Source organism: Pyrgilauda ruficollis, unplaced genomic scaffold, assembly GCF_017590135.1.
Source record: "Pyrgilauda ruficollis isolate IOZ18807 unplaced genomic scaffold, ASM1759013v1 scaffold298, whole genome shotgun sequence".
NCBI lineage: Eukaryota > Metazoa > Chordata > Aves > Passeriformes > Passeridae > Pyrgilauda > Pyrgilauda ruficollis.
Window position 1 is genome coordinate 83,507 of NW_024524355.1, and position 70,484 is coordinate 153,990.

General features: G+C 47.3%; 1 protein-coding gene across 5 annotated transcripts; it reads left to right on the plus strand.

Annotated features, from left to right (window-relative positions):
• Window positions 1-2,878: 2,878 nt before the first annotated feature.
• On the plus strand, window positions 2,879-22,983 carry PFKFB3 (6-phosphofructo-2-kinase/fructose-2,6-biphosphatase 3). Of its 5 annotated transcripts, none has more exons than XM_041472701.1 (17): window positions 2,879-3,323; window positions 7,355-7,480; window positions 7,776-7,872; window positions 8,135-8,201; window positions 8,336-8,410; window positions 8,729-8,785; window positions 10,478-10,602; window positions 11,343-11,550; window positions 12,289-12,435; window positions 12,576-12,680; window positions 13,674-13,803; window positions 13,977-14,039; window positions 14,198-14,262; window positions 15,734-15,904; window positions 16,948-16,970; window positions 18,794-18,844; window positions 20,101-22,983. In XM_041472701.1, exons 1-17 carry the CDS (start codon window positions 3,245-3,247, stop codon window positions 20,105-20,107), a joined length of 1,596 nt encoding a protein of 531 aa, XP_041328635.1. In that variant the 5' UTR covers window positions 2,879-3,244; the 3' UTR covers window positions 20,108-22,983. The 5 variants fall into 5 exon arrangements, with proteins under 5 accessions (XP_041328635.1, XP_041328631.1, XP_041328633.1 ...); XM_041472697.1 differs by having other exon boundaries at window positions 3,099-3,323; window positions 18,797-18,844; XM_041472699.1 differs by lacking the exon at window positions 18,794-18,844 and having other exon boundaries at window positions 3,099-3,323.
• Window positions 22,984-70,484: the final 47,501 nt, after the last annotated feature.

Consider the following 70,484-nt stretch of genomic DNA (forward strand, 5'->3'; position numbering starts at 1 on the left):
CTTCCTGACAGCGTTCAGGCTGCATCAGTGACTTGATTTCCTGAAAAATCGCTGAGCTAAGCACGCCTTTGGGCTTCTTATCACAGCAGCTGCGAGCAATATTTTATTTACCAGTCCAGGTGCTATTTTTAGGAAGCTGGGATTTTGCATAGCACGGTTTGGGAGGGGGAAAAATAATCCTCTGAGTGCACTTAGTGCCATCCTGCTCCCTGCCCTCTCCCCGGGGTGCAAGTGCCTTAAAAATAGAAGTGCTTCTTCCAGCTGACCTCCCTCGGAGCAGCTGGGTGCTGGTGCCTTTGAAATCCAGGCCACTTATTTAGGAGTTGAAGCTTTCCGCTCCAGTTATTTAGGAGTTTCTAAGCCAAGAGTTACTAGGTGGATCTAATTTGAAGCGACTGTGATTTTAATTCAGTCAGGGTTTCGCTTTCGGGCTCCTTTTCATGTCGTGGGGGTGGTGATTTGTGAGGTGGGAAAGAGCCACGGAGAGGGGAGAGAGCTGCTGGGGGAAGGGGGATGATGCCCGAATTCCTTGTCCTGTGAAATCATGTGAATTTTTGTCCTCCTTCTGACTCATGCTCTAGCTGGGAACCGACTTTCTGTTGCCCTACATGTGAAAAGGATTTGGGGATTTTGTGCAGAGTGGTCCAGGGAGGGCTGTTGTGCCTGACTCCCATCCCATCCTTGCCAAGTGGAGCACTCACAGCTCTCTCCCATCCTCCTTCCCACATCCCAAATCTTTGGTTCTTTTCCAGCTCCCTCATAGTAGCTTTTCTTAAAATTTCTTTTTAATTTCTTTTTTTTTTTTTTTCTTTTTGCCTGTGAATATTTTTTTCCCTGTGTAGGAGAGGGAAAGATTGTGCACTTTTTACTTCATCTTGGCTCCATGTAAGGAATTAGCCAGAAATATCTTCCTTCTAAATGCGTTATAAAAATACAAGCCTTTGCTTCCAGAGGAGGAAAATGCCCTAAGTAAAAAAAGATTATTGAACATTTTAGGTATCCAAGATGCTCCTTATCAGGTTTTAAATTTTGAAGCGAAATTTGCTGTATAAAACACCATCAAAGCAGATGCTCCCACCTCTACAGCTCTTCCCACCCGTGACATATTCCTACATTTCCCTGCTGTAGCAAATTCCCAGAATCATTCCAAAGAAACCCCTCCATGCGAGGCGGGATCATCCCCATCAGTGCAGGGGGACAAGGGGGTTTGAGCACCTGCGTGTTTGGGATTTGGGCGTCGTCAGAGGAATTTTCAGGGTGGTCCCAACCCCTCCGTGCTGCAAACAGAAGCTGTGTGGGGGTGTCAGCATTGCTGGGGTGCAGTTTGCAGCCTAATTTAGAGTGGAAACATAACTTGCAGGAACCTGGTGAGTGGATTAAGACGTTTAATAAAGTAATAAAAGAATGCAAATAAAATAATAATAATTATGGTGATGATTATGATGATGATGATATTTATTGTATATGAACATGAAAATTAAGAACAAATAAATTATCAGTAAAATGAAAAAAAATTAATGAAAATAACAAAATAATTTAATGAAAACATTAAATAATAAATAGCGAAACGAGATAATTACATTAAAATAATGTTAAATTTTTAAAATATTGATTAAAAACCAGCATTATGCGCCCGTTTGAGAGCAGGGGCTCCCCGCGGAGCATCCCCGGCACCGCGGCCGCTCCAGCCGCCCCCGAGCCGCTGCCGGCGGAGGGACGCGGGGAGGCTCCGCCGCCTCCCGGCCCCGCCCGGGCGCGGAGCGGGGCGGAGCAGCCGCGGTGGCCGCGGGCGGAGGCGGAGCCGCCGCATCCCGGGCATCCCCTCCGGGGGAGGCGGCTCGGCACCGCATGTGCGACGTGAGCGACGTGCAGGAGCGCAGCGCCGGCATCCCCCGGGCCCCCGGGACCCCCCGGCCCGAGCCCGCTGACGCGGAGTGAGGGGCGCAAGGGGCGCGCCGGCGGAGCACCCCCATCCCACCGCTGTTCTACTTAGGGTTCCTTTCTCTTTTTTTTTTTTTCTTTTTTTTTATTTTTTAAAATTGTTTTTATTTTATTTGTCTCGAGTTAATTTTTAATTTTTTTTTTCAACTTTATTCCAAATATTTTTTTTAGTTTATTTCCTTTCCCCCCTCTTATTTTCGCCTCTATTCCCTATTTTATTTTCTTAATTAATTTTTAATATTAGTATTTTCTTAATTTTTAAAATATTTTTTCTCTGTACATCTTTTACTCCTTTTTTATTTTTTAAAGTATTTTTTAAAAAGCCATTTATTGTCGAGTTCTCATTTTCCTTTTTTAAAAAAAAATAAAAATATGAATTCAATTTACATCATTTTACATCATTTTACATCATTTCCCCCCGTTGACTGAAAAGACGCGAGGAGTGAAATAGAGCATTTATTTAACCACACATATTTCAGTCCGGGGTCCCCTGCGCACCCCAAACTCCCGCTGTGGGGGAGGGGTCGGTGTCGCCTTCCCCCCGCGGAACAAAGCGCGTCCTTTGTCCGCGCTGCAGTGCGGGGGGCGGCCGGCAGGGGGCAGCAGGGGCCGCGCCGGCATCCCCGCCTTCATCATCCTCCTCATCACCCTCCTCCTTCCCATCCTCCTCCTTCTCCTCCTCCTCCGCGGCTCCGGAGCCCCGGCCCGGCCCGCCCCGCCCCGGAGGCGGTCCCGGCCTGTGCGGATAGAAATAGGCGGCCCGGCAGCTGCCGGCACATCGTGAGCGGAGCCGGCCAGAGCAGCAGCCCGGACTGTAGCACCACTCCTTCCCCGGCTGCCTCGCGTGGAGATTCTCCTGCCTTTCTTCTCTTGTTATATTTTTTTTTCTTACAATTTAAAACGGAAGATAGTTTTAAATTTTTTTTTTTTTTAAATATCTGGGTTTTTTTTTTCACCCCGCTTTCCATCGCGGTTCGCAGCGGGGCTCGCCCTCGCTCCCTCTCAGCGCGCAGCGGCTGCGCTGGGGCCATTCCTGCCCGGCTTTGTGCCCTGCAGACCCGGCCCTCCTCTTCCTCCTCCTCCTCCCCCTCCTGCCGTAAAACCTTCACGAGGCTCGCAGCAGCATCCGAAAGCGCCGCAGCCGCTCGCCCAAACCACCGACTGCAACAAAACCCCTTTTTATTTTATCTTTTTATCATATATTTCCCCCACCTCCTTCCCCCTCCCCTTTTTTATTTCTCCTCCTCCCTCCCTCAAACGCATCAAGGTGGACGCGGAGCGCAAAAAGACCTTTGTTTTAAAAATGCCCATGGAGCTGACGCAAAGCCGCATCCAGAAGATTTGGCTTCCCAATGACAACCGCCCGGCGCTGCCTCGCCGCTGTGAGTACGGGCACGGCAGCATCCCGGAGGGATGGGGATCGGCATGGAGGGATGGGATGGGATGGATGGGGAGCTCTCTTTCTCTACGCCCCGCGGCGGGGCTCTTTGCAGCATCCCCGCAGCATCCCTTGTCCCCGGCGTGCCACTGCATCCCGGCGGTGCCCGCATCCCGGCGCTGCCATCCCGTGACTCAGTCCCGGCAGGGCAGGAAGGTGCAGCCGGCTGTCACATGGCCCCGCAGGATGCGGGGAGGTGCCGGCACACGCGTGGCCCCATTTCCACTCTCCGCTGCCAGCCCTGGGATTAAAAAGGAAGGGAGCGGGTTGTTCACCTCGCAGCCGGGGTGCCAGCTCAGCTGGGATTTTCACGGTGTCAGGCGGCTGGCCCCGGGATTTATTAATGGCACAAGCATGAATGGTTTGGGTTGGAAGGGACCGTAAAGATAATCTCGTTCCACAACCCTCCTGCCATGTGGCAGGACACCTTCCACTAGACCAGGTTGCTCCAAATTCTGTTCAATTAGTGCGTTAAAAATAATTTTTTTTTTTTTTTTTTTTTTTTGGGCGGAGGGGGGAGGATTAGGGCGATGTATTTAGGGGGGAAAAAAAAAACCACCCAACCAGACACCAGCCGTTTGCAGTTTACTGTTTAACCCTGAGGGGATGAGGAGGCAGGTGGAGGGGAAGGCAGAAATTAGTGCTGGAACTTCTGCAGTGTTTTCCCCTTGCCTCTGAAGCTCGGAATAGAAAAATATTTGGGTCGTCCCGGTGTTACTATAAACCAAATCTTGAATCGTGATCCAATCCGAAAGCTCAGGAAGCAGCACCTTTAAGTCACCCACCAGCTACACTGACAGCCTGGCCGTTGTGCGACTCCCAACTCTAAATGAGCCTCGCAGGAATTGTGCGGAGCCGGGATGGAGGGGGTGGCACTCGCAGCCTGGCGAGGGATGGAAGTGGCTTGGGTGAATCAGTCTTTCCGATGCTTGCCTTCATCGGGCGTTTAAAGTCGCTTCCGATGTTTATTTACCTTGGCTGGAAAGTTTCCCCTGGTAGATAATAATAATATTTAAAAAAAAAAATAGGTATTCTATGAACTTGCCAGATGCTGTTGCCCGTGGCTGTGGGTCAGGCACCCTGGAGCAGATGTTGGGATGCGCAGCCTGTGCCTGGCAAGGGCAGCCCTGCAGCGGGAGCTGCCGAGGAAATGGATTTCAGCAACAGGCTGCACATCTGGGTAGCCAAGGGGCTTTGCTTACAGTGGTGTAAAACGTCTCCCGGCTTAATGCTTTGCACGTGTGTCTCTGTGGCTGGGTTTTTCTCAAGGACTGGCTCCTCTGAAAGAAATCCCTTGTGCATGCAGTGGTTTTTTGCCACTTCGTTCGCCTGGCTTCTCAGAGAGAGCTCCCTTTTGGTAGAGGAAAACACAAACTTATTTGATATATTAAGGCACCGAGGGGCTTATTAATAACATAACGTGGCTTGTAATTACATTTTCTTGGGGTGGGAGCAAGCCACGCTGTGCAATGTGAGAAGGGGGTTTTTAGGCTTTTTTTAGCTAACTCTTTTTTAACTCGAGGTATTTTAAACACGAGGCGCTATTAATTCCTCAGCGGCAACAAAAGGCGAGGGCAGCAAAGCTGGGTGGGAAGGGAGGGAGGGATAACGGGGGCCACTTCCAGCGTGATGCCTGGAGGGAGCGGGAGCATCCCTGCGAGCATCCTCTGCAAGGACGCTGCCCGGGTGCGAAATAACCAGTCCGATTGTGTGACCGCTGGTCCAGGCGAGGCTGCAGGGATCCCTTCAGCTGCCCTTTTGACGGCGATCCATTAAATTGCTGTCACGCCGCACGTCTCTCACGTAGGGGCTGGGAAAGTCGAGCCGTCGAAGGCGCTGGCTGGGCAGAGCCGGGCGAGGGGAGGGGGATGCTCGGGCAGGGAAGGGGCTGTCGTTGCCTCTCTCCGGCCTGTCGCTGCTTTTTCCCGTCCCTCCGGCTCGGTGGGTGCGGAGCACGGGCCGGGGATGTGCGCGTTCCGCCGCGGCTCGCAGCGCTGGCGGTCACAGCGTCAGTGGAGGTGCTGGAATTGCAGCGGGAAGGAGCTGGGAAAAGGGGAATAGGACTAACAGAACGTGCTGTCTGGGCTCGTGGGAGGGTTTGGGGAATACTTAGGAGGAGACAGTGAAAATGCTTGAAGTGGGGAGGTGGCTGTTTTATCCGACTTTTTGTAGAAGCAAATTTCCTTCCCTTTTGGGCTGGGTGTTTTTTTGGTCGTTCTTTCTTTTTTCTTCTTCTCTTTCTTTTACCCACTGGTGAAACTGACTTTCTGGCAAATAGCAAAAGTGATAAGCTCCTCTTAAATACCCTCTGACTGAGCCTGAAAGTCATCCCTGCCCTTGACTTACCTGGCTAGATGTCGATAAGGAGTAATGAATATGTATTGAAATCCCTGATAGCTTCCCAGCAGTGGTGAAAAGAAAGGATGAATGAGGGCTTTGTGGAAGACTGGGAGCAAAACACTGGGTTCTGTTTCATCCCTGATGCAAAGTTTCCCGGAGACTTTTGGTCTGGGCTCAGATTCCTGATGAAAAGTTGCTCACTGATGCCATGGGTGTTTTGGGAGGTGCTTCTCGGGTGCTGTTCCATTGTGCAAGGGCAGCAAAAATCCTGAATTAGGGGTGTTTAACTCTTGCAGCAGCCTTTGGAGGTGACACGTGTGTGCCCACACAGTGCCAGCCATGGAGCTGTCACAGCTGTCTGGAGCCACAGGGACATGAACAGTACCCAGCATTGTCCCTTCACTCTTGGAGTGCTATTTAATGGCCCCAAATCCCCTTGGCTCTGCTCTTTGAGATCCTTTGTCCACTGGCAGGTAGGGAAAGGAAGAGTTTCCTTATTCAGGTGTTATTCCTTCCTCTTCCCTTTATCTAGTAAGTGTGTGGGTTTTGTGTGAAACAAACTTGCACCCATAGCTTGGATAAGGATGTGAGATTGTTGGGCAGGGGGAAACATTTTTCTTGGTATGTTGCACAGCTCCCTTGTGCCCCAGCACAGAAAATTGGCACTTGCTGCCAAAATCTTTGGGAGCTGCCCCGGGGTTTTGAAATTCAGCACTGGGCAGGGGGCAGGTGGCAAAAAGGGAGTGAGTGAGGGCAGCTCCAACCTCGGGAATGAAACAAAAAAAAAGAAAAGCTGCTACATTTTAGGTAGTTTTTAATCTCTTGCCTGCTGAGTTTGCTTTGGTGAGAAACTTAGGAAGACGATGGGTGGCTCTTCTCTGCCATCTGAGTACCAGTGCCATAAATCTTCATTGTGGCCTTAATTTGGTTTCTTCAGCTGCTGGATTTATTTGTTTTCTCAGAGGGGAAAGGTGCTTTACATGTTCTGTGGGTACCTCTCAGTTTGTGCTTTCCAGATCCAGGCTGACAAAAACCTACCCGGTACCAGTGCCATAAATCTTCCTTGTGGCCTTAATTTGGTTTCTCCAGCTGCTGGATTTGTTTTCTCAGAGGGGAAAGGTGCTTTACATGTTCTCCTGCTTTTAAATGCTTCTAGTTCTGTGGTTCTCTTGCCTTGTTTGTCTTCAGAAAATCCGGTTAGCTGGTTGTGTGGCAGCTAGAAATTTAGTCAAAGATTTTGGGAGATGCTTTATGTGAGTGAAAATCTGGATCAGACCTGGTATTTCAACACAGACACTGCTGCAGGGATGGGTCCAAAGTTTTTGGCTATCATTGAGCTTTTCATGGAATTGCCAAGCCATTGGAATGTGAAGTTGTGCTTGCCTTGATGTTAATTTTTTTTTTTTAATTATTTTTTATTTTGGTTGCAAATGAGGAAACTGAGGCACAGAGAGAGCCTGGGCCAGCTGCTGGCTCCTTGCCTACTTTGCACCCATCAGGATGTTCGTGCTGTGGCTTTCATGTTTCCTCCAGCTGCTGAAGGACTTGGAAGGAGTCCAGATAAAAACAAGTGCCTTGTTGGGTCAATGCAGGACGAGCTGGAGAATTAACAGCTCCTGTTCTTTTTCCTTGCAGCCTGTGGGCCTCAGCTTGCCAATTCCCCCACTGTGATAGTCATGGTTGGCCTCCCAGCCCGTGGCAAGACCTACATCTCCAAGAAGCTGACTCGCTACCTCAACTGGATCGGTGTCCCCACAAAAGGTAAGGCTTGCACTGGCTGCCAGGGGAAAGCAGGAGGTCTGATCCTCAGGAATTCCTCTAGATCAGTGCTTTGGGAGATGGGGAGGTAGTGGGGAATGTTTCCAAGATACTACAGGCCAAATATAAATGTCTGTGTTTTCACATCCTGCTGCAGCCCAGGTTCTCCTTCACTTTGAAGACCAAGGGATGCCATGAGGTTGTAATTGTGTGGCCCCAGCTTGCTTTAACTGCAGAAGGTACATAACTGAGTCATGTACCTCATTTTGATGGCTTGTTTTTCCCTTTTCCCCCCTAGTTTTCAATGTTGGGGAGTATCGCCGTGAGGCCGTGAAGCATTACAGCTCCTACGACTTCTTCCGTCCTGACAACGAGGAAGCCATGAAAGTCAGGAGGTGAGTGTGGGCACCCTGACCCCACGTGGTGGTGAAGCCTTTGGCTGGGAGCAGAGTTACCCATTTTGGGGGTGATGAACAGAGAAGTTGGGCTCTGAATTTCCCCCGGACTTGAAATTCAGAGTTGGGCTCTGAATTTCCCCTGCCTGCTCAAGGAGGATTCTGAGAGCTCAAAACTGAATCTGTACAGGATTGGTGACTTCAGGGTGACCCCTACACCCAGAGGACACCAGGGCCACATGTCTGTCCCCTCCTTTTGCAGGCAATGTGCCATGGCTGCCCTGAGGGATGTGAAGCTGTACCTGACGGAGGAGGCCGGGCAGATTGCGGTGAGCTCCCAGATGTGCTCTGGGGTTTGGCAGCTGTGCTGATCCCAGAGGTCCTCTGCAGCCCCTTCTCTGAGGAGGGGCTCTCTGGGAAACCAGGCCCTTGTGGTGCTAATTGAGATCTTTTGCTTTTAAAGGTTTTTGATGCCACCAATACCACGCGGGAGAGGAGAGGGATGATCCTAAACTTTGCCAAAGAGAACGGGTTCAAGGTTAGTGCCATGAGGCTGATGCCTTTATTGTGAAGCCCACTGTAGTGTAGAGTTGGTGTATCTTCTTTCATTCATGTGTTATCCTCATGATATGTTATCCTCCCTCCTGTGTGAGAGAGATTTCACCGCTGGCTTTGATTAAAAACATGAAACTCTTCCTTCATTCCCTGTACCGAGCCATGGGGAAGGAAAGGATGGGAGTGGGGCAGAGGGAGAGCTCTCTGGTCAAGCAGGGAGGAGGCTGGGTTGGGCAAGGAGCTGGCTGAATGTTACAAACCTCGTTGGTGGCTTTCAGCTGAGCTTTGCTTTGCTTCACAGGTGTTCTTCATTGAATCTGTCTGCAATGATCCCAACGTAGTTGCCACCAACGTTATGGTAAGTGTGGAACTGGTGGAAGTGTCTTGCTTTTGCTTTCCCTCCATTGAGAGGTAGGAATGGCATCACCTTCACAAGCCCTGGTCTTCAAGATGGGCTTCAACCACCCTGATATCTGCTGGAGGGACAGCACAGCCAGTCTAGGAGGTTCCTGGAATGTGTTGACTTCCTTCTCCAAGTGACAGCACATCTCCTTGTTTGCTCTGTGTTGCACCTTCTTGTCACCAACAAGGAGAGGGTGGTGAGGAATGTGAAGCTCCAGGGCAGCCTGTGCTGCAGTAGCTGTGAAGTGAGATGTCAGGAGAGCAGATTTTGGCCTGGAGCACTGTGGGATAAAAAACCCAGGAGAGAAGAGGGGCCCAAGAAAACTGGTTCGTGTTCAAGGATCGTCTTCTCCAAGTTCAGCTGTGATGCATTCCCAGCAAAGGAGCAGCCATCAGAAATGCCAGGATGAACAAGGAGCTCCTGGACAAACTCAAAGCACTGCAAGGAAGCCTACAGAGAGAGGATGGAGGCAAGGACAGGCAGCCTGGGAGGAACACAGAGATTGTATGAGCAGCCAGGAATTGGGTTGGGAAAAACAAAACCCTGACAGAACTGGGGGACTACAGGTGCAGTCTCACATCAGTGTTTGGGAAGATAATGGAGCAGATCATCCTGGAAACTCTGCTGAGGCACATGGAAGATAAAAAGGTGGTTGGTGACAGCCAACAGGGCTTCACTGGAGGCAAATTGTGCTGCCAGCCAGGGGCTGAAGAGTGTCTTTTGCTCCTGCTGGGAGCTGTTATTCCAGTGACCAACTTTTTGGGAGGTTGCATACAGCCTTTTCTACAACAAAAATGCTCAGCTTGCTACTTTTTTTTTTCCCCTCAAGCTGGATTTTTTTTTTTTTTTTGAGGATTTTAATCCCTTTATTTGGAAACTAATGCTTGAAGAGTGAGAAAATCAGCTCCTAGCTGAGCATGGGATTTTGCTTCTCAGGGACCTACACATGAATGATGCTCTTAGTGCTGGGATCAGTGTGGAAAATGCACCCCAGGCCTGGGATGCTGCCACATGTATTGATCCACTGTGTTATCCTGTTGGTTTCAGGAGTGCTTGTGAAGTTACCAATGTGTAATGCTGCTGTTCAAACCCAAATCTTTAGGAAGAACAGCCTGTTAGATTAGTTCAGGCAGGACTTAGTCTGTGAGGGTTGTGGATATTCACACTGCCTGTTTCTGGCGTCTTTCAGTCCAACAGCTTGCAGCAAATAATGCACAGAAAGGGGGTGAACGTTGCCATCCTACTGTCCTGCTGCTGAGCTGGGATAAGCATCTTGTCTAAGTTCATGCACTTCCCTCTCTCAGCTTGAATTTGAACCTGATGGGGTTTTTTTAGCCATTAGGAAGCTCAGTTTTCCTGCTGTTGGGTGGTGAAGTGCTAGCCCAGCTTCTGGGAGAATGGGAGTGGACTGTCTGTACTAATCAGGCAATGGTTGATACCAAATTCTCCCAACCTGATGCTTGGTTTTGGGTCTAATTGGCTTCTTTTTTGCCCTGTGCTGAGTGATGACAATAAAGTACTCATCACTTCCTTTCAGCTAATCACTGGATCTTGGCAGGACTTTGAAATTCCAGATTAGCATTGTCTGGCTTGGAAAGCTTCCTAACCTCTCCTTGTGGCATGTTTTTTTTTTTTTCTCTCTTGCAGGAAGTCAAATTGTCTAGCCCAGATTACCGGGACTGTAATTCCACCGATGCCATGGAGGATTTCATGAAGAGGATCAATTGTTACCAGGCCAGCTACCAGCCCCTCGACCCTGATGACTATGACAGGTAAAAGACCTTGACTTCTGAGCTGCCTTGAGCACCTGCCCTCTCCCCAGAGAAGAGCAGTGAAGGGTGGAGCTGTATTTCACTTTGTCTTCAAATGCCTGACTGTGCTGGAATGATTTATGGCCAGGCCTCACCTTGAATTTAGGCCTTTCATAGGAAAAGCTGGTTTCCCCAGGCCCTATGCCAGGGAAATGGGCACTGATGCCTTACCAGGCTCTTCTGGGCTCAGATGAGCTGTTTTCAATCTTGTTCTGCAGGTCTAAATACAAAGGCTCTGGGAAAGCACTTGAGTTGGAGTGGTTGATGTGCTTTTTTTCATTGTCCCAGTTAAAGGAAGGGACTGCTTGGCTCGAACAACAGGATTGAGCAAGCCCTGTGGCTTCTGCCTTGGTGGCTGTGTGCCTTGGAAGAGCTTTGCTGTCCTGCCTGACTCTGCAGGCACCTCCCAGCCTCTCCACTGCTCACAAACACTTGTGTGTGCCCTGTGTGGATTGTCCCAGTCCTGCTGATCCCCATCCTGGGGAGGAGCATGTTCCCTGCTAGTCCTGTTTAATCCTCTTTACTGCTGCAAGGGGAGGGGTGGCGACCACACCGCTGCTATTCATCTCTCCATGAATCCCCAGTACCTGTTGGCTCCCCGCTGAAAATAGCCTGCAGGAAATCCTTTGAGCTGGGTGATTACTTGGACAGGGATAACTCACAGGGCTGCTTTGGAGAATGATGTCTCTCTCTGTCCCCAGGGAACTTTCTCTCATCAAAGTCATTGATGTCGGCCGGCGGTTCCTGGTCAACAGGGTTCAGGACCACATCCAGAGCAGGATTGTTTATTACCTGATGAACATCCACGTCCAGCCCCGCACCATTTACCTCTGCCGGCACGGGGAGAGCGAGTTCAACCTCAAGGGGAGGATTGGAGGCGACTCTGGCCTCTCCAACAGGGGCAAGAAGGTGAGGGAGAAGCAAAATGTCCCCCTGTGGCTGTAGTAGATGCTGTGCCTTGGGCTAAATGTGTGAGGAATGGTTACTCACTTTTCACAGTTTAGAAAGGTTAATAAACCTTATCAAAAATACAACAGAAGACTGAATAGAGGTTCTGGTGCCAGGAGCAAAGGATTTTCCCTGCCATCTGCTCTCTCCCCCACACAATAGAGATTTTCCCTTTTTAACACTTTAACCCCTCCCAAAGTTCTGTCCATCAACCCCTTCTTTGCTTCACAATGGAGATTTTCCCTTTTTAACCCTTTAACCCCTCCCAAAGTTCTGTCCATCAACCCCTTCTTTGCTGTCCAGTGGTGGAGATCTCTTCCTCAAATCCTGACTGGAGGTCAGATGTCACCATAGTGACAAGCCAGCCCTCCTAGATGTCCTTTGATAACCACGTAAGGGGGTAAAACAACTATAAATCTATAAAACTTTTCTTAACCTCTATACACGATATTTGTCTGTTAATTGTGAGAGTCAATCATTGCATTACTCATCTATCACAAATGCATGTTTGATGACAGCTGGGCTGCTAAGGGTCCATCTGTAGCTTCTGGGGATCAGTGAATGTGTGGCTGCCCTTCCCATCAGGACAGGAGGCTGATCTTTCTGCCTATGGAAGGTGACACTTACTGGGAAGTAGGGAAGAAGGCCAACTGGGAAGCTGTGGACCAGGAATCAACTTCTTTTTTCTATGTCCCACAGTTTGCAGTGGCACTGAACAAATTTGTGGAAGAGCAGAACCTGAAGGACCTCAAAATTTGGACCAGCCAGCTAAAGAGGACAATCCAAACAGCAGAAGCTCTCCAGCTGCCCTATGAGCAGTGGAAGGCACTCAATGAAATCGATGCTGTGAGTATCTGTGCAGCCACAACTGCTGGATGGGCCTGGGTCTTACTTGACAAGAGAAAGTGAGGTTTTGTCTGGTGGCTGTGCTGATGCTGTTTGACTTGAACATGTCCAGTAACCTCGTGCTTGTCCTGCCCTGGCAGGGTGTGTGTGAAGAAATGACCTATGAAGAAATCAGGGAGCAACATCCAGAGGAATTTGCTCTGCGTGACCAGGATAAATATTACTACCGTTATCCTTCTGGGGAGGTAGGTCTGCAGAGACACCCCCTGCAAAGTCTGCAGGACTTTTACTTTAAATGTGGTGTTTTTTCCCTCATTCTGTCCTCTACTCTTGAGCAGAGGAGCAGTGGGAGCTCCAAGAAACCAGAATTAAGAGAGAGCAGGGCTTGTGTTTACCTCTACCTTGAGCTCTTGTGAAATCTTGGCATATGAAGATCTCACTAAGAAATATGTCATTTAACAAACAGTCCCACTGACTTTATAGCAAATTAGCATGGGAAGGTCTCTGGAGGTTTCTAGTCCAACCTCCATCTTAATATCTGCTCACAGTTTTGTGCTGCCCTAATTTTCTTTCATTTCCAAAAAAAGCAAATTTCACCTTGTTCTCAGTATCATTCCCAAAGGGTTGATGGTAATATCTCTGTTCCTGGCAGTCTGCTTTCAGGGTGTGACACAATGAGGTGGGAATTGACATCAGTTCTGGATGATACTTTAGGCTGTGAATTGAGCTAATTATCCCCAAATTGAAAGTCATGCCCATAGACATTTCAGGAAAATCTTTGGAGACATCCTCATGACCCTGTATCTAATAGAAGAATATGTGGGGGTATCAGACCCAAACTCTGAGTGTCTGGGGCTCCTTCTGACTGCCTGTCATGGTTTTTATGAGGCCTTTCAAAACCCTGGGGTTTCTCAGTTTGCTCCAGACTTCTCAGAACTTTGAAATCCTGTACCAAATCAAATATCAATGTGATGGAGAGGCTCTGTCTTCAAAGCCCTTGTTGCTTACCTTAATTAATTCTCCAGGTCTGAGCTGTGATTCACTGAGATGTGAATGGCTCCTTCTCTGACAGAAGAATTAGGAGTTCCAGAGTAGCCTGGGGATGAGGATTTATTTATTAGCAGTTCGTTGGTTTACTGAGAGGCATGAAATCAGGAGGTGTACCAAGACAAGGACTGTTTTTTCGGGCAGCTCATTGCACTGATTCCATGCTTCATCTCCCTTCCCTTCTCTCCCAGTCCTACCAAGACCTGGTGCAGCGCCTGGAGCCAGTCATCATGGAGCTGGAGAGGCAAGAGAACGTCCTTGTCATCTGCCACCAGGCTGTCATGCGCTGTCTCCTGGCCTACTTCCTGGACAAGAGTGCAGGTGAGCTCCCTGGCTCTGGGAAGAGGATTGGCCCTGCTGGAGGAGGGATGATGGGTACAGCTCTGGGGTGTTCCCACCCTGGAGTGTGCACCTCTTTGGTGTGGGATGAAGGTGTCTGAGCCTGCCTGTGGAGAAGGAGGTGGGATAACCCTCCTGCTTTGCTGTCTCTGCAGATGAAATGCCCTACCTGAAATGTCCCCTGCACACAGTGTTGAAGCTGACCCCAGTAGCCTATGGTGAGTGAGACCTTCCTGAATATGCCAGGGGGGTTGACTTGTACCTCCTCCTGAATCCAGGCTGTCTGGGAGAAAAGCAGGGATCTGTGGTGGGACACTTGGGAACATCCTGTTCCTGCTGGGCTTGCTGATCTGTCTCTTTGTGCTCCTTTCTGCAGGCTGCCGCGTGGAATCCATCTCACTGAACATTGAAGCAGTCAACACCCACAGAGACCGGCCAGAGGTGAGTGTTGCTTTTCCTGGAGCTGTCCTTTGGTGTCCCCCTCCTGTCCCCTGTGGTCACCTGGCAGTGGGAACTGCCAAATCATGCCTGGGGTGGGCATGGGGAAATGGCACAGCTGGGTGCTTGAAAGTGCTGCTGGAAGACTGGGAGCATCAGATGTGTTCTTGCTCTGCAAAGTCATGGCCAGTTGAGGGTTTTCCAAGGGAAAAGGACTGTTGCATGTTCCTGCTTCCCAGTGTGTTTGCCCAGGGAAAACTCCTCCCTGGTCTCTGACTTTCACCTGCACGGTCATGTGCTCACCTGAGCAGGGAGTGGAGCTGTGGATGGAGAAGGTGACTTCTCCCAGGTCTCCCAGTTGGCTGGCAGAGCCTGGGCTCCATGCTTGCCCTCCATCTGCCTCTGAGGATCTTTTTCCTGGGATGCCTGTGGCTGTCTGTCATTCTGGAGGGTGGGAGGCAGCAGTGCTAGGCTGGGGATGCTCTGTCGAGGAGACCCAACCCTACAGGAACCTGTCTGCCAAGAGCTCCACTGGAGCTCAGAGGCCAGAACAGGAGGATGCCAACTCGGTGTCAGGACTGGGCAGCCACCCAGAGTGAGCCACAGGGACCCATGTCCCAGGGTGCTGGGACATTTCCAACTTGTGCTTAGTGGTGGTGGAGCCCAAAGTGATGCTGAACAGTTGGGGCTGTCCCATTTTGGCCCACATCTCCTTTCCTTTGCTTCCCCTGTCAGGTGGCAGCAGCTGAGCTGCCTGTCCCTCCCTGCAGCTGTGGGGGGAAGCCAGTCCTTCCCCTGCACGGGGTCACTGATGCCCTGCTCTGCCACCCTGTCTGGGGATGGCAGCAAGGCCTTGGCTAGGACAGGGTGAGACTTGGGTGCCCCTGCTCAGCTTTGCCTCCATCCCTCCTCGCTTCAGTTGGAGCTTGGCGTGGTGCTGACCCTCGCTGGCTGCTCTGCTCCCATGTCCCAAATCTTCCTGATCAGCCTGGGCTGGCTCATCTTCCCTCTTCTTGCTCCTCTCTCTGGGTGGAGGGACCAGCTTCGAGGAGGAGACTGATGGGCACTTCTGTCCTGCAGAGCCATGGCTTCATTGCTGTTGGGTGTGTTCAGCTACCTGCATTTACTTTTTTTTTTTTTGTCAGCTGAGACTCGGATGAGGAGAAAATCTGTCTCATGTCTGAGGGCAGAGCCATTTTTTTTTCCTCCCCTCCCCTTCTGTGCTCTTAAGCATTTTGCATCAGGGTTTTTTGGTGTTTTTTTTTTTGTGCCCAGAGACATTCAATGCATCCTTTGCTCATGGACAGTGACTGTGGGGAAAAGCAGAGGCCACTTTAAGACAAAAAAAGAAAACCAAAGCAACTTGCTTCTTTTTTTTTTTTTCCCTTTATAACTGTCGCCTTCTTCCTTTTTCTTTATTTGGCTTTATTTTTTTTATATTTACTTTTATTTTCTTTGTCTCACTTTAATTTAGGAAGCAAAGAAGGGACCTAACCCGCTCATGAGACGTAATAGCGTTACCCCTCTAGCAAGCCCAGAGCCCACCAAAAAACCTCGCATCAACAGCTTTGAGGAGCATGTGGCTGTTTCTTCTGCCCTGCCAGGCTGTGTTCCTCAGGAAGTGCCCACGCAGATGCCGGGACAAGTTAGTTGAACTCTTCTTTTTTTTTTTTTTTTTTTCTTTCCTTTTTTTTTTTCTTTTTTTTTGTCGTTGTTCTTGTTGTTTTATTGTTTGTTGTCCTCCTGTCACTCCTGAAGCTGAGGAGCTGCTTGCACTTGTCGTAACCTGTGCTGCTGTCTGAGATGCATCTTCCTCCCACGGCTGCTGTCCCTCCCTGCCTTGGGTCACTGTTGATCCTCTCTTGGGTTTTGAGAGCTTCATCAACTTCCACCAAGCTCTAGGCTGCATTAATTTAGTGCCTTCACCATCCAGCATCAACCTCCTGAGGGGGTCTCCTCCCTGGAGTGAGCAGGAACAAAGGGCTCATGCCTTCCCTCTGGGTGCTCTTGGCTCTGTTGTAGACCTGGGCATGGCAGTAAATCAAATGCTCTTGTGCTTCTCTGGAGGAGGAGCTGCTGCCAAGACTCCTCTTTGGCTGGAAGGGTCTCCTTCGTCCTGGAGCTGTAGGCAAAATGGACCAAAATTGAGCAGAAGGCTCTTGGTGTGGTGAACCTGGGTGAAACCCTATGGTAGCTGCCATGGTGCTCATGTGCCCTCTCCTCTGTCACCCACCCATGAAGGGATGTAGGAAGAGAGGCCTTGCTTGCTGCTCACTTTCCCAGGCACAAACCCCTCTCCTAAGCTCACTAAGGAGTCCTATATTAATCCATAGGAGCCTTTGCCATGCTGCCCTTCCCACCAGCTGCCTGTTGGATCTCACTGTCTTGCCCAGCCCCACTCCCTGTTGTCTGTGTTGGTGTGATGTCCCCCTCCTTGCCCAGATCCCAGGCAGATTAGGAATGGCTCCATGCTCCACCACTGCTCAGCTTGGTTGCTGCTTTGCATGAGCCTCGCAGGACAGCTGGATCTGTGTCAGCTCCCAGGGCTCTGCTTGGGCTGGCTGAGCCTCACACGAAACCTTTTGCCAGCTCTGGCTGCCCAGTGCCCCTTGCTGCTGTCCACTGTCCTCTGCCCGGTGGGGCACGGAGTTACTGACACCTCTCTCTGTTCTCTCTGTCTCTCTGCAGCCTTTACTAGGGAAGGCATGCCTGTAAGTACCTTCTTGCCTCTTATTCCCCCTTCCAATCCTTTTTTCCATGTCTCTTGCCATCCCGCTGGGTTGTTCTGTTGTTGCAAAATCCGGACGGGATGTGGATTTCTTTGAGTGAATATTTTGCTGGTTTGGGGGGCATTTGTTTTAGGAAAGGTAAAGGAGAGACTGTGGGTGCTGGTTTGTATCCTAGCTGGATGGAATGTCCCAATTTTGTTGTGACATTAAGCAAATTATGACTTTCACTCTGGTGATGATGCCTATGGGCAATGCCTTTGGGGTTTCCTGGAGTTGTCCCCTCTGTGATAGCATGTTGTGCTGTAGGTGAGAGACCTGGGTGCTCTGTCCTTCCTGAGGGCTCCGAGTTGTGTCTGTGAGTGATGGCACCAGAGAGGTACCTGAGAAGTTTCTGACCTTCTCAGGAATGTGTTTTCTGGAGCTGGATGATCCTGGGGCCAGCCATCTGCAGTTCTGCAAACTTGGATTTTGGGAACAGTCAGCCTAGGTGTTGTGGGCAGAGTGAATGGAAATTGTCCTTCTCTAGCTTTCTAAGAAAGCAAAGCATCTTGAGCATTTGATGCACTAATTATGAAGAATCAAGGCTCTGGCAGTTTTGGCTTAGGGCTGTTATATCCCCAGGTAACAGGAACAGGATAGCTCCTGGATAAATTTGAAGCCTTTGTACTTAATTAATACTACGTAGAGTTGAGAACAGCCATTATGTGCTCAGAGGCCTTCTCAAAGACTGGGAAGACTTTGGGGCAGAGCTGATACTGGGTAGTGCCCAGGGAGTGTTTTGCTCCCTGAGGGTCAATTGAAATCAACCTGTGAGCATCCCTGGCTTGGGTTGTTTTGTGGGCTGAGGATGGAGGGATCTGCTCTACCATGGCCAGGCCAGAGCTCAGCCCTGCTTGCCTGTAGCAGCTGTTGAATCTCATATTTCTTCCCCATTTAGAGTAAATGTTTTTGAGAAAAGGGAAGTTAGGACTGTTGCACTTGGCTTTGCTGGTGGATGGGTTAGGTGAGATTGCTGAGTGTAGAGGCTGAGTTGCTCAGCATGGCCTGCATGCCTGTGATCCTCCCCCTGCTGCTCACGGCCAGGAAAGCCCCTGATGAAACCTGATCCTCTTGGGCTGCTCTGAAAGCATTTTAGTTTTTGTCCATCCTTCCCTCCACCCTTTTCACACCTGTATTGGTACAAAAGGCACTGCATGCCTTGTTGCTGGCTGGGACACTGGAAACACACTCAGTGTTGAGTTTGGGAGATGGACATGTCAGATTTTGCTGGAACAGGCAGTGGTGGTTACCCATGCCAGGAGCAGGCTGGCAGCAGCAAGATTAAAATCTCCAGCTGCTGGGAGCCTGTCTCCTCCTCCTAAAGTGGGACTTAAAGGCTGCCTTTGTGGGACCCATGAGGACATGCCAAACCCAAGGCTTGGTGGCATTCACCCTGCTGTTAGCTCTGGGAGGCTGCTGTCTTGCACACTGGTTTGCTCCTTCACTGTCACCACCTGTAAGGGGCTGGGGAGGTGGAAGGTGCCTCTGTCACAACTGGCATCATGGACCAGGGTTGGTAGTGGAAGCTTCTCTCTCACTGTTGGGGTCTTGACCCCCATCCAGGGGACAGCTGGGTGGGCTGGGGACGTGGCTGAGTACCTCAGAGTCCTGCTGGCTGTGGGATGGAGCTGACTGGGGGTTGTGGGACTCCCTGGTGTGGTGATTTCTTTTCCTTTTGCTTGCTTTGTGATATACAGTGCACTTTTGAACAGTCACCTGATTTCCCCCCTCCCTTCTTCTTCCCTTCACTTTTCATGCTTAAAAAGAAGACCCGTTTGTCACTTTCTCAAAGTTTTCTCTTTGCTAATATTTCCAAGGTAAATGGCTGTGATGCATGTGGCTTTTCCTGACCCTCCTCCTGTCTCCTTAGACAACAGAGAGAACAGCTCAGCCTGCTCTGCCTTGTAGCCTGGCTGGGATTCCTGGTGCTTGTAAGAGGCAGCTTAGGTAGTAAAAGCATTAAAAAACCCAAAAAAACCAACCAACAAGCAAAAAAAAAAAATACTGCCAAAAACCAAACAAACAAAAAAATCCTTCCTAGCTGTTTCCTAGTCCTTTTTTCCCCTCCCTTGTTTCATGTAGTTCTGTGAGTTGGGCAATGTCCTTGTGGTCCCCTGGGCTTTTCCTGGAGCAGAACTCTCCTGGGGGCTGGTGCTGCTTGTGTGTAGCTGGTTGTCTCTGGTTTTGTGGTCCTCACCACGTGCTGGTGGGTACCTGTTGTCATCATTCTGTACCAGGGCTGTGTCTGGAGCATCTCTTGGGCCCATGAGACCTCATGGGGTGTCACCAGGGGAGTTGTGCTGCTGCTCTAGCACTGGTGGTGGGTGGTCCTTGGCATGGCCAGCAGGAGCTGCCTGTTCTTGACATTGCCAAGGGTGGGCAAACAATGACCTCGTCCTTGGCAGGCAGGGGGGACACTGCCCACCCTCAAGGGGAGCAAGAGAGGTATTTAATTGGGGCTGCTTGAATGTGGTCCCCTGTCACCTTGTCTTGACCAAAGAGCAGCTTCAGAAGTGCAGACAGGGTTGGGTGGGAGGGTGTGGAGATTCTCAGTTCAGTCCAAGAAAGAACAGAGATAATTTCTGCCAGGCTGAGCCTGGGAAACTTAGAAAAAATAATTAAAACAGTTATTATCTCTCCTTCTGTAACCGTTGTTTATGGATATCCTTCTCCAGAGTGTGTTATTCATAGCTCACCAATAGTGTGAGAGGTTTTTACTTTGAGACTGATCAAGTCTCACCTTAGCAAGTCACACTATAAAAGATCCTCTATCTTCATTAAATTGCCTTCTGAAGAATGGAGTCTTTCATTCTGTCCCTGACTCAACAGCACCAGGAGGGGTTCAGCTCAGTTTTTAGGGATATCTAAATTCTAACCCTGTAACTAAAGCCAGGCAATGCTTGAGGAGTGAGTCAGTCACTGCCTCTCCCCTCGGGTGAGCAGTGTCCTCTCCTCTCTGGTGGGTGCTTTGTGGTGACCCGTGCGTGGCTTTGTCCCCTTGTTCACGTGCTCCTAGAAGGTGCTGCTGGGCCGGAACCTGACCCCAACACCTCTCCTTCCCCTCTCCTTCCAGAACATGAACAACTCCCAGAAGCCGTCGTGACTCCGTGGGCACCGTTGTGAGGCCGCCGGCGCCGCCAGCTTCTCATCCCATCGCCATTCCCGAAGCTTGCTGCCAACCCGGGCGGGGCTGGCTCCGCTCCCGCTGCCCGCTCACCCGCCAAACCCCGTGCTGCTGAGCGGGGAGGGATGCAGGAGAGCCGAGGAGGAGCCCAGCTCCCTCCCGGGGTCACCACCAGCGCTCCAGGCTGCAGCGTTTGCTCTCCTCTCCAGCATCCTGTTAGGCCGTAGCGAGCTGTAAAGTGCTTCTGTAGTGCACAGGAGTTTAATTTTCTTCTCTTTCAGTGGTTTTTGATCTTCTGTATAGATGATTGGTACCCACCCGTGCCTGGGTGGGGTGTGTATATATGTGGATGGTGCGGGGTTAGTAGAGAAATAGGGGGAAGGGGGTGGGTAAAGGGGTTTTGCATTATTTTTTTAATTATTATTAATGTTGTTGATTACTTTTGAACAAGCCCCTAACATGCTGTGCTGCAGTCCCTCACCCACACTACAGCTGGTCGCACACGCCAGCCTGGCTCATGCAGATCTGTGAGCACCAGGAAAGCAGCTGTGTGAACTCCTTCACTGCAAGAACTGCTGGGTTTAATAAAAAAAAAACAACCCATTCTTTCACTTTTTTTTTTTTTTAATCAACATACCTTAAAGGGGTTTGCAGAGAATGTAGATCTGCTGCTGAAACTGGTTGAAAGATTCCTTCAGTGCATGAGGAACCATGCCAGCAGGGGCTTGGGTGATGCTTTCATCTTGGGGAGCACCCAGGGATGGTCTGAGTTCAGGCATGGGTTGAATTTTGCGAAGGCTGGGCACTGTTTGAGGTGCTGTGCTGGTACTTCATCTCCCCTTTCTTCTTTTTTAGATGGAAGTGGAGGTATTGGGAAGAGTTTGAATCCCCAGGCTTAGATGCATTTTGTAGACACACAGGTCTCATGGTGGTGGCCAGAGGTCTGGCTGGGTTGCAGGAGTCCCTGTCTGACTGCAAAGAGCCACAAGAAGGGACAGTTTTGTCTGTGTTTTTTTTTTTTAATTTTATATATACATGCACACACTTGTGTGTGTATATGTGTATACTTAGAAACTGCTTGGTTTTTGCACTTTATTTGTGGCAGAAGCATAACTACTTTATTCTTTTCCTAGTTGTGCCCCTTAACAGGGGAAGCCTGCATACAGGCAACTTTTTCTGTTTGTTTTTAATTGTATTTTGCATGCTGGAAAGCTGGAACTACAAAATAATAGTAGTTACAGTGTTTGAGGTGGTAGGGGGAATGGGGTGAGGACCTGACTGACTCCATCAGCCAACTCCTAGTGCTTTGATCCATAAGATCCCTTGTTGGCAGCCTGTCCTGGGCTGGGAGACAGCAGTTAAAAATGGCAATTAACCACTATTGCTTTGTGCAAAAGTCTGTGGATTTTGGAATTTTTTTCTTTTTTTTAGGGTTTTGGGTTGGGGTTTTTTTTTCCCCATCTATGTGTAGCATCTTCTCCATGCCCATCTCATGGTTTTTTTTGCTGGAGGCAGGAGGTGAAGGCAGCCACCCCTCCTGCAGCACTAGGCTGGGGAACTAGGGGCGGGCAACCCTTTGGATTCATCCTTCCCACGGCTTTCCCCAGTGCCCTGCGTAGGGAACACCATCCCCAGAGACGGAATCAGAGAGCTTTGGTGGAGAAATGATCTTTCTGTGAGCGTGGGCACGTTTTGGGGGTGGGTTTGGTCTGTTTTTTTTTCCCTTTGGGAAAAGGTGAACCACAGTGCCTCGCGCTCCGGCCTCGCGCTCGGAGCGGCACCGACGGCGGGAGGGCTCCGGGGCCACGCTCAGCCCGTGTGCCACGGGGGTGACAGTCCTGGCAGTGCCCTGCCGGGTGAGCTTGTGCATATGTGTATCATATTCCTGTACAGATAAAACAAAGAGCACTCCCCCCCCTGCCCTCTGCTTGATTTCTGTTTTAATACCCTCATTAAAAGCCGACTTCTCCCTTTGCGCCCTGGGCGGCAGCTGCGCTTTCGGTTTCTCTGCCTTTCAGATAAATGAATGTTTTGGGGAGGCAGCTCACTTGGCTCTTTTTGACTTCCTCCTTCGCGGGGAGTTTTTATCTCTCTCCTGCTGCTGCTGCTGCAAAAAGATAAGCCAGCGAATACAAACGTGACGTCTGGCTGCCCCCGAGATCAATCCTGTACACGTGTAATTGCGTGGATGTTTTGGTGTGTATTTGTGTGTGTAAATATATAAATATATATATAAAAAAAAAACAGAAAAAAAAACCCCACCAAAATGGCCCTAAACTTTCGTCCTTTAGTAATAATAGATGTCTCAGTAGGTCTATGTAAACCTGAAATTTGAAGGTGGTGTTTTTTTCCAGCACTGGGAAAACCACTCACTTGGGTTCCTCTTGTGCTGGAGGGGTTGGTGTGATGGTGTCAACCCTGTGCCATCACAACTGCCCTAAAAAACTTGCTGTCCATCATTTTGGTTAACAGAGCCAAGGCAAATTGGCAGAGAGGACATGTCAAACCAAACCAATGATTTCTTCCCCCACTTTTTTTTTTTTCTTCTCTGGTTTGTTTTCCTTTGTGATACTTGAATTTATTTTTTTTATTTTTTTATTTTTTAATAGCAAAGCGCTCTTTATTTATTTAATGTATACTGCAAAGCTTGGAGAGAAGGGTGTAGTTATTTGGGATTCCTTTTTTTTGAGTTGTGGTATGTTAACTGTTCTGTATATACGTCTGGAATAATTGCCTGATCTAAAGCTGTGCCAGCTTAAAAACAGGGTATGCCTTTCAGAAATTTGTATATTTTGCAGTTGCTGGACCAATAAAATATCTTGTTGGAATACAGATGTGATCTGGTTCTTCCTTGTGTCAGAAATCATGCTCTCAGGCCCTAAGGGTCACCATGTGCCACCCTGTGCTGCCTCACACGTATTCCTGTGCCACATAAATAAAAATTCTCATAAAAGAGAGACTGTGGATGCTTCGTGCCTGGGAGTGTTCAAAGCTAAGTTGAAGGGGACTTGGAGCACCCTGGTCTAGTGGAAGATGTTTTTCAAACCATTCTATTAATTCTACAAGTGTTAACACCTACTTAGGACAAGCAAATGCCCTCCAAGCTGCACATGCTCCATCACTCTTGGGTAGAAAAGTGATGCATTGGGACTTGTCCTATCTAAATCTAGGGTGCAGATTAGGCCGGACTAGGCATTTATTCAAACCTAGTCTAGTTCTTGAAATTAAATACCTGGGTGCTGGGTGAAGGGCTGGACAAGAGCTGTCCCCTGAGATAAGGTCTCTGTGCCCTGAAGGCAGGAAAACAGCAGCTGCCACCTGCAATTTAAGTTCCCCATAAACCTGTGTGTGGTTTTTTATTAATTAATTTAATATTAATTTATTGTTCCAGAGAAAAAGTAGGAGAAGGCAGAGCAAGGTGTAATTTGACATGGTATTTGGGAGCACACCTCGGGTGGATGCCTCTTCTGTGATTAGAGGTTCGTCCCACTATGGGAGTTGTATCTCTAAAAGCTTGTGGGGAGCTAAAGGGGCTAAAGGGTGCAGGGTGCTGTGCATCCCAGCTCAGCTCCGTGGTTTGGCTCCTGCTGGTGATGTGCAGCCCTTGCTCTGCTCTCCCCTGGGCTGGCAGAGCCTGTCGGGCCTTGCTTTGGACCAGAGCTTTTTGGGGCGCACAGGGATCATCTCCCTTCTCCCAGCTGCTCTGTGCTCCAGGCCCTCTCACCAAGGAGGGTGTTCTCTCATTTCAAATGTGATTGAGGCACCTGCAATAATATTTTCTAGGTGGACATGCTGAGGGGTGGGATTTTGGCCATGCTCATCCCTGTGCGCATCCCAAGGACAGGGAGCACCCCAGGAAATCCAGCAGCCACTAGATTTAAAATTTTTTTAGCAATTTTTTTTTTTTTTTTTTATCTCTAGCAACCTGGCTGTCTCCTTGAACCGTGCAGAGACAAAACACTTGTTTTAGGGCAATGAACGCAGCCTTGCACTGCCTCACAGGGAGCCCTGCAGGGGCTCTGATAACACCTCCAGCCGGGGTGGGCTGAGGTCACACGAAGCCACAACATCAGTGCAGCTCCCCTGTCCTCCCCAGGGGCTCTTTGGAACCCGTGATAAAACCTTGTCCTTGTGGGAAGAGCACGGGGGAAGGTTTTGCCTCCCTGAGAATGGCTTTGGGCAGCATTTCCAAGGCTGCTCTGTAAGAAAATCCTCCCCCCCCCCCCCCCCAAAACCCCCCCCCCCTCCAGAAATCTCTTTTCCATGTGCACGATGGGGCTTGTGTCACACCACCCCCAAGTCAGGGAGGGGAATCAGTGCCAATGCCATCCCAGGCAGCAGCATCCTTTCTTTTTCTTCCATGTGATGCATCCAGTAGCAGCATCCCAGAGAAGAGAAGCTCCTCGAGGCAGTGCAGCTTTAAAGGTTACACTCGACAGCAGGAACATTTCCCTGCTCCCAGTCAAGTCCCGTTTTTATTAAAAAAAAAAAAAAAAAAAAAAAAAATATTTCCCTGCTCCCAGTCAACTCCCGTTTTTATTAAAAGAAAAAAAAAAAAAAAAAAAAAAGGAATAAACCCCCAGCTCACTTCTGGCAAACAAGGCGAGAGAACTTGTGATGGCTAAAAAAAAAATAAAAAGGGCAGACCAGTCACGCTGGCTGACTCAGCTCTGATTGATGGCTCAGGAATGTGTCTGGGATTAACTAAACCACGGGCAAACCTTTGCAATGCAACACATTGGATGAAGCACAGCCAGCACCTGCCTCCGGCTGGGGAGAGGCTGCCCTCACGTCATGGGATTGCAGGGGGTTTTTCTTCTTTTTTATCCATCTGTGAGAAAAAAAGATAAAAATTAACGGCATTTTGGGGAATTGCTTTGCAAGGGGCTCTAGTAGGAATTATTTGGAATATTTCCAGGTCTAGATGCACTTGTGCAGTTTTGCTGCAACCAAGACATCCTGGGAAGGAATATATTTATGCTGAGATATGGCATAAATCATCTCCACTTTCTTCTTTTTTTGTGGAGGTATTGGGAAGGGTTTGAATCCCCAACTTAGATGCATTCTGTAGACTCACAGGTCTCATGGAGGTGGCCAGAGGTCTGGCTGGGTTCTAGCTCTGTGTAATTCAGAGTCTCGCTGCTCCATGCCTAAACTCTGCCAAATGTCAGAGTCCCTTCCCCATCCCCAGGGGAGCCCCTGTTGCATTCATAGTTAATGGAAAACTGTGTGGATGTGAATATTTTTCCCTCACATTTCCCTTGTCTGTGTGTTCAGCTGTGTCCTCTTTGAGGCTGAGTGGTGTGATGAGTAGAAAAGGTGTATCAAAATTGAATTTATTTGTCAGCAATACTGGTAGACACTACATCATGTGGATGGATGGAGGAGTAGTGGTAAGAGTCAACACCCAAAGCATTGACATAATCCCATAAACCTGATCTAGCTGAAGGTGTTCCTGCTCATTGCAGGGGGGTTGGACAAGATAACCTTTAAATGTCCCTTCCAAACCACACCATCCTATGATTCTATTCTAGGAAATTAATTTTCAGTGCCTACATCAAGGTTGGCTTCATCTCTCATGCTCCCCCTGGAAGTGCCCTGCTCTGTGGTCCACCCCCAGGAGCTGTGTCTGCTCTGGGGAGGACATGGGTGTACCCAGCAGCTCCAGCTCAGCTGATGGTGGGCTAAATGCCTTGAGAGGTCTTCTCAGGATGTTATCTCCCACAATCCTAAGGAAAATCTAATTTACACTGTGACAGCTGTTACTGAGTCTGGTGATCTTCAGGGCAAGCCAGATAAAACCCAGCTGATGCATCTCTCCACCCAGCTTCCTGCACAGGGAGAAGATATTTTTCTTGCTGATCTAAGATTCAGATCTAACATGGTCTGAAGGGACAACATTCAGGATCCCCCAGGCATTATGAATTGCTTCTCCCTCTAGTAGCAGATGCAGACTCTGATACTGCACCCACTCCTGGCCAGACACCAGCAAACATCATTTGATCTTTACTTTAAGAGGTATCTAAGTGCTCTTTGTTCTGATTTGATGTTGGTGGCTCAGAGAAGAAGTTAGAGAAGTGGGTGGCAGCAGAGGTTGTGACCAAAAAATGCAGCTGAATTAGAGCTACAAAGAGAAACAGTAATTAAGACCTAACGAATAATTACCACGGGGGAGGACAGCACAAGACTGAGCGCAGCCCCAAATCCAGACATTTCTAGCTGCAGCTCAAACCCCACAATTAAGCTGTGATTTTGGTCATTATGAGGAGGTATTTCCAGAGCTGGGTCTTGCCCTTTGCTGCCTTCATCCACCCAAATGACTGCCTGAGCATCAGCAGAAAGAAAACCCAGCATTTTGATAAATGTCATCCAAACCAGACTGGAGAGCCTGTGTTGGATGCCTCCACCAAAGCTGGGTGCCAACCTGTGGGCAGAGCTGGAGATGAGGAGAGGAGAAGGCTTTCTGGCTAGCAGGAGATGTGTTGGTTTAGAGGTTGGTGGCACCTAAAAATACCAATGTCCTCCCTTGTGAGTGTCACCATGCAAATGTCACCTTGCATTTCTCTGGTTCTTGGTCCATCTCTACCTTCTCATCACCCCAGGGCACTGATCCTTCAGTGGCAGAGGGGGACAGGAGGCTGTGGCTCTCACACAGGTACCTGGTCACCCCACACACTCTGTGCTGCAGGCACGCTGTCCTTGGGTGTCCCCTTGGGTGTCACCTGCATGTCAGGGTGATGGCACCAGTGCTCATGGCTGGTTTCCCTCCTGCCTCTCCCACTGGTGCTGCTGCAGGGACTGTGACCTACCCTGGCAGTCCAGGGCTGCTCTTCTCCCTTTCAGACAGCGTTAATGTCACCCTCTCCCCTCAGCGACACCACAGTGGTGCCCTGACTCACTCACTGCTCCTGCCAGCCTTGGCTCACCTGTGACAGCTTCAGATGTGCTCTCCTGCCACACATCCACCTCATTCTCTCTGCCTGCCTCATGCTTCAGCATTATTTTGCTATTTTGTCCCAGTCTTTCCTATCATCCATTTGGGCACTTTCTCAGTGATGTTTTCACACCATCATTGGTGTGGATGAGCCCACCTTTTTGAAGTCACTTGGCACTTGGGAGGTTATTATCTGGCTATAAATTACCCAGCAAGGACTGGCTGCTGTATAAGCAAGGCACAAGAAAATAATAAAAAATTGATATGAATCATAATTAATATGTAATAATGACGGGGATGCCTTTCCAGACTTGTTAATTGGTTTATGGTAAATATTTCTGAGCATGGCCAATGCACAAAGACTGATTTAAGCCTCTTTTTTGGCACAATTTTGCCCATGATGAGGTCTGTTGCAGAGGGGAAAGAAGTCCACCTGCATCCCTTAAATAAAATCACTTGCAGGAGTCAGCAAACCTTGGAGAGAGATGGGACTGGGAAGAAAGTGAATTAAGCCAGAAAAATTGTAATAAAGGGTTTGAAGAACTCATGGTTACAGCTGGCTGAAAACCAAGGATCTCGGTTCACCAGAGATCTTCTTTTTAACATGCAAATATAAAAATACCTTCCTGTCCAAATGGGATGGAAACTGATATTTTTCAAAATTTCTGAAGCTCTTCTTGACCTCATGAACTGGCATATCATTTTCCCTGTTTTGCTGAAGATATTTTTAAAGAAGTGTTGGCCTTTTTTGGAAAAAAAAAAAATTCCTTTGTTGGAAATCACTGCGCTGGAGAAATGCTGGGGGAAGAAGAACCATTGATGGGACAATGGGAGTGACCTTTCATCACTCATTAAAGATGAAATGAGGTTTTCACTGTCCTTGTCTTGCACAGGGCTGGACACCCACCTTGGCCACCTCCAGGCACCTCCTGGGAGACCCAGCAGAGAGGAGCAACCTCAGGAATGCAGATGTGACTCACTGCCATCCCTGGAAATGCTCTCAGCAGCCCTGTCAGCAGTGTCCCAGACAGAGAGAGAGGTTGGGAGGTCTAGGCTGGAGCACAAAGCCCACCTGTCTGCCCTTGGTGGTTTTATCATGGCTATTAATCACCTTCCTATCTGTTAAGCTGATCTGAGCCTGTCTGCACCTTCCTCCCAAAGCCTCTCCTAGCAAAGCTCTGCTGCCCTGTGCCTGCATGGCTGCTCCTGGAGGGTGATTAGGGCTGTGGAGCTGCTGTCAGCCAGCCCGGGATGGCTTTTTGTCTCGGCTGTGGAGCTGATTTTCCTGCAGAAAGGCTGACTCAGCAGAGCTGGGAGGGTTAAGCCAAACCAGGCTATCCCAGGGATGCCACAGGGTGAGCCCATGCACGTGTTGGGTTTGGCTGATGGGCTGCCATTGCCATGGTTTGGTTGTGTGTCTGAGACTGTAATTTGAGTTTTGCAGCTTCTTTAGCAGCATCTTCAATTTTTTTTTTTTCCCCCCACAAATGCAGCCTGGGATCTGCCCCTCAGGTTCTTCCCGATGGCAGTGCAATGCATTGCAAAGTATTTCTCTTTCTGGGCACCCTGGAGGGTTTTTGTGCTAGCCTGGGGGAGAGGATTTGGTTTCATGGCTTGTCTTTGGCACAGCCAGGAGTTTTGGAAAGCATGATGTTTGCCAAGAGCATGCAGGAGCCCACACAATCCCAATGTCCAGCCCATCCACTGGCTGTGGATGGAGTTCTCATATCTGTGCATCTCTTGAAGGTTTTGGATCAAAGCTGTAGAAGTGTAGAACATCTCAGGTTGGAAGGGACCCATATGGATCATTGCATCCAACTCCTTGCTCCTCACAGAATGACCTAAAACTAAACCATCAGTGCCAAAAGTGCCAAAAGAAACACATCAGTGCCAAAAGAAACACAAGCAACGACCAATAAACACCAACTGTCCAGAAAGTCAGTGTTGAAGTGCTAAATGAGCACAAGAAAACTGTCCCTGCTCCAAAAGGGGATGTGTTTGCCCCTGCGCAAAGCTAAAGGGAAATACTAAGCAGCTGCCAAATTCCTCTGTTGTTTTGCAGAGCTGATTTGAGATAAACGGCCAGGGATTCCATCTCTGGAAGAGGTCTGGGTCCAGTTTTGAAGGGTGGAGTCCAAGGCCAGGCTGTGTGGGAGATGCACTCTCACTCACAATCCCCTCATGCCTCAATAGGCAAATGCCAGAGATCAAGGTACCTCTGGATAAGGAAACATTTACTGGGAGGGCTTAGGAACAAATCCACCCAAGGAAATGGACCTAATGGCTGTATCAGAGTCAGGCCTGGTGTCCTTGGGTGACCTGGATGTGTTTCAGACAGATCCTATTAGCTGCAACCCTCTCTGGGTTATCATCCTCTCTGCTGACATGGGGTACAGCACTGAAGCCATCAAAAACTGATATATTCCAGGGTGGAAACCCAGTAGCATCCTCTTCTAGGTAATTAACCAAAGGGCCCAAGCAGCTATGTGCAAAGGGCAAATTAAATCATTGTGTATTGGTCATGCCCGCAGTAACTAAATCTGTCAGGGAGGTCATTCCTGATGCTGGCTGGGATTATTTATAGCCACTGTCTGCAGGAGCTCATCCGAGCAGGCAGGGATCACAGCAGGGCTGTGGCTGCTGGGAGAAGTCATCTGTGTTTAAGTGAGGCTGGGAATGCAGGCAGAGACATGCAGGATTCTTCTGGATGAGCTTTTTTTCTGAGATGAAAATGTTGGTTTGTCAAAAATTGAAGCTCTCTGCATCTACATGCCAGGCTGTGTTTATAGTGGCAAACCAACAGGGCCAGGGCAGGGGTCATCAGTGGGGTTTTGCTGTGTCCCTGGTGCGTGGCCTGGACTAACCAGGAGCAGAGCAGGGGATGCCAGGGCTCAGGGATGCAGCCACATTGTGCCCATCACCCAGTCTGGGTACATACATCAGCTGGGGGTGTCTGCTGTCCAAAGGTACTCTCCCAAAATAAATCAGAGGGCTCAAATCAGCTCCTTATTTGAGGCACACTGAGAAGGATCTTGACCACAGGTGCAGCCTGTGGACCACAGGGTTGTGTGGATTGTAACTGCAGGGTCTGTGAACACAGCTGAGGGCAGCATTCTGCTGTCAGAGGGACAACAACCATGATGGATGGACTGGGCAGGACTGGGAGCAGCTGTGGCCTCATGAGCATGATGCACTCCATGGCCATGCTGTGTACAGCCCCAGGAAAGTCCCAACACTCAGAGGGAAGCTCCATCCCCACCACTTGCACATGGAAGGGGACAGCTGTGGGAAATCACCTGGTTTTGCACAGTTTTTGGGCAGAGGCACAAAATATTTCCCCCTTTAGCTGCCAGCTCTGGTTGTTGAACCACTGGAAGTTGCCCCTTGTGCTGGTGTCTGTATGTGTGCAAATCACCCCCAGGCAGGTCTGGCCTTGATAGACAGAAAAGCTGTAATTTTTTTATTACTATTATCATTGTTGTCTTTGTTACTATCACTGTTGTTATGTCTAGGAGTGGCATGAGCTCCTCTGTACATCTTGGGAGCCAGGAGGTTAGAGAGGGATCCAGAGAGTGGATTCAGGCTAGATCTGTTGGAGCTCAAACCCTGTGTTTGGTTAATTTGTCCAGGAAGAGTCTGACAGGAGTGGTGAATGGCCTCATTTCTCACTCTCTGTGATCCCCAGGGGTACTTCTGTGATTCCAGGAGGGATAAATTTCTGTTGGAGCCCCTAGGAAGAGTCACACACCCACCCGGATCTCCAGCAGTTTGATTCATGAACCTGTATGGGAAGAGATCTAAACCAGGGCTCAGATGTGGAGCCCATTCTGCTTTCAAACATAGCCAGGGCATCTCCCAAAAGAGAGACAAGGTGGAAACACATCCTCCCTGCCCTCCAGAGCCAGCGTCCCCCTCCTCCCCCATGGTCCCAGTTATGGATTTTCTGCAATCCTGGGACATACTATTAGGCAATCCCAAGCAAGCAGCGCTCCCACAGGGCACATCAGCCTCGTGCTCTCACCTCACTTTGGTCACTGCCCTCTACTTCAGGACCTGCTGGGGTTGGGGGATTGCAGCAGCAGGGATATTGTCTGATGGGGCAGATGTTGGCAGAATGACAGGGTGTTTTGGGCTGGAAGGGACCTTCAAGATCATCTTGTTCCACCCCCTGTCATGGGCTGAGACACCTTCCATGCTCCAAGCCCCATCCAACCTGGCCTTGATCACTTCCAGGGATGGGGCAGTCCCACTTTCTCCAGGTAACTTATTCCAGTGCCTTTCTACTCTTTGAGTAAAGAATTTCTTCATAACATCTAATCCAAATCTCTCCCCTTTTAGTTTAAAACTCTTCCTCCTTGTCCTATCACTATCTGCTGATGGGCCAGACAAGTCATAAAACACAGGAAACCTCTAACTGATGTCCAGACGGGATATTTACTGCCTTTATCTTCGTGCCATTACATTTATTAGTGTTGATGCTTTGATTTAAAACCTGTGCCTTGCCTGGCAGGTGCTGCCACTGGCAAAATTTGCAGCTCCTTTTGCAGCTGACAGCCAGGTGTTAATTGTTGTATTCCTAACTCTCCGTCAGGTTGAAAAAGGTTAACAAAAAATAAAAATAAATTTTTTTATTAACAAAAAAAAAAAAAAAAAAAGAGATTTAAGGTTAACAGCTAAGCCATAAAATCGCTGGACTCCAGGTGCATTCTGTCCATCCATTTCCACAAAGCCTGCAGGAGGCAAGCAGGTTTGGCTCCTCCCTGGAGGCACACAGGGGCTGTGAGTGGTTCTTGCTCTGGTGGGTGCAGTCACACGTGGAGAGTGCAAGAAGTGACTGAGATTTGCATTTTTGCCTGGCGCTGGCTCAGCTGCTCCGGAGTCACGGCTGCGTTCACACAGGGGGAGAGAGGAAGCGAGGGGGAGGATGTCACCGCATGTCACAGCCAGCCTTTTCCAGTAATTGCCGTGTGCTTAGGCAAAGCTCATGTTTAATTTACCAGCAGGCAGATGGTGGAGAGCTCTCCCACTGCTTGGTCACAGGGCTTGGAGCCTCCTTTTCCTTCTCTGCTGTTGGGAGAGCAGAGACAACCAGCAGCACTGGTCTTGTGATCTGTCCCTACGTGTGGCCTCCTGGTGAGTGGGTTCCTATCGGTTTACTCACTGGAGTTGTGGCTGAAGGGCATCCTGGGCTGCATCACAAGAAGTGTGGGCAGCAGCGGAGGGAGGGCATTCTCCCTCTCTGCCCTACTCCAGTGAGACCTCACCTGCAAAGCTGCCTCCAGCTCTGGGACCCCAACAGCAGGAGGATGTGGAGCTGCTGGAGATAGTCCAGAGGAGGCCATGGAGATGTCCAAGGGCTGGAGCCCCTCTGCTCTGGAGACAGGACCCCAGGGAGAGCTGGGGAAGAGAAGGCTCCAGGAATTCCTTAAAACCTCCTGGTACTTGAAGGGAGCTTGTAAAAGGGAAGGCAATTTTTTACATAGGCAGAAGGTGATAGGACAAGGAAGAAGGGTTTTAAACTAAAAGAGGGGAGATTTAGATTAGTTAAAATGAAGAAATTTTTGGCTGAGATGGTGGTAAGGTGGCAGAGATTGCCCAAAGGAGCTGTTGCTGCCCCATCCCTGGAAGTGATGGCCCCACACTTAAATTGCACAAGATGGGGTCAGGTGCCTTGGGTTACCCGGAGTGGGGCTCCTGGCACAGCTCCTTCTGGCTTTGCTCAGCAGATGGATGTCAGAGGTCCCAAACTGACTCCCTGACTCCAAGGGCACGTGGTTTTATGCAAAGCCCAGAGGCTGCACTGGAAAGGCTGGGTGGGTGGGCAGAAGATGAGGAAGCAAACCATACCTATTGTTTAGCTGCATAAATCTAACAAATTCCTTGCCAGCTGGAGTTTTCTTTACAGAACAACATGGGAACAGAGTTCACTGGTTATGCAAAGCTTCTTGATTATGAAAATAAAGTCTCAGATAAGTCCAACTTACCTGTCATGAATCAACAACAACAAGAACAGAAAAGAAGGTTTTAGAGAGAAGCAAAACCAGCTGTCTGCTGGGACGAATGGCCTGGTTCCTAGTCCAGGACTGTGCATCAAGTCCTATCTCATCTCCCAGACAATGCACTCGGTCCTCATCTCCTCCTCCTCTTGCCCACGGGATGTTTTGATTCCAGCACTGAGCAAAGAGAAAGGCATATGTGACCTAAATCAGGTTTTACTTCTGCTCACATCCCTGCAGCTGGAGTAAACAGCAGAGTATGTGACTGAGAGCACATAGAGTGCCTTGCCAACGCCTCCTCTGCTCCAAGTCTTCTTCTCCATTTGCCAGAGGTGAGTTTGACTCACTCTGTACTTAGGGAGATGCTTCTCCTTTCCCCACACTGCTCATTAAACCTCCCTGATGAGTCGATCTCCAGCCCACCTCCGCAGCTCTTCTTGTCACACAGAGCAGCATTGTCAGACCCTGCCTGCCAAACCCCACCAGAGGGCTGGGAAAGGAGGGGAAAAGCCCCCCCGGAGACCGACAAAACAAACACAAAAGGGACTCACCTGATCAGCCTGAGTGCCAGCCCCACCCTGGGGTGTGGAATAAACACTGGCAGGTATTTATTTATTGCCAGTCAGCATCCAAATATTTGTTCCTGTGTCATGGGGGCACACACTCATTTGTGGATGATGGATTCCTTTGATCCCAGCAAACCTGGGCACACTTTCATCTGCTAAGGCAGGGGAGGAAAGGAGCTGGCAAGATTTGTTATAAATATGCTGGGATTTCTAGCAATTTGACATCTAGGTGCACAAGATTTCTTTTTGGATATCTGAACTTCTGCATCACACATTTGTCTATCCATTTCTAATCTTGCACTCAGATTAGAATACTCACATAGTCATGTGTGTATGCTAAAGCATTTAACAGACATAAATCTCTATCCACCCACGTTCACCTACGTATGAGTACACAGTGCTGGAAATGATAATCTGGGTGCCTTGGCATTAATAATGCATAAATCAGATGTTTGCAAGAGTGAATGTATGACAGATGATGCCATTCCAGTCTTGGCATACACACACATGTGCATCTTTTCTCCATCTGTCTAGTTATGAACATTTAGGTGTGCTTAACACCAGCATGGGCTTTTATGAGAATCTTTCTGGGATGAATTAAGTTAGCACACAGCACTGGTTATCCCAGCCAGCATAAACCTCAGCAGGAGCAATTAATTAAAAGTTACAGAATAGTCTGGGCTGGAAAGGAACTTAAATTCCATTTCATTCTAACCCCGTTTCCATGGGCAGGGATACCTTCCACTATCCCTGGTTGCTCCAAGCCCCATCCAACCTGGCCTTGGACACTTCCAGGGATGGGGCAGCCACAGCTTCTCTGGGCAACCTGTGACAGTGCTTCACCAACCTCACAGGGAAGAACTTTGTAATATCCAATCTAAACCTACTCTCTTTCAATTAAAGGCCATTCCCCCTTGACCTGTCACCACATGCCCTTCTTCCTGTTCTTGAAAAAAAAACCCCAAAATCATGCATCTGTTGTACTTTGCAGAATCAATATGGATCTAGCGCAGGCATCAATGTCCTGATCATCTCAAAGTCACTGCCACGAGAAGAATGAAATGACCTTATGTGACTAAATTTTAGGTAATTTCCTGTCTTGATCACATGACCACTGAAGGTCTGATTTAATGAGGGTCTGATCCATGCAAGGTCTGATTTAATGAGGCTGCAGGTAAAACGTGGAAGTGTTGCAGCTTCCCCTCACTGTGAGCACACACAACCAGGTGATAACTGTCCTGTGGTCTGTCCCAGCTTTATGGATGTCACGGGAAATGTCTTTAGTGCAAGCAAGGTGGAAATACTGACCATGGAGATTAGATAAGGGGTGTTTAGTGAGAAGCTTAATTTCCTGTCTAAAATGGTCACAATGACCTGTGATGAGTAACCATGGGCTGCTGGAGGTCAGGGAACTGGCCCCAGGGGAAGGTTTTTTCCTATGTCTAGAGGGTGTGAAAAAGAGGGAAGTTCTCATCTATCTTCAGCTGGGGTTTATTCTGATGTCATCCTCGGGGTGTTTCTCCACTGCCTTGGTGAGGCTCCTGAACTGGAATGGGTTTGAACTCGAAGAAGCATTACAGGTAATGTGGAGATTCTTGTCTGGCCCAAGTCTGGTTGCTCCTGTCCCTACAAGCAATTAAGGACATATTTTATCCTTATCTACTTTTATAGCCTTTATGGCACCAATTTGCCAGGAACACAGAGTACTTAACTGAGGTGCCCCAGCAGGGCCCATATTGCAATTTAACTCCAAGGGAAATGTGGGTGATGTCCAGCTCCCAGAGAAAGCAGCAGATGTGATGTCCAGTTTAGACTTAGGTGACAAAATGCCCATGTGCCTTTGACTCAGTTGATTGGACAGGGAGCCAGGATCGGGCAGATCTGGCCATCTCCTCTGCTCTCTCTGAAGTACAGAAACCACAACTCATTTTAGTCATGCCAGAAAGTGCTTCAATATGACACATGCTCCACCTGAAGTCATCCTTCCACTGCTCCTTGCTGTGGGTACCTGAAAATGCGCATTTCTCCCACCCACCAGTGGAATAGACACAAATTTGCATTTTTTCAGCCAAGAAACCTTTGTGATCCCAGGTCTGAGTCACCATGAGGTACAGCCTCCTCCAGCCACACCACCACATGCATATCACCCACAGAGCAGGCCAAAGGAGTACTTGCCATTGCTTTCCTTCTTTTTTTTTTTTTTTTTTTTTTTTTTTTTTTTTGAGACCTTTGGAAGAACAGGCAGGGAAGTCTGGGAGATCGCAGTAGTCTTTTTTTCAATCAGGTGTCAAGTTCCAGCTAAGATACAGCGTGTCCTATCAGATAAGAGGAAGTAGGATGGCTCCTGACCCTGGAGCTGTCCCATGGTGGCAGTGGCAGACAGTGCCTTGCAGCCACCTTGCAGCACTTCTATAATTGGAGACACACTTCTGAATCTATAAATGTAAATTGCCTCCGGAGAGATTACTGAGATCAGAGCAAGGAGCCATCAGCTGCTTTGTGGCCGTGTGGAACCCTCCAAATAGACTGGTAGTGGGAAAGGCACTACACAGGGCTGCTGTCCAAAAGCAGGGATCTTCTGTGGTCCCTGGCTTGTTGCCATTTTCATCCTCCCAGTTAGACCCTCTAACCATCATCCACAGCATGTGGCCTCGAAATGCCCTGGGTTTCAGTGGCAAGGTCTCCCTGTGTTCTGCTGTAGGAGGGGGACAGAGTGGGGGAAGGTTTTTTGGGAAGCCCTACAAGGTGGGAGTGGGTTGGTCAGGGCTCCTTGATGGGCTCCAAGACCTCCAGCGCCATCTGCTGCCATGCCACATCTTGGCTCTGTGTGATCCCTCCAGGAGTGGGTTTGGAGGATACTTCCAGGATCATCGGATTGAATAATTAGTAGCTAGATCCTATTTTTTATGGGCTGACTGCAAATTAAAAAAAGAAAAAAAAAAAAAAAAAAAAAAGGCCAGTGTCTGGAGATAAAAACCTGGTGCCATTTCCCTTCAAAATTCATAGCCAAGGAAAAAGAAAATACCTAAAGGCTGTTATCTGAGAATGAGCAAGCTCCAGGCAAAAGATAGTGACTGGGAGCTACAGTGCTGTTCTTTCTGGTCTGTGTCTGCCTAGAGGGTGTTCTCCACTGTCAGCATAAACTTGTGAAGATTGAGCAGATCCTTCAGTGAAGGTCGGAGGGAAACCAAGATAAGATTCCCAGAGCAGCTGTGGTTGCCCCCTGGATCCCTGGATCCTGAACTTGGATCAGTTTGACCAAATGGGAAGGTCTGTAGGATGACACCAAGTCAGAGTTTTGACAAAATGTACACATTCAACTTTATTTTCCTCTCCTGTGAGCCATGAACAGGGTAGGGAATCCTACAGGTGGCCTGGACATCATCTAACATCTTGGCTGAGAGATCTGGGAGCTGATCTCAGCATGCTCCCACACCAAAAACCAAAAGACTTTGCTTTCCCTAAGGTCTCATATGCTGTCAGATTCTCTGGGTCCTGGAAAAATTGAAGGAAACAGCTTTTGAGGAACCTGTAGCCCAAAAGGAGGGTAGATTTTGGAGAATGATCTGAAAATTGGAGATTATTAAAACCAGTTAGTGACACTAACAGCCATCTAGGAGTTAAATACCATGTCAGGACCTCTTGCTTGCTGTTCTGGTGAGAATCTGATCAATCAGGACATCAGTAGATACTAGAAACAGTTGGGAGGCTCCCATTAATGAAGGTTCAGAACATAGCCTGGCATAACTGCAACCTAAAAGCTTCTGCTGAGCTCCAGCTGGTGTTGATTCACCACCAGCCTTCTGCTGCAGATGGCTGGGTAAATTAGGAATGCTTTGCATAGCAACCTGTAGGCTTTTTCCAAGGAAAACAAACAAAAAAATCTCAGTGTAGTTTCTGCAGGAATGGAACTCCAGCTGAAACATTGGCTTTGTCCCTTTTCTGAAGACTGGTTCTGGGGACCAGGTCTAAAAGGACATGAGAAATGCAGACTCCTGTCAATCATACATAATTTCCTGGGGGAAAAAAACGTGTTTTTTACCAAATCCTGAGTAGCACCTCTTCTAGCTGACATGCTTGTGCTGCTCCTCCTGGCATGGTGAATGTCTGATACAGGTACACTTATGCAAACACACCCAAATTCCTCATGGGCATTGCCCAGGTCTCCAGCTGGGAAATTTGACATGCAAAAGGTGATCACATGCTGAGTGCTCCAAAGCTGAGGTGTTGCAAGCAGCCTTTCTGGGGTGGCTTGTAGGCATGTGATAAGATTAACTGGTGTTCTCACCCAGCTTTGGTGTCCCTTTGGGTGCACATCCCCCTTTGGCAGTCCAGCACCTTGGCATGAGGACAGGAGCTGGGTTTCAGGAGCTCACAGCGACCTCTCTGATCCCAGACATGCCTGTGACTGAAAAGGACAGGCCTGGGGTTGGGTGATTTGACTTTCCAGTGCTTCCATTTACGTATATGTGAATTACTGATAAGGAATTCTTGGAGATCTCTGCAGACTGCATCATGCCTTGCTTATGTAGGAGTTAATTATTCTAATTATTATATTCCTTTTGCTACCAGTGATTCAGCACAAAGGAATCTACCTGAGGTGATGGGACAAGGAGCTTTTGACAGTGCCCCATCAGCAGGATTTGGAGAGGAGACATCTGAGCTCTGTTTCTGAATCTGTGGCTGAGACTCCTCCAAGACCTTGGCCAGGATGTTCAAACACATCTGTGGCTCGTGTTACCTGCGTGTTAAACAGGAGGAACAATGAGAACTCTGCAGGAGGGATGAATTCCTCACTGTCTGCAGCTTGTCTGGAGAAGCCTTGAGTGCCAGGGAATGCAAAGGTCCTTATAATTTTCAGTTTGGGATCTCAGCCACCACTCCATGCTCTGGAGTGGCCTGTGGCAAGTTTGGGTTTGGGTTATGACAACCAACAGGAACAAAGGGATCCACACCTCTGGTAGAAAATGCTCCAAAATCAGGGGGGGAAAGTAAAAGCTTGGATTACTCTGCCCTATTCAAGACCAGGCTTGATGGGGCTTTTCACCTGGTCTAGTGGAAGGTGTCTCTGCCTGTGGCAGGGGGTTGGTCTAGGTGACCATCCTAACATCCCTTCCAACCCAAACCATTCTGTGATTCTGTTCCAAACACACAATAACAGAGATTTTTAAAGCTTTGTAGATTAATAGGCTCTAACTTGATGAAGAAGTGGCTCTTCATGAGCAGCCACAGCAATCAAATTCTGCTGATGTGGGCTCTGGTCTGAGCTAAGGCTGCCTGTCCTGTTGGCTCTACCCGTGGGTGGTGTCCACAGGGAATTTCTCCACTGAGAAGTTGCTTCTCTTTTACTCCAACACAGGTTAAATTAGGACTTCGGACCACCTTCTCAGAAATGTGGCTGTTTCCAGATTTACAGAGATAAACATTTCTATGTAAAGAATTGAAACCAGTGAAATTTTTCCCTATGGAAGAAAAGGGAGATGTTTACTCTTATCCACCACAGGATCATCTCTTATACCTGCCCTTCATCCTTTGCTGTCAGTACTGCTCTAGCATTTTTTTTTTCTTTACTTCCTTTCAATTTTATTTTTTCAGGTTCTTGTCTACGCTGAGTTGTCTGTGGAAGACATACAAAGAATATTTTGTAAGAGTGACAAAAGCTCCTGAGGGACACAGTCTGCCATGTTTTTCACCCATCCTCAAGGCTGACTTGGGGCAGAATTGCCTTTTCAGTGCCCCTTTACACATGGATTGAATGAAATTGTGGTGATTTGCAGTGCTGAGGGGAATCCCACCAAAACAGGGAATAAAGATGAAAGATAAATAGGGAATAAAGATGACTCATGCATGTGGTACAAAGTTCTCCAACACAAAGAGTTTCCTTTATTCTTACCACTGTTCTTGTTTAGAGCCTGCTAACCTGGTGATGATTGAAACAACAGTGAACAAAAACAGTTCAGGGAGATGAGGGATGTTGAACTTGGCTGGAGCCTCTCAGGAGTTCTAAAGCACCTGAACATTCTTGGAAGAAAAACAGATTATAAGGGCAACTATTATAAATTATTATCATTATTATCAGTTTAAATTCCACTTTCCAGGCATATGAAGTAGCAAGATCCCAAGGTCAGGGCAAAAGAGAGCTGCACACCACATGCAGCCGTGGAACTTGATCCTTGCTGCAGGGTGAGCTGCTATTTGGACTTTGTACCACCTCAAACAACAATTCCAGTCACAAGTGTCTTACAAGGCTTGAAAATGGAGTTTTAAAGCAAGCAGATAATTTGTCAGCCCAGTACAAAACCCCTGAGATTTAGTTCTGATATGTCCTCAAAGACACAAGGCAGAATAACACTGTTCTTAGCAAATTCATCTCTTGGTGTGGGAACTGACATGGACTTATCTCCTGGAATACTGGAAAATTTTATTCTCACCTTTCAGGCATTATAGGCAAAGTAATGTATTTTGATTCCAGTTTCCTTTGTTTGTTGCTTTTGCTTTCTTTTCCTTCCACACTGGAAATTAGAAGAAATAAAACCAGAAGTAAAACTGCTTTTCACAAATGAGGAGCTATGTGTACCCATTCCTGAGCCATGATCATGGAGCAAGGAAGGGCTCCATGTGTGCTGCATTTTGGACCTCATTGCCTGGACTTGAGGAGTGCTGGAGACCTTGGCTGAAAAGTGCTCCAATCCCACATTGCAACTGACTCTGGCTGCAAAATTAGAAAAATATTAAAAAAAAAAAAAAATGCCTTATTTTGACTCATTGACCAGAAAAGCTTTATCTTCAGTAGGAATGCTGAGGTCAAACAGAATGGCTTTTGCCACTGGCTCTTCCTTTTGAGCACTGAACAAGGCCCTACAAAAAAAAAAAAAAAAAAAACCCCAAAAAACAAACAAACAAACAAACAAACAAACAAACAAACAAACAAACAAACAAACAAACAAACAAACAAACAAACAAACAAACAAACAAACAAACAAACAAACAAACAAAAAAAAAACCACCAAAAAAAACCCCAAAAAAAAAAAAAAAACCAACAAAACAAACCAAAAAAACCCCAACCCCCCAAAAACAAACAAACAAACAAACAAACAAAACCCCCAAAAAACAACAAAGTCAGGTTATTTGGTCTCAGGCACCACGGTGCTGAGTGCACTGACAGCCTGCAGTGAGAAGAGAAAGTCTGCAAAGCCCAAAGCTTTTTTCCTCTGTGTTGTCCCCCCCCTGGAGCTCTGGAGCTGGCCCAGCTCCCCGGGCTCTATGGGATCTCCTGGGCCTAAAGTTCAGCATGGTGGGAAGAGCCAGCTCCTCCCCTGGAAATAACCAACACGTGGAAGGGTGATGCCTCTACCTGGACCTTGTGCCTGCCAAAAGAAGTCTTCCAAGAGGAATAAAACCCAGGTGTGACTGTGCTGCAACAGCAGGGTGATCTTTCCATGGGCCTACCATTCCCTTGGGCCCAGCAGAGCTCGGGATGGAGGTTTTTCCTTCCCAAAAGCTCCCATTATCTTGGTGAGAACAGCACTGGGCATAGAGCTGGTCCTTCCCTGGGGAAATCTTTCAATCCCCCTCCCTAAAACCTCCATAGGGACCCCTCCAGTTGAACATGTGGCTGGAAAAAGCCCATATCCCTTCTGAGGAGGAGCAAACCTGTCACGTAGAGAAATTCAGTGGAAGATCTCTTCAAGGATCAACTACAGTGGGGCCACTGGGATTTTCAGCCCCGCAGAACAAGGGGAAGGCTGGAGGAAGCAAGCGAGACATGGATCCAAAGTGGATCCCGCAGCCTGGTGGTCTTAAATTATTGCTACACAGCTGCTTTACTTTGTGCAGGGGCTGCAGGTTATTTTGCATAAGAAAATGAGACAACACAAATGAGAATTAGTCCCCCCAGGTTATGTTTTTGAGTTAGTGTCACCCAAAAAACAAGGCTGGATTCTGCTTGGCTGACCCTGAAGGCTGGAGAGGGACTTTTTTGCAAAGGCATGCAGTGATGGGAGAAGGAGGGATGGCTTTAAACTGATATAATAGGTTTGAATTGGGTATTAGGAATAAATTCTTCACTTTGAGGGCACAGGTTGCCCAGGGAAGCTGTGGCTGCCCTATCCCTGGAAGTGTACAAGGCCAGGTTGGACAGGGCTTGGAGCACCCTGGTTCAGTGGAAGGTGTCCCTGCCCATGCCAGGGGGTTGGAATGAGATGATCTTTAAGGTTCCTTTCCAACAAAACCATTCTGTGGTTCTATAATGACATTTCTCTCCCATAAATTCCTTTGGGACCAGGTCGCCACTAAAGCAGCTGACGAGGACAAGATGGTGCAAGACAAGTGACAAGACTCATTTTCTCATGTTCTTGCGAGCTATTTCTGCCCAAAAGGAGAGGGACACAATAACATCACCTGCTGCAGTCCCAGCCCTTGTGAGGCCCGGGAGGAGGTGTTGATAATTAGGCTCGTGACTCATGCCTTGGGTGCGAATTTCTGCTCTAACGCTCTGCTAATTAGCGCACACTTCCTGATCAGTGGCGGGGTAATTAGGAGATTAGGGTTAATGGGTCAGAGTCATTGAAGGCTCCCTCCTCTATGCCAGATTACTGCTGCTGTCATTAGCTTTGCCTTTCCAGGCTGCTGGGTACAGACAGAAGAAAGCACCCACAGGGTCAGTGATGAGGCTCCAGGGACCAAGACACTGTCAAGGGAGTTTTGCTTCCATGATTGTGCCAAAAAACAAACTTTAAACATACTGAGGTCTTCCAAGTGGTGCTTTTCATGTATCCATGGAATAACTTGCTTCTCTGCTAGAAGGCAGGCAAAAATGGTTCCTCTGGGGGATCATTCCAGTGAAGTGGTGTGAGGGGACCTATTTTGCTTCAGCAGGCTCTGTTCAAGTAGCAGCTTGTCTGAGAAACACATATTCACCACACAGGCTGGCAGTGTTCTGTTCTTGCAACCAGATCTGAACCAAACCTTGACATTAACCTGACAGCTTCAGTCTTTTAAAGTAATTTTTCCTGCAGTTTTTAAGGTTTAAAGAAGAGTTAATTGATCCTGTAATGTCATAGAATCATAGTATCATTAAGGTTGGAAAAGACCTCCAAGATCATTAAGTCCAACCTTCAACCAAATGCCACCTTGCCCACTAAGCCATATTGAGAAATGCCACATCTACAAAGTTTTTTGAACAGGGATGGTGACTCCACCACTTCCCTGGAGAGTCTGTTCCAGATTCTTTTTCACACTTCCTCAAGATTTTTTCCAACACCATTTAAATTCCAAAATTATTGAGTTGCCTAGTTTCCTTTAAAGCCTCAGATTTTTGTTGTTGTTGCTGTTGTTGATATTTCCAGGAGTCACAGCCATGTTGTAGCCTCTCTTCTGGGATGTATGCGAACACTGAAACAACCAACATACCTGGAAGCAAAATCTAAGGCCTGCCCATGAGAATGTACAACTCTGGTGTGACAGTTTTGGGGACATGAAGAGTTTCTTATCCAGCAAATCAAACATCTTGATTCACCCTTTGCTGCTCATGCAGCAGGACTATCCTTCACAGAGTTATTCCAGTAACACAGCTCAGGCAAAATCCTATTTATTTTATAGTAGACATCCCCAAATAACCCAAATCTGACTATAGAAAAGGAACAGTGTTAGCATCTGAGCCTGTTCTGGGCTGTGTGCTGCTCTCCTGTTTCTCTGGGACCTTCACCCCTCTCCTGGTGCTGCTCTTGGAGCTGCAGCACCTTCACCTCAGTCTTTTTAAAGCACAGGGGATGCAAAAGCAGAGCTCTGTGTATCCACAGATGTTCTCCACTGCCAGGGACATATTTTCCATCACCAAATATGCCACGGACAGAGTCCTGCTGCTTTCAGGGTTTTGAAAGTTATTTGCACAAATTCACTGGGACAGCGTTCAGGAAAAATGTGACCATGTGTTTATCTTGTCATATTTTCCCTTAGATCAGTGCTGTAAACCAAAATTCTGGGCTAGATGGCCCTTGACTAGTCATTTTTATGTTGTTTTCTACAAATAAGTACAGGACTTGTGTTTGCACTCTGATTCCAGCCCACAGTGCACAGGGTGAGCGCAAGAGTGGGATGAGAGAGGATCAGGCCAGTGCCATCCCTCAAATTAAAGGAAACAAACATGTAAGAGCAGGATGAGCATGAGAGCAGCTGTACAGGATCACTCTGATGGTCCACATGAAGCTCTGCCAGCAGTGACTGAGCAGAATATGGGAGCCTTCTGCTAGGACAGCCTTGCAGTGACCTGTGGCTGTGAGTCACAGAGCACTCATGGTAGAGGCTGAGCTTGGAGGGAAAGTCTTGGTCTGAGCAGCTTGGAAAGTGAGGTTCATCAGCTCTGGACATAGCTGCTGGCTGTTCTGGGTCCTGTTTCTTCCACACTGGGTCTCAGCTGTTCTGTGTGAAGGGCTGACCTTAAACATCAGCAAGGAAAATGTGCAGAAATTCATGGGGACCTGTGGGAGTGTGAGCAACAGGGGTTGAGGTAGTTGTGTCCACAAGAGACACTGCAGAGGATGAATTGGGAGAGCTGAGAGGGCTCAGGGCAGGACAGGCTCACCTCTGAAAGCACTGAAGAGGTGTTTGGTCACCTCCAAGCTCAGGCCCAGAAATGTGGGAAGCATCTGGGGGAGGTGCTTCCAACTGCATCCATACAGAGGGGCAGAGGTGATGCTGACCCATTTTTGCCATACCTGGCCAATAAACCACCAGCCCTGGAGGAAAAGCCAGCCCAAAATCCCTGTCCTGAAAGTTTGATATATGCCAAAATCTCCTCATGAAATACTATGCAAGATTTCCCTACCTGGACATGTCTGCTCTGATCCCTCAACCTCAAATTCTCCAAATAGTTTAGACATTGAAAAAGCGCCTGTTTGCATTTGCTTAGAACATTATTTCTACCTTTTATGAGCAGAGTGGCAGTTTTCACAGAGAAATAATTCCAGACAGAGTTATTAAAAGATTAAAAAACACACCCAAAAAGGAAAAAAAGGAAAAAAAAAAAAGAACAAGAAATCCAGGCTGAAAAAACAAATATCTCTACCAGTACTCTAGGGCGTTTCTCATAACATCTTGCTTATGTTATGAAGTCTGATTTTTTTTTTTTTGTTAAAGGGGGTGAGGTAGCTTCAAATACTTTGCTGAAATTCCTATGACCTGCTGATAAACCAGATTAAAAGTCACTTGTTTCAGCCTGGAAGTCCTGCAGGAACCTCCCCAGCTCTGCAATCTCCTTGGTTCCTGTGCTGACAGGAGGTGCCTGGGTCGGATTTCCAACAGGTTCACGCCTTGTGCTGGTGACAGCTCAGAGCTCACCCCGTGCATGGACACGTGTTACCTGTGGCCTGGCAGGTCCCTGGGGCTCGTGACTCCTGGCAGAGCTGAGTCACAGCCCCAGGTGTGTCACCTTGTCCTGGAAAGGAAAGGTGATGTGGTTGCAAGCGGCTCTGTTTGAACTGCGGCTGAACAATTGAGATATCAGGGAAGTGGACCTGAAAACCCTGCAAAGAAGAAAAAAAAAACAAACCCAAAAATAATATTAAAAAAAATACAGAAAAGTTGTGGTTTCAAGTAAATCTTGGTGGAAACTCAGAATCTCTAAAATGATGAAGAATTTTAGGGGACTTGTGTCCCCTAAAATTTGCTGTGCTGAAATCCACTATAAACAGCAACAACATTACAGCTTTCCACGGAATTATTCGAGGCCAGGAGGACTAGGGCCCTGAGAAAGCTGATCTAGTGGGTGGCATCCATGGCAGGGGGTTGCAACTGGGTGATTTTTAGGGTCCCTTCCAACCTAAACCTTTCTATGATTCTCTGACATTCACATGCTGCCCCAGCACTGCTTCACCTTGCCCATGTAGGATGAGATATTTGCTCCTTTTTAAAGTAAAAAATGAATGTACAGCATCAAGCAGGGAAAGCAGATGTATTTATAGAGTTAATGATGTTTGCTTGAGCCGACAGATGCTGGGCATGTCTGAAATATCTTCACTGTTTTGTTTTGTTTTGATTTTTTTTTTTTTTAAGTCACTGAGTCTCCTGGAGATGAAGTCACTCTCAGAGGTGACTTCAGGACACGGAAATCACCTCGAAGCTCTGCTGGACTTTTGCCTTATGTCTGTACCAGGTGCTCTGCAGCACAGTTTGCTTTACACATACTTCTGTCTCTTGAGACACCCGGGACCAAAACAAAGCCCTGTGATCCCCTTTCTGTCCTTTGGTCATTAAAATCACAGTGATTCCTTACAGCAGGCGTGCTGCAGCTTAGGGCTAAATATGGTTCTAGAGGAAACTCAACATCCTCCCTTGAAAAAAAAGGCCAAACAGCCTCTGCCCCTGCCTCCCCTGTAATTACAGCTTGACATAATGAGTGGTGTTTATTAACTTCAGCTCTCAGAGCTGATGTCACCACCGAGCTGGGGTCCGGGAAGTCTCTGAGTCATGAGGAAAGTGCAGAGCCAGGAAATGTCAGCAGAAGGAAAAGGAGTAAATATTAAGGTGAAAGATGTTAGAAGCTGGTGGCAGCTTCCTGTAGGAAGCTGTGGGAAGCTGGACAGTGCTCAGAACAAACTGTGGTCTTGGGTGAAACGTCAATATTCAGCTTGGTTGGCAAATTAAGGCAGAATATTTCCCTGTGATGATTCCCTAAGGATGTAAAGGAAAAGGGAGGCGACATGCTCCTATGCGACCCAAGGCCCTGTATTGTAAACTGTCTTTTTCCTTCATCACTTCAGATAATTGAGAAAGCAATCAGAGCCTCTGTGGGGGGATGGGGAACCCATTTCCCTCTCAGTTCATTTTCCTGTCAGACCCAGCCTTGCAATATGTGGGTTAGGACTGAGCTTGGGTGTCCCAGTGACTTCAAAGGCTCAGGACCTGGGCTGAGAGGGTGGTCTTGGCAAGAATCAGAGCTTCAGATGGGCAGAAGCTTGCTGTGGATTCTGCATGAGTTCAGCAAATGATCACAGGTAAAGAAGATTTTGGAAACATGATTTTTTAAAAAATCTGGGGTGCAGGCATCTTTTAATAGTCACTGCCTGCTCAAATCCATGCAGTTTGAATTTTTCTTCCTCATTTTTACCCACTGTATTGGTGTCAGATGTTTTGTCCCTAGATAAGTAGAAGAAAGGGGACAATCTTGGGGTGAGAAGAGAAACCAAGGACCCATGAGACCCTGATGGGCTGCACTGAGTATAAATTCAGACTGGGCTGCCCCTGTTCCAGGTGGCTTGGTGGAGTGTCTGAAAGGCAGACTGTGGTTTCTGAAAAAAGTTGAAGAAAACCCACATAACCAAACCACGAACAAAACCCCAGGGCTATTTTTTTTAAAACTTTTCTCTTATTTTAAATTCCAGTTTTCCCTCATGAGGTCATAGTTACAGGGGTGCAGTGCTTTGTATAGACAAGCAGAAGACAAGGGAAGAAAGCAGATTTGTCCTCTCCTGCATCAGTGAAGAGAAAATGTCTGACAACTGCAGGCAAACCTGGTGTGTTTCTGCTTGATCTGGGGAAGAAATCTGAGTTTCACTTCACTGTGGGAACTTTGCCTGTGGTCTGAGTTTGCCGTCACTTGCAGCATCATGTATTTTTTGATACAAAGCTTTTGTTCTCCCGTGCTGAAGCACGGCAGAATTTAATCTGATTTCACTTCTGCAACTGCAGCCCTGGCTGGGTAAGTGGAGTGTGAGCAGAGGGAGAGCCCAGGACTTTGGTTCCAGCACTGGATGTGCCTGGCCATGGAGCAGAAAGGCCACATTCACACTTTTCTCTCCACCCCTTGTATGTCACAGCACACTGCAGCCTGTGATGAGGAGGAAGCTGCTGGTTTAAGTTTCCTTTCAGATGCTTCCTTTCACACCGTGACTCATTTTGTGCCCATCTTTGCCATGTTTTTAACAGCTTTTTTGTCTAAAATAAAAACTCTTTAGCCAAGAAGAACATCTCTTGCCTTTGAGGGATGTGTGTGTGCAGTATGGAGGAGATGGAGTGATGTGTGAACAAATTTAAGAAGGACGTCCCAATGAGATTGGCCTGCACCAGAAATCATGAACCTTTTCTCCAGTTTCTCAAAATTACTGAGAGGAGCTTTTTTATAATAACATGTTTATAATCTCCAGCCTCTCAGAAATCCCAAAGCTGATGCTGTGTCTAGGTTACATCTCTTTTAAGCCCAACTCTCTGGATGTAAATGGGTTGAGGCAGATGGGAATCGCAGGGGCCGTTACCAGACCACGCTTCCCTCTCTCTCCTGCTGCTCCATCACATGTGGCTCCATCCCTCACTGCAGCTGCACAGTCTAGACAACCTGCCCTTCCACAAGGTTCAGAGTCAGCGGATACAGCTGCACTTCATGTGCCTTTCTGCTCAGCCTCATGCATTTGCATTTTTTTATCGTCGATGCTTCTTGCCTTTTGTCCTCGTTCTGCTCCTTTGAACTCTCTCTGACCTCCTGCGAGGCTTATCTCTGCCTCATGCCAACTTGTGATATGCTCTGGGAAGCTGGAACAGCTGACTCTGGATAAGGCAGTGAAGGCTGGCATAATCTCTTGTTAGTACGTCTGGAAATAAAAACTTTGAATAAAATCAGGAGAATTCAGGTATTTGCAATTTCCCCTTTTTTGGCTAATTCTGAAGAAATCTTTGTTCTGTTTTAAAGCACAGTGGAAATGACTGGAGGTGGTGGTTCTCTTCAATTCATCATATTTGATAGAATGAAAGTGATTTTAAAATCACTCCCAAAGGGCTTTATTCCCCGAAAAGGCTGGGATCAAACCCTTTTGCAGAGTAATTCATTCGAGACTCAGATTAATGCTATTTACAAGATGATTAATGATTAAACTAAAAGTTTAGCATTAAGCTCTCTGGTGCATTTATGACTTCACGTTGCTCCAATATTTTGGCCACCCTTCAATCTCAGTTTTGTTTCTCTTTGCTGTAGCCCAGTTGAAAAAAAAAGAGCCATGGGAGACAGCAACAGCATTTGTGGTTGTTCTCTCTCTAGTAAAGAGCCTGAAAATGTGATACACCCTGTACTGATATGTGGTGGGAAGGTGAAACCAGGACCTGACTGGTCACAACTGCTCATCTGCCCTTCTGAAAGGATCAGCCACACACAAGGGGTTCCTCAGTGCTTTTATTTAGCCTGCAGAACACTCATATTTCTTACCACATGATTTTTGAAGTAAAATCAGCACCCATAAAATTGTGCTTTCTGCAAAAACAGAGGAAAAATGAAACCCACTGAATGCTGAGCTCTCCTTCAGCCCCACCAGGTCTTCAGGTCCTTAAGTGGTGACGCAGCATGCACCAATCCAAATTTAGTTTCTGTTGAACTTTTTCCCCCTTGTTTGTTTCCATTATGGGATGTGTCATCCCAAAACTGACACGCCAGTGTCTGTTTTAAGGAGGTGTTTGAGTGAAGACCTGCTGGGCAGAGAACACAGTGTCCTGAAGGAGGAATTGGGATTTGGATGGAGGCACAGAGTTGCTTTATTCCTGCAGAAAAAGCTGTGTGGTTGGGGAAGGATAAGAAATGAGAGCAGATGTGTAACCCTGTCCTGACTGGAAGGGGTATGAGAACATTATGCAGAAGGTGAATGGAAGCTTGAAAAGTGAAAGGAAAAAATTTTCCTTTCACCTTGGAAGGTGAAAGGAAAAATGGGCACTGTCTGATGTGTTTTGGATGGAGAAATCTGGGGGAACAGGCAGGAAGAGCAATAGGGATTCACACTATTTTCATTGTGATGTCTAAGACTTATGTGTCTGCTGTAGAACTATTTGTATCTTTTAGTGTAGGATTCTGAACTTCTACAGGTATTTGCTCCAAAGTGGGACTTCCCACCTTCTTCATCTGCTCCTGACCTCCCACAGATGGTGTGTCACCTCTGCAAGTCCTTGGCAGATGTTTCTGTTACCCATGGGTGTCTCAAATGGCCCTGGGTGCCTCTGTGCTGTTGGAACAACCAACTGCATCAAGCTCCTGAATTTGGTCCCAGCCAACTCCACAAGGCAGAAGGGACCATAAGTGGGATTTTTGTGTCTGAGAGCCTCAAGGCAGCTGTGCTCTCACACAGCTATGGGTGAGAGCAGAAATAAAGGGCAGGAGGGAAGTGTTTTGGCTGTTCAAACAGTTCTCTACACTCGTTCTGTGATTCCTTCCCCATTTCACCTGTTTCCTGTTTCAAGCACTGGTGCTGATACCAACATGGACCATGCAGAACATTGTGTGTTTTGGGCCTAAAGTTTGTGTTGGAATGACAAACTTCCTTCCTGCCAGTCTGTGAAAAAGTCAGAGGAGGACAGAGTGCAGAAAGCACTATCAATGGACACCTTCCCCACTTTAAAGAGTCATCCCTGCTGTTTAGTAGTTCTGTAAAACCCTGGAGGGTGGCACTAAAGTGTAAATTATTGCTGTGGCACTTAGAGACAGATATGTTGTGCTGTGGCTGTTGTTTGAAGGCTGGGAAATGGAGCCTGCAGGGCAGAAAAGTTGAAATCTCACATTTGGAGGGCACAGGAAGGTGAAGTAAAGATGAGTCTGAGTCAGTTTGTAGCTTATTCCTGCCCTGGCTGGGAATTGGGCTTTTCCATCACTGAGATGCATGATGAAGAATTAAAATTAAATTAATACCACACCTTTTTGAGGACCTGCAGGTGAAGATGCCAGCACAGCTCGTGGGCATTGCTGCTGGCAAGCCTTTTGCCTTACTTTTACACTCACCAGCTCCAGGTGAATTGCCCAATTGTTTAGGGATGCGGTTGGCAATAATCTCACCCCACTTCAGGGCTTTGATTCATGAGCTCAAACTCACCTCAGGTATGAGACATCCACATGGAGCTGTGGATATGACCCAGGACCTGCAGGACCACAAAGCTGCCTTAGGGGTTGGCAGCTGGAAGCCAGCCAGGTCGTGTTGGTTGACACTGGGACTTCCCCACCATAAGGGTGGTAAAAGTGGAATTCTAAGGGCTGGATCCACAGAGACAGCGAGGCGTGGTGCCTCCTCTAGCACTCAGCCAGCCACAGGTCTTTATGGAGGCTTTATTTGACTCACCTGCACCCAGGGAAAGTGGCTGCTCCAGCTAAAGCTGAGAGAATCTGTCAGAAATTTCTTAGGAAGCTGCCCAGGAAGCCCCAGGGATGTCTGGCACATCAGGAACAAAGTGTAAAAAGGCAGGCTCTGCTGTGCATGGGGTTTGAACACTGGCTTTGGAGAATGAGGCTCCTGACCTTTTTCTCAACCATCCCACTATTTTTTTTTAAAGCAGGAAAGCTACAGCTGTAATTTAATAAAATAAAGCTCCTTCTTTCCCTCCTTTTCCCCCCTGCTCCTAGCTAAATTGCTTTTCTTATTCATCTCAATTTTCTCAGACTTTTCAACGCTGCAGCTGAGAGCAGTTTTCATATTGAACCATTTCCACTGACAGTACCTTTCTTCCAGTAAAATCACAGCACATTCCCTTTGTTTTCAGACTCGTAGACAATCACATTTATCTGCTCACTGCCCTTCAATAGCAAGCAGCTTCTAATGGATTTCTGCATGAGGACTGTACCCCCTACCCAACTCATTGAAATTCAGTGCACAGAGTCACATCAGTGCACTGGGTGGTGGAGAATATCAATGTATGCAGCCTGGAGGGGGAACTGACAGAGGGAATTTTCAAATTTTCCCCACCCAACAGCAAATGGGAGTGGGAATTCCGAGTGAATCGAAGCACTGGGATATAGTCACGTGCTTCAAACCTTCCTCTGAGGGTTCCAGAATGTAAATGGGAGGGACATCTGTACTCCAGTCACTTCAGGAGTGAGGCTTAGGTAGATAGATGTATGTTTAGATAAAATGAATGTTGGAAACTTCACTACTTTTCAGCCTCTGGTTATGGGAAAAAAGCAGCCTTCAGCCAGCAGCTGGAGTGCACTGACTGCTGTGCTGGATCTGAGGATCAGAGCCTGGGATGCAGAGCTACACCTTGTGGTTACAGGGCCTGGATTGATGGTCAAGAGAACTGGGCTTTGTTCCCAGCTCTGCCTTCTGGATGACTACAGGCATCTCAGCTCCCCTCTGTGTGCCACACTTCCCTCACCCATGAAACTGATCCTTTTCCTGTGGAAAGTCACTTGGAATGCTGCTGGAAAACAGTCACAAGAACAGATGAGCTCATAAGAAAGATGATGAGAGATTTTTAAGACCCAACAGGGAAGGACGCACTGGATGGAAGGGATTTCTCTCAGAGGATGTGGACAGCTTCCCAACAGAAGTGTCCTGTGCTGTATGTGAGGACCTCCCACCTTCCAGCTGCCTCTCCAAAAGGGAATAATTTTCCTGAAGGTCTTATATTTTTTGTGTTTGTGCTGCCTAGATGTTTCAGGAAAGCCAGAACACCTCACCTGGCTCCTGGCAGCCCCAAGTGCTTGGTGGAGCCCTCTCTGTTGGCTGTAGCAGGAGGTTGGGAGACTCCTTCACATAGAGAAGGATCTGCTGCTTAAACAGAGGTGTCTGTTGTCACTTGAGATGTCCCCACCTGGGGTAGGCAGATATGACAGAGGTCTGGCAGAGACCCATGCCTTGAGGAGGAGCAGCTGGAGAGCTGCTGGGAAGGTGTGGTGTGGAAAGAATGACACACAATGCTTATATTTACCCAGTTGAGCCCTGTCCCTGTGTCACCTTAGGCACTGTAGGTCTCCTGTACACCCCAATACTTTGGTGTCCTAGAAAACAGATGCCTGTTTTAAAGTAGTCCCTAAAAACACCAACTGGGCTGTGATTGGCATGGAATTAATTCCTAAGGAGAGCAGCCCAACAAGGTGCCCTTAGTGAGTCTCCTTGACTTTAAGAGGTGGGTTCTCCTGGGTCAGGTGGTCCAGGCAGTGACATCTGTAACCAAAACCACCTGTGACCAAACTCCAGTTTAGAAGAAACCAGGTTTCTGCTCCTCTGAGCTAAGAAGACCTTCTGGTAGGTTTTGGGATGAGTTGCTTCATCTCTCTGTGCCTCAGAAGGAGATGGCAGTACTTCACTCGTTCTTATCTACTAGGAGATAAAACTCCTTGATAAGAGGAGCTATCTCTCAGATAGACAATTTGGGCTGCACTTATCAGAACTTTCTTGCATGTCCTGAAGTCCTCTCTCCTTGTACACACAGGGCAACCTTGCTGTTACTGAAAAGGAATATTTTTAAACACTTTTGTTTATTTTTGCCCTGGGAGAAGGGACCATTTCTCACAATATTTGCAGACAGCCCTTGCTAATAGGAGGTCTGATCTCAAGCACGGTTTCCAACCAGAGCTATAATTTGAGTAGTGATAATAATAATAATAATAATAACAAACACAGCAATAATCATGCCCAAATATAGCACTTGGCACAGTTTTTCCTGTTCAAATCCCAGTTCCTGTGACTGTCATTCTTTGCACGCTTCCAAATGCTGGCATTTGGAAATGGCAGCCGCTTCCAACAACGCCTTTTTGTCCTGAAGAGATTATTTCCAGCCGAGTGCACTGCAAACTGCGATGCTGCACTTCATCCCTCCAAGGTAGGGACAGGGACAGCGTGTGACTCACGCCTCTCATATGATCCTGCAAAGGGAATCGTTGGTGCAGGCTTCAGCTGGGCTCTCTAATTTCAGCTTGTGCCTCCTCCCTTCAGACAAAGACAAGTCCACTCTCATGATTCCATCTTTTGGCCCTACGAGCTCTCCACAGATCCTCTTTCCCCATTTTTCTTGCAGTGCTCTCCTCAAACCTGCTCCGTCTCTTCTTGCACCCACCAGGACATGAGCCAACCTCCAAAGAGCCTGGACAAACTGTGTTTATTATGAAAGGTGTGATTGCCCAGTTGCCAGAAGGTCTGGAGATGCTGGGTGTGAGGCTGCATTACAGGCAGTCAAACCAAGAGGTGTGGGACCAGTAAAATGCCATTATTTTCTTCCCAAATTAGTCAAAACCAGCCTGAAATATTCTCATTTCCAGAACAGCTGTCCCTCTCTTTAAACATGTCTCTGTAAATACCTTATTTTGGTATTTCTAGTCCAAAGGAAATATTTTCAAATTCCTGGATTTAATAATGTTTCTGTTTGTTTGGGTTTGGTTTGTTTTTTGATTTTTTTTTAATTATTATTTTTTTGTTGAGGGTTAGACAGGAGCTCCCTGTGGAGTTGTGGCACTGGAGTGCCTTGGCCTTGCTGTGAGGCAAATGGAGTCACAGAATGGTTTGGGTTGGAAGTGATCTCAAAAATAATTTAGTTCCATCCCCCTGCTGTGAGCAGGGACTGCTTCCTTCCAGGGTTTCACTTGTGGTGAGCACTTGGCTCTCCTGCACCCCCAGGAAACCACACACACCCAGGAAATGATGTGTGAAAGTGCAGGGGGACAACATTTACTTGACTTGTTATCCCCAGACAACAGTGTTTAGTGTTAAATTGCACTTTCAGTGTCTGCTGTGCAGATGTCACCTCGAGTTAACCACTGACAGCTTCCTTCTGAACTCCTGGGAGACATCAGGCACTTGGAAGTGTGATTCATTTGCCCTACTGAGGTTCAATAACTCTCAGTCCAGTTTCTCTTTATTGACATTGGAAACAACTGGCTCAGAAGCTGATAGATCTGACTGTGTTTGAGCTGTTGAGTCCCATCCCTACACCTTAAACCAAGCAGGATCTTTTCCTACAGAGTGTCCAGCTCTATCAGGACAGCAGAGCTGAGTCACTACCAGGCTGATGAGATGGTCACAATGACCCCCTTCGGGCTCCAACCTTTGTGTCTGTGAATAATCTCTGCTGAGTAGCAAACTCGGGGTTTTAATGAGATCCAGGGTTGCTTTCTTTGACTCTCAAAGGTCAGTTGTCGTCCTGCATCTCATCCACCCTGAGTCCAAGTTACACTGAGTAATTGCAGAGCTGAGTGCTCAGACCAGCAGTGGCAAGATCCCTCCTCATTTGTCCCTGCTCTGTTAGATTTACTGTACATATTTATACAGGGAGAGGGGGAAACCTCAAATTCAAAGATTTTTACAGTTTTTTTTGTGTGTGCTTATATGTGGTTATTTTATTCTTGCTGTCTGTTAGGAAATTCCTTTTAAAAAACCTCTTTTTCTTGTCTTATCTGCACTGTGGGGTGTTTGATGGCGCTAATTGTGTCCATAACCACCATTAGTGCAGGCTCCATCAAAGGCTGCTGGATTTATCTTCCTCTTGCATCATGTCCTGGATCTGACAGTGCCTGATGTTACATATCCTAGCATCAGGTCAAACCAAAACCTGTCATCTCCTTTCCTCACTTGTCCCTCTCTTTCCCCTTTTCATGGCCACTCCAGATGGGTTTAGCTCCATGCTTTGGTACAGGTATGGCTCTGTGCAAGCAGACCTCTTGACTTGCCTTTCATTCCCCCAGTAAAACACAAAATTTTAAGTCATCCCAGCTCAAATCTTGTTTATCACCATTGCTGACAAGTTTCCAGTTGCCACAAGCTGTAATTCCCACTTATTTTTTTTGCATTTCCATTGTTTTTTCCACAACAACCCAGTCAGATGGTTATTGTTCTGCATAAGAAGGCAGTGCCAGAGTAACAGGGAAGCTCAAGGGGTACTCAGGTGAATTGTTTTCCTGGATTTAGTGAGGAAATCTGGAAGTTCTTCATGGTAGCTGGAAAAAATGCTGCATGACTTGCTTGTTGAGACTCAAAAAAAATCTTTCTTAGGGCAAGAAGGGGAGTGGTTACAATGACAGAAAACAATGATAGAGGAAATGACATTAAGAGTGGCAGAAAAGAGAAACAAGATTTTTTAATTGGTACTTTAATTTTCCAGACTGCTAAAGCTCCGCTTTAAATTAAGCTTAACCTTTACTTTCAGAGACAGATGAGGAAATATATTTTCAGCTGAAAAACAGGCGGTTGCTCTCTGAGACAGGCTTCCCCTTTGGGGCTGCCAAATCTCCATGCAGCTCTTAGCACTGTCCTCACTTAACCTCTCCCAGAGCCAAAAAATATCCAAATAACTGGCTGCCTCCTGCCCTGGCCATTAACACAGCTCACACCAATCAGACAAATTAATTCCAGTGCATTTAAACAAAACCCTCCTATGGCTGTCAAACAGACAGTGGAGTCTCCCAGTTTTACTGGAAAGAAAGTGGGAAGGGTAAATAATTTCAATCAAAAGTCCTCTCCAGCTGTGTGAGTGTGGCTGTCCTGGGAGTCCTCTGGAGGTGGAGATCCCACAAGTAGGGGGGAATTTGCTGTCCTTGAGGAACACATCCATGCTGACCTTTCCTGTGCCCAAATAACCAGGACACACCTGGATTTCTGTGATATGGCCAGGAGCTCTCTCCTGGAATCACTAAGGGTGGAAAAGACCTCCAAGAGCATTGAGTCTTCTTATCACTGCATTTATCAATGTTATACACTTGAGAACACAGTGTGAGCTTTTCAGAAAATTGCTTTTCAGCACGTGGCATCTCCTAAGTAGAGATACAAGTATTAAACCCCTTTTTTTTTTTTTTTTTCTATCTACATGTTGTGCAGCAATGGGAAGATGAATGTTGAAATCCCCTAAAGGTTTCTAGGCAAAGTGTTAGGGTTAGAACCCAGTTAGAATCTCCTTGATATAAATAAGTCAAATCTCCTGAAAAACAGTGAGTTGTCCATGGACACATACATATATGCAGATAGATATATAGATATATAAGTAGATAGACAGATATTTGCATACACACACATTCTGCATGGATGTATATATATAAATACATCTGATTGTGGTAAAATATGTGGTAATATATTTCATTTCTGATCAGTCTATAAAGTCAGAACAATATTTTAAGCCCCTGATGCAGCAGATTTATTTCAAAGCACTGGATTCCTAATAAAACTTGTGTTTTAGATAAGTGGTTCCTGCAGACTGATGTCTGGTGTGACCCAGAAAGAAGCATCCATCTCATCTCATCTCATCTCATCTCATCTCATCTCATCTCATCTCATCTCATCTCATCTCATCTCATTGTGTCTTTTTAAGGAAGAGGAAGCACTGCACTGAAACTTAAAATGAGGACCTGACCCAGAGGAATATCAGTTCTACAACTTTCAGCAGATGCTGCAATATGGACAACCTTTCCTCAGCAGAGAGTAGGCAGACAGCACAGAAGGACTTGTGTGCACTCTTAGAGGCCCTAATGGCAAGGAGCTACTACAGACATAATAAAATGGGAGAGATAAACTATAACCAACATAGATAAGGAGAACATTCCCAGGCTTTTGGCACTGGCAAAAATCCATGTACAAACTTGGGTTTGGGATCCCTCACAAGGACTGAGGGAAACAGGCACTGTTGTCCCCAAGGATAAGTTGTCCTCAGCATCTCACTGTGATTGCATTGGCCTACCCCACCACAGTTTCCCCTTGGTTTTGCTTGGTTTGCTGCCTGCTCAGAGGTCACCACCTGCCCCTGGGACAGAAACCCTGGCAGGGCTGAGCAAGCTGCTGCCCAGTCCAGCATCCCTTGGCAAAATGAAGCTGTGAAGTGGCACGGTGCCACCTGCAGCAGATGGGCACAAACATGTTGTCCCCCCTAATGCAGACCCATGTCCCTCCCAGGGGAGCTCTCTGGGAGTGTCAGGCTTTGTCTGGGATGTCACCTTCTGTCCACCCCTGTGCTGGTTCTGCACTCACTGAGTTACCCCAGCCCACGATAAACTGTGTTGTGTTTTGTCTTCCTGAGAGCCAACATTTACATCCATAGCACTGTGGAAGAAGTTAAAGGTCCAAGCAGATGGTCTCCAAGGCTGAAGGCAGCTCTTCCCTCAGCTCTGCTCTGATTTAATTTCCTACTCTCTTCTCCAATCCTTCTGACTCACTGATGTCACCTGCAGCTGGGGCCACCCTGGCTCACAGTTTCTGTAGCAATCATGGCTTGAAGAAAACAAGCAACATGGAACCTTAGTCCCAATGTCCCCAGCTGCTTTTTTATCCATAAGACCTTAGGGCCAAGGACATGTCCTATCCACCAGGACAGGGAGTTCTGTGACAGCTCCTCAGCTAGCCTGGGGAGTGGGGAAATTCATCCTGGCACACAACAGCTTTTAAATAGAGGCTGTAGAAACTTAAGGTGGGGATTGGATTATGGGATGGACCCTGGAAATGTTTTGTGGCTTCATGTTTCTGAAGACATTGAATTTAGGTGTTTAATTGAGCCAAGGCAAGAACCAAGCAGGTGCCACTCAGGAAAACCAGTTGTTTGGGAATGCCGAACGGGTTAAATTTGTCCAGCAGGAACTGGTGTTTACTGGAAGTCTTTGATTCTCTTTCCCAGCTGCTTTCATAAAGGGTTTGTTGCTGTCTGAGTCTGCCCCAGCCTGACTGTCTGCAGCAAAGTCAACAATCCCGAGAGTGCTCCGGCGGGAGCGGCTCCGCTGGCAGGGCTGGTGGCTCTGCAGTACCTGCCCTGGGCTCCACGGGATGAAATCCCCTCCTGCCTTTGCCCTGCAGTTCTGCACTCTGGCACTGACCTGGAGTGGCTGTCACGCAGCTGTGCTGGAGTTCCTTGGCCGGGTCAGGCTACAGTGATAATTTTTTTTTTAGTGAATGAGGGTGCTGTGAATGATCTCACAGTGTTTTGTTAATTTATTCCCTTTCTTGCAGGCTGATAACACACAAACACACACCAAAAAAAGGGTGAATTGTGAATTGTGTAGCCTGATTCTGAATAAAACCACTGCAAATTTCACAAGATGTATATAACATAGACTCAAGGGGTCCTTTCTAGCAGATGCCTGAAGCCAAAAGCAGATAAAAATTTTTAGCAGAGTATGATTTATGGTCTGGTTTGACAAATATTCATATGGGTGTGAAAAAGCTTCTGAAGAAGTGCCACAGAGCATTGCATCCCCTGTCATCTTCCTCGCTCCCTGCTCCCCCTCAGATTAGATTTGGTAATTCAAGTGGTTTCAGCTTCAGGCTGATTTTTCTTGCTTCAGTTAAATCTCAGGTTTCAAGCTGATGATGTTTCACACATGGCAGATTGGCACCTGTTATCTAAGGGTCCAGCAATGCTGACCATGATTGAGTTTGGCCCAGACAACACGCTGGAATAAATCAACATGATTGGTTGGAAGGGTTGTTGCTGGGCTGTTTTACACCAGGCTGGTTTCACTCTCAGCAGGATTAATAACAGGCAATTTTCTAATGAGGCCATAAAGTTCTGCCTTGGTGTCTTTGCCCTTTGCTTTCTCAAAATCCTGTGGCATGGTTCTGTGGCTCCAAATGCCACAGATGACAGAAGACAATCTCAGCTTAATTGCCCAATTGTGCAGGCAAAAGCCATGCAGAAGGGGCATGCCCAGCACAGGCAGCCCAGGACACGGCAAGAGGAGCAGGCAAAGGAAATGTGTGGTTATAAAGCAATAGAAAGTAATGCAAAGATAAACATTTCATGCACACACAAGGCACCTATGCTGCCTCGAGTGATATCCAAAAGGATGTCAGTTATTTCTGAGTATTTTCTGGAGTGTTTTCCTTTTTCCTCTTTGGCCTGAAACAATTGGAAACTCTAATTCACTATGTTTTGAAACAAAAGCAGGGCAGCTCTCAGTCTCTCACACACTCTGTAGAGTTTCTTTCCAACCTTAAGGATTCCATGATTCTCTAACAGCAGCAACAGTGGCTGACAATGTTTCCCCAAGAGAAACACCTGAAACTTGGGTAGCAGGTGGAGATAAAAAAAGCAAAACTTGCCCAACAGCTTGTTTTCCTTGTGTGACTACTTCTGTACCTGTTCACAGACTGTTTTCCTGAAGAGCTGGGGAATGACTTAAAACAAAATTATGTCTTTGCAGAGCTAAGTTCCCTTGTTTGAATAGGAAAATAATACTGTTGTCAAGGTTTTATGCAGAATTTTCAGCCCCTGCTGAAAACAAAAGCAGGGGCTTTTGTTTTACAAAAGCAGGGGGTGAAGAACCATTTTACAGAGGGTAAACCAGAAGCACAGAGAAATAAAAAGTCTTCTCAAGTTCACCCTGAGGGTTTTCTGCAGCTGATGCTTTGCCTGTGCTACTTCTAGCAAAGACCTATTTCTTCAAAACCTGAAGAGAGGAGGTTATCCAAATCCCCCTGGCCTGACTGAACTCCTTGAATGTCACTTCCAACATAAATATCTGAGTTTATTTATGTGAGAAAAGATATTTATGCCTACTTTAGGAGCAAAGACCTGATGAAAGACATAGACTCATTTGAAAGTCTCATCTTAAAGCCATTTAGTGACACACACATTTTACCAGAAATGTTTAATGAAGTCTTTCAGATGGACAATTGCCCTGAGCATGTGACAGCTCACACTGAGTTGTTTTTGGAAATGAATACAAGCAACAAGCCAAGACGGGCAGTCTGCAAGAGGCAGGGCCAGGAGTGGGTCACTGGGACACCCGGAGCTGGAGCACTAAATGGGTTTATGAAAATCAGCTCAGGACTTGCAGGAGGATGTGTGGATACAGCCTCTGTTTTTAACCACTACTGTCTGTGTCCTACCTAGGAGGATCAAGAGAAACTCACTCCCAAAGACCCTCAGAGCACAAAAACCTTCACAGAAGCTGCTGTCACCAATTTTTGTCTCTGTTTGGTTGTATTGCAACTTTGCTCAAATTTCTGAGAAATACTGGCTCTGTTTGAGTTTGACTCCAGGTACAGTTACCAACCTCCTTTGTGGTTTGGGATAAGAAGTCTTTAAAATGGACAAAGTGAAGTATCCCTGGTTTTGAAAACCTGAATTTGTCAAATGTGTCTGTTGGGTGCAGGAAACAAGGAAATCAGGCTGAAAAAAAAAAGGAGAAATAACTGGCAGAAGTGCAGCCAGGATACCCCTCGTGCATGTTCCCCTTTTGACATTTTCTCCCGTGCCTGCTGAATCAGCATTTTCCTTCTGCCAGCCTGTAAACAAGAAAATAAAGAGGCTGGTGACCTTGGCCAAACAAGCCCATTCCGCTCTCCTGGAAGTCTTGGATCAAGGAGAAAATCTTTGTCCATTTCAGGGCACAAAGCCCAGCCAGCCCTCATGCAGTGCCCAGCTATTGGTGAAGGGCTTTCCAAACATGCAGAGCTAAGACCTTTCAATCCCTCAAGGAAGGGAGTGAAGCCAAAATTTCAACAGAAGCTGCCATCCTCAGCTGCCATTGCCACAACTGAGATTTTGTCTCGATACAAAAGAGAAAAAAAGCCAAAAAAAAACCCAGGAGAAAGAGAAAAGGGTGTTTCAAGGCAAGAGAAGGTCTTGGAGGAGAAGTTGGTGCTAAGTTCACCCCGAAGTAAAATGTAACCTTGCAGAGCTGAGACTCCTTGGTGCTTTGCCACGTAGGGTTGAAACCAGCTTTCTCTTGGAATTCAGATGCTAAGTAGACCCAGAGCTGCTCAGTGCTTGCACGTGAAGACACCACAAGCATAACTGAAGTAGTCAGGGTCAGGAGCCCTACTCCAGAAAATGCTGAGATTAAAAAAACCCCCAAATCCACCCAAGAACAGCAGCAACAACAACAACAATGTCTTCCCAGCAGCTTTGGGCTGGCAGAGGGGGAATGAGGAGAACTTTGCCATGCTGACTCACAGGGTACAGCCTGCGTGTCATTGACTTTGCTCTCTGTTTCCAGGGATTTCCCTTCTACCAGCAAAGGAGCGACTGGGCCTTAGCAAAAAGGAGAAACTGATATTTTGGTCACATGTCGGTGGCAAAGACAGGCTTGACAATGAGCTATTTTCTTCTTGCATTGAACAAGGAGCCTCAGTTACAAGGACAAAACAATATCATCAGAAAAACTCTCTGTTTCCTCAGCTGGCAGAGGCTATCAAGGGTCAGGCTGGTTGGGAAGTGTCTGGGCAGAATTACTTGCAACTCCCAGATCTCAGATCAAGTGCTTCCAAACTGTGGTGGCCATGAGGTGCTGAAGGATGAAAAGGGATGTGGATTTATTGTAACCTCTGTGTGACATATGATTTTGCCATATACTACTAAATTCCCAGAGGTTTTCAAAGTGAATGGCAGGGATTCTCTGCCTCAGAGCAGAGGGAAAACCTGCTGGACCAGTGTCAGTCAGCAGGGACACAAGAAGTGATGGGGACATTTCTATTTTGGGGGTGAGAAAAGTAATTTCAGGAGACAGTCTGGCTATGCAGGCTCCCATCCAAGGGCTCCTGGAAAACTGCTATGAGCATCCTTGAGAACACAAGGACTGGAAAAGCTGCTATGAGCATCCTTGAGAACACAAGGAGGGAAGCTGCTCTCCCCTGTTTTTCCTCGTCATTGGGTCAAGAAGCCAAGTGGCTCCCAATTTCACTGGCTTGTTCATCATCTGAAGGACGGGTATGAAGTGGCGCCTGCTCAAGGAGCTTTTCCATGGATATGTCATCAGGATTGTGCATTAGCCAAATCTCCTTCCCTCATAAAACTGCTTAATTGATGACACATCATTAATAGGAACTGTTTAGGGCTCTTTATGTTTCTGCAAAGCTGGTCACACAAACAGGACTTAACATTCCCAGAAGGGTAAAAATTCCCCCTCCCTCCACTTTTGTAGGAGGGAATATATTTGTGAGTGTACAAACTGCAGTTCATTACAGATTTGCTCAGGCTCCAGGGCTGATGTGTTTGGCAGCCTCTTGAACTTGGTCCTTCACCAAGAGAGCACGTCGGATGTGTTGGGATCGGGAGGAGGTTTCACATGCTCCAATCCCTCCAGGCTCCGTGAAAGCAGCGCTGTGTTCAGTCAGAGCCAATTTGTGGGACACCCTGTCAAAAGGCAGGCAGCAGACAGCACCCACAGGCTGTTCCCAGTGATGGTCTGGAAGAGATGATGTCGCCAGAGAAGTGGGCAGGCTCCTTTGTGTGGTGTGAGGGAGAATCGGCTGGCTGGGAGTACCAAACAAAGAAATCTTTTGGAGCAGGTTCCGAGACCAGAGTTCTGTGACTCCATAGAGAACTCGAGTGGGAGCCACATGGGGTGTCCAGCTGCTGCCCATGGCCCAGCCTGAACTCCCCAAAGCCACAACACAGTCAGGTCTTATTACCCCCGTGGTGGGGCTGTGAGTGCATGGCTCACTCGAGTGAATTTGGTGGATCCAGCTCCCTGGAGAATCCTGCAGATCCACTTCCCTGGAATCCTGCGGATCCACTTCCCTGGAGAATCCTGCTCTGTGCCAAGGGGCAGGGAAGGTCGGTGGTGTGTCACCTCCTGGTGACATCCCTCTGGGGTTCAGCTGGGGCCCTATGGACCTGTGTGTTCGTGCCCCCATCTAGTGGCTGTCCCCAAGGCTGCACCGTCCTCTGCTCTTCCTCAGGTGACACGCAGCTCTGACTGTGACTCTGCTGCTGGTGTTTTTGGGGTTCTGTCTGGCTTGGGACTGTGCCCTTTCACAACCAGGCTTTATGGCACATTCCCTAGTGGTAGATTACTGGTGCAAAAAATTCCTCGGGGGGGCAAAAAATCAAATTCCGATAAGATGAAATGCCTGTAAGTGAAAGAGGATGGTGTTTCTCACTCCTGTCCATGTTCCCAGCACACTGGGATCTGCCATTGAGGAATGTGTCCTTGAATGGAGCCCATCATCTCAGACAGAGCTTCAAAGAGGGGAAGAAAATATTTTGGTGATGATAAATCAGGTTTTCCCTTGCCCTCATGCACATTGCTTTTGTGTAAGCGAAACTCACTTTGCAATGTGGTTACCTAAATGAAAAAAAGTAACAAAATCATTGAATAGTTTGGGCTGTAAGAGACCTTAAAGACCATCCAGTTCCAGCCCTCCTGCCACAGCCAGATTGCTCCAAACCACATCCAACCTGGCCTTGGACACTTCCAGGGATCCAGGGGCAGCCACAGCTTCTCTGGGCACCCTGTGCCAGGGTCTCACCACCCCCACAGGAAAGAACTTTTTTGTAATTTCTAACCTAAATCTCTTCTCTTTTAGTTTAAAATTGTCCCCCTCTATCTTATCACTGCCTGTATAAGAAGACTCTTTCCCTCTTTTCAATAAACACCCAAAAGTCCATTAAAATTACCACCAGCACCTAAACAAAGGACTGTGTGTTCAGGTGTGAGTCCCCAGGCACTGGGTGAGCTTTCAGACAGTGTCTGAAGTGAAAGTGGAAGTTGTGTGTAAACATTAGGCTGCTCTGCCAGAGGCTGGGAAACAACACAATGTGATTTTAGTGCTGAGTGTAACTGGATTCCCCCAGTGAGCCCAAGACAATCCAGCAGTCATGCACCTTTTCCACAAGCTGCATCACATATCAGCTCCAGTGGTAATATAAAGAGATCTCTATTTTCTGTAGGTATTTTTACTGCTTCTGTTACAACATTATCTCAGCTCTTTACAACCTTTATTGTGTCTCCCCCAACTCTTCAGGCAGGTAGTTAGAGTTATTTCTGGGAAAATTGAAATGAACAGAGAGATGCAATGAAGATCCCAGGGGAAATAACCACCAAAGAATGTCGGGAATTGAACTTAGATCTCTGCTTACCACTGAGCTGCTTTATCTTAAATAAACCCTAAACAAAAGCCACAGAACCTCTACAGCAAAAGCAAGTTCCTATAGATTTTAAATTTGTGAATAGATGGCCTTTAGGTGCATCCTTAGGGCTCTCTGGTTGGTTTTTCATAGCGTGCTTTGGCTGCTCTTGCAGGCATAAAATAATTTTCAACAGGAGAAAACCATTATGTTTCAGCTATGCCTGCCTGACTTAGCAAGTGCAATCGCTTGTGAAGAAAAAACACTTATCAGGACACATGGACTGGGAACTGCCAGTTCTGTCAGCCAGAGTGGCACAGCCAAGGCTCAGGAGCTGGAGGTGGGATTGGTGTTCCCTCTGAGTTTTTGTCTTTCAGGCCATTCATGATCTTCTAGGCATTTTATTCCACTCACAACATCCCATTTTCAGCTGAAACACTTTATTTCTTGAAATGCAAGATCAGATCTGTATTTCTGTCCTCCTATTGCTCCTCTCCATATCTCTTCCAGTTGTGAGAGAACAACAACTGTGCTTCATATTCCAGATCTGGATATCTGTGGTACCCTCATCTTTCCAGTTAGTTGCTGGATTTCATCCCCATTCTTCCAATGTCCTTCTTCACCACCCACCTTGAGCTGTCCCCAGACTTCTCCCCTGTCTCTCTGTGTTCTCACATGGCGAAGTGGAGAGGTGAGTAGTTTCTGATACAGAACCTTCTCAGGCCCTTTTCTGCCCAAAAGAACAGCAGCACTGAGTAAAGTCTTCCAGAATTAAGTTACTCAGTCAACACCTTCCTGGAGGCATGGAGGGGAGCAGGATGAGCTCGTGAAGGTTTTTCTGTGCCCTCAACCAAAGATCACCTACTGGGGAGCTGTCATGGTGAAAACTGTCCAATATAAGGGCTAATAAGCAAGCCGTCTTGGATGCAGTGTGATTTGCAGTTGGAAGAGAGAGGAAGAAAGTTTTCTTTTCAGGCCCTGCAGCGATCCCAGATTGCTGGTTTGATAAACCTGTTCTTTTCCTTCCCTCTTATTCCCTCACCTCCCAGGGGTACAGCTCCAGTATTTATGAATGCAAATGTTTCTTGGGTCAAAAGCAGGTCAGAAGGTGCTGTGCAAGCAGGATAGCACATTCACATTCCACAGGACACATGGCTGCAATACAGAAAGGCTGTCATACCCCCTAAGTGCTCTGTTCTCACTCCCCTGCCCTGTCCTACCCCGTGGAGTCTTTCTGAATTCACAAAGGCTGAAACAATCAATATTAGCCTGATCTGCTGAGCCCTGGGTCTACGTTTCTAAAAATGGATGGGGTTATATAATTTTTTTGGCGGGGAGGGAAGTAAAGGATGGAAAATCACCATCAAAAGCTTAGGCTGTTCTCATCAGCTGCAGGTCACTGCTATGGCAGAGAGGCTTCTCAGGAAATGCACAAACTTGAGGCCTGTGTGGCAACAAACACCAAGTGTCCATGGATTTTGGAAGAGAAGACATGATCCTTGGCTTCTCAAAGCACAGTGCCTGTGCAGACTGTGGTCTAGGCTGATCTCTTTGTCACCTTGGTCACCTGCCTAAAAGCCTCCTGAGGCCACTAGGGAGAGCTTTGACCCTTATTCCGTGCCTTTGCCAACTGAGTGTAGAGGAGCAAGGTCTGCTCCTTGGCAGGGAGCAGCCTAAGCCTCCCCTTCCATCTGTCTTGGTGTTCTCAGCTGTGTCAGTTATTCAAGCAGGTTCCTGTGCTGTGTGAATGGTGCTGTGAACTCTGGAAGACACTTTAGTTTGGCTTCCACTGAAGCATGAACCCAGAGAAAACCCTCCAGATCCATGCCAGCACTCCAGCCTCCACAGATAGCACATCCCTGCGTGGTCCATGTGTGCACATTTCTGCCTGCCTGGGGACACTGGCATCTTATTAACTAATTGGTCCTCATGACAGTGCTGTGCTGCATCTGTCCCAGGTCACGGGGAGGGGAAAGCTGATTTCCAATTCCGTCATTGCCTGGGGAGTTTATGGGGAACACAGATCCACCCTGCCAAGCTGGCAGGCACCCAGCTCTCTCCTGTCTGCCCGTGGTGCCTTCAGAGATCCCCTGATGCTCGTAACAAGGTTGTTCATGAATGCTCGTTGTGCTCAGCCCCTGCACAGGAAATACAGGCAGAATCTGAGCATGATCACAGTATATTTATACACTAGTTTTTCTTTTAACCTTGGTCACCATCTGTGAGTCCTGATCCTATTTATACACCGGCTGTCATGCTAAGCAGCGTTGCACTGACCCAGCTGGCCTCCTTCCTGCAGGTAATGATGAGATAATCTAACTTATCATCCTCCTTCCTGCTTGGAGGACTAAGAAACCTATTTAAACAGTGGCATTTGGGAGAGTAGGGTTAATTGTCACCCTCACTGATGCTCTAAGAACCAGATCATAGGTAACCCAAGAAATCTGAATCATCCCTTCCCTGTTTGCTTTCTGCTGAGCAATTGCTGACACATGCTGTTCAGTGAACAATGGAGGCCATGATAGGTGGAGAAGAGGGATGACTCCTGAGATTGTAAAGTCACCTCTGGACCAAATTCAACTCTTGATGTCAGTGGAAAAGCATTTCCAGCCTGGGCTGCGCGTGACACTGCCCTGCACGAGAGTGATCTGTGTGTGAATGAGCCTGGAGTTGTACTGGTTGTTTAGAAAAAGGTGATATGGAAATAATACATATGATTTTGTAGAACTGACAGGATCATCTTCCTCAAAGGTAAGGTTAGCAGGGGAAGACCGCCCTCCAAAGCAAGTAGTTGCTCCTATCACTTTTACTTCATCCTAGTTCTTCCATCCCCAATGGAACACTAACCCATCCTTGAAGAGCTACTCATCCTGTGCGTGGAGGAGAAAGACATTTTGGGGGAGAAGAAGCTGAAGACCTAGTCCTGGTGTGTGAGGAGGCCAAATTGCAGTTTCCCAAGCATCAGTCATCTGTCAGCTTCCAACAGTGTGCCATTGCAGCTTGACAGCTCACTTATCTGATGGAACACATGAGAATGTAATCCACAGTCGTGCAGGCAGAGATTAACTTCACTAAGAGCACTCATGGCCTTTACAAAGAAAAGGACAGCCAAACGAAATTCAGTGGATATATTTCTACTAAAACCCATGTGCCTGCAACTGTCTGGGTTAGACTGGCTGCAATTCCCCTCCAAATGAGGTCATGTGAAACTGTACAGCAAACATTGCTAATGCTGCTGCATCATGCTGGGCTGTCAGATAGATCCCAGGGCTTTAATGCAATGCTATATATATATTTATGCAGTTGGCCATACTTATTTAATTAGGAGATGCAAATGCTGGTGGGAGACAAAGCAGAAAATGCCAACAAAGGCAGAGCATGCTTCTGCTCACGTGGAGGCATTTGTGCTGGCGGGATACAGCTGCATCAGCGGCTTCTGTCAGGGCTGTGTCTGCCTCTGGTAAATCCTATTGATTAGCAGTAAATTGTCTGCAGTGATGTCATTTCACAGGGGAGGCAGAGGGGTAAGGGTAGAGGGGTAGGGTTGTTCCCAAGGTGACAGCTCTGTGGGGGGATGTACTCATAGAATTACAGAATAATTAAGATTGGAGATGACCTCTTACATCATTGAGTCCAACCATTAATCCAACACTAAAGCACATCCTTGAGTGCCACATCTACACATCTTTTAAATCCCTCTAGGGATGGTGACTCCACCACTTCCCTGGAAAACCTGTTCCAGTGCTTGACAACCCTTTTGGTGAAGAAGTTTTCCCTAATATTTAGTATAAACCCCACCTAGCACAATTTGAACCTGTTTCCTCCTGACCTATCATTTGTTACTTGTGAAAAAAGCCTGACCCCCACCTTCTACAACCCCCTTTCTGAGAGTTGTAGAGAGTGATGAGATCCCTCCTGAGCCTCCTTTTCTCCACACTAAACAACCCCAGTTCCCCCAGTTGCTCCTCATAAGACTTGTGCTCCAGACCCTCAAGTCACGAGACAACAATGCCTGGGATGGAAAGGCTCATGATCTCAGAAAAACCTTGGGAAAGGCTGCCAGGCAGAGGACAGCATGGAGATGACTGTCCCTCCTTGGTCTGGTCCAAAATTTCCTGGTGCTGCAGCTGTGGGTGGGTAGGGGCATGGAGGGGACGAGTGTAGTGTTCTTTGCAAAGCACAGAGTGGATGTGTGGGATGGAGCTGCAAGAAACAGCTTGGAGGAAATGAGCTTCAGAACAGCTGGCCCTGATCATAGAATCTTAGGATCAAAGTATCATGGAATCACAGAATGGGTTTGGGTTGGAAAGGACCCTAAAGATCATCTAGTTCCAGCCCCCTGCCATAGGCAGGAACACCTTCCTCTAGACCAGGTTGCTCCCTGTCTTCCCTTGGCTGGGTGTGCCCCATCATATGCAGCATGTAGTGGTAGGAAATGTCCAAAATTTGGATAAGAAGGGGTTGATATTTTTGCTGTTTGCTGTGAAAATGGGAAAGAAAGGAAGAACTCAGCTGCAAAAACCTTGTCAGGACATTCAGACACCATGACACATCAGGCACCAACAGATCCTCCAGGTGCACTGCCCAGATGTGCAGCAGTGACCTGGTAGATAAGATGGAGGTTGATACAAGACAACCTGATTAACCTATGGGACATTCCCAGTGCTCCCATTTGCCACAGCTTTTCTCAGAAAATTGCACCCATGTCATTAGGAGCAGAGTACAAGACAGGTGGGACTGATTGCAAGGCTGTGCACAGACTTCAGGCTATGGAAGGACCCTTTAAGATCCCTTCCAACGGAGGCCACTCTGTGATTCTATGAATTTCACTACAGACAAAAAAGCAAACAAAAAACCCAACATGGAAAAAACCTGAAAGCTCAGATGAGTTTACTTTCATCCTGAACAAAAAACCCCCACACTGCCTGATACTTCACGATACTCATTTGGATCTGAAGTGGGATCTGGAGTGAAACTTTCACATTAAAAATATCACCCCTCTATCTATTGATCTTGAAGGTTAACCTGTCCCACATCTGTAGGATGGAACAGTTCTGTCTGAATGGCACAGTTCAAAGTGGAAAGGCTAAATACTCACGATTCTACTTTCTCAGGGACATAGAATAAATGTTACTGACCATATACAGAACTACTTAATATACCAAAATCAATATGGCTGCAGCAGAATGACATTTCAGCTAGAATTATAGTGTAGAGAAGTCCTTGGTGCAGTGGCTTAAACTAGGATTCAGCTCTGGTTGAATTTCCAGCCAGCCTGACATTTTTTACTCTTTTGTTTTTCTTGTAAAATGTGTAAACCCTGAGGTTAATAAATTTGATTCTCCAGTTTCAGTGAACTTGGTGTTATTCTCTTGAAACTGTCAGACCCTGAAGTGTTCGTGTGTACTAAACTCCAGAGAGTTTTACTTTGAAGCAATGGTGCTTGGATAATATTTGGTACCCAAGAGAAGATTAGGAGAAGACACATTCTTCTGCCAGAATTAAAGTTTATCAGAACTGCTACAACACAGACTCAGAACAGAGTGAAACTTTTTGGAAGATTTTCTTAGCTTTGGCTTTGGCAAACTCTGCTGTTTTGAGCTGCCTCCTATTCCCCAAAGAACCCTGAAAGTAAAAGAGAAAATTGTTTCCAAATACGAATAATTAAAGCTTGCATAACACAGTCTTGCATTCAGCTACAAAGTCAAAGAAATCAATCAGGGCATCTCACTTGTACAAACAATGACTTAAATTGCATGGAGGAATGTTTTGTGATACCCCCAGTTTCAAATCCGGCTACATTTTGTTCTAAGTTTGAAAGTTCAAAAGATTCACAATACCTAAACCATCCTCATACTTTTCTCCACTTCCTCTTGCTAAAGACCTGCCCTGAAAACCAATTTCTAAAGTTTTGGGTTGAGAAAAAACAGGTAAAATGGTCAGTTTTGCCCTTGAATTTCTCTGTGCTAGCCCCAAGGTCTTTAAAACCAAAATAATTTTGCACTCTTATGCACTGATCTCTTTTCTTTCTTTATTAATTTCATGTTTTTCAGGCTGCACATGCTTTAGGTGATGAATATCTGTACTTCAAGAGTTTTCTTTCTAGTTTACTAGCATGTAGGGAGACAGGGATCTCTGAGTGCAATACTCTCAATAAACAAATCATGAACAATTGGTTAGCTCTTTGGGGCAGGATTCTGTAATACAGCCCACCCTAAACAACTGTCTAGACATGTTTTTGGAATAGGAGCTAATATAATAATTCTGGGGAATTTTTTTAATGAAAGCAAAGGCATGCAGGGCAATGCCCTCCTCCTCTGAAGAGCATCTGCCAACACCCTG

What these genes read in the sequence shown, in the direction of transcription:
- PFKFB3 (XM_041472701.1), top strand. Translation starts at nt 3,245, where the DNA reads ATGCCCATGGAGCTGACGCAAAGCCGCATCCAGAAGATTTGGCTTCCC. An exon ending in TCTCCAACAGGGGCAAGAAG is followed by an intron (nt 11,551 to 12,288) that starts GTGAGGGAGAAG and finishes TATGTCCCACAG; the next exon opens with TTTGCAGTGGCACTGAACAA. An exon ending in TTACTAGGGAAGGCATGCCT is followed by an intron (nt 16,971 to 18,793) that starts GTAAGTACCTTC and finishes ATGCTTAAAAAG; the next exon opens with AAGACCCGTTTGTCACTTTC.